General features: G+C 44.2%; 1 protein-coding gene and 1 non-coding gene across 2 annotated transcripts; both read left to right on the top strand.

Annotated features, from left to right (window-relative positions):
* The first annotated feature begins 990 nt into the window (after positions 1-990).
* Positions 991-58351, top strand: crm (cramped chromatin regulator). The gene is made up of 20 exons (XM_084600741.1): positions 991-1324; positions 1717-2012; positions 5238-5335; positions 5434-5596; positions 7169-7240; positions 7688-7736; positions 9401-9486; positions 13776-13972; positions 17232-17616; positions 21853-22406; positions 29732-29884; positions 34052-34405; positions 40478-40691; positions 41683-41981; positions 46686-46800; positions 46903-46992; positions 50060-50149; positions 50519-50670; positions 55251-55400; positions 57173-58351. Exons 1-20 carry the CDS (start codon positions 1263-1265, stop codon positions 57284-57286), a joined length of 3693 nt encoding a protein of 1230 aa, XP_084456867.1. The 5' UTR covers positions 991-1262; the 3' UTR covers positions 57287-58351.
* On the top strand, positions 41255-41330 carry TRNAS-GGA (transfer RNA serine (anticodon GGA)). Its single transcript has one exon. It is a non-coding gene; the product is annotated as a tRNA-Ser (tRNA).
* Positions 58352-72089: the final 13738 nt, after the last annotated feature.

A 72089-nucleotide genomic window follows, 5' to 3' on the forward strand; every position in this document is an offset into this window, starting at 1 on the left:
CTGGCGGAGTCCTGTTGTTCTGGTTTGAACACAACGCGCTAAGTGGCGTCGGCTGCTCGCGGGCGCACGTAGTTTGCGCAAATGTTTGAAAAAGTGTTGCGCCGGAGAGAACTGAAATTGAACTTGATTGCAGTTTACCTCAGTACTGCTACATATTTTACAAACTTTGTCCAGTATATAGGCTCCTTAATTTTGCCCCATATTTACGCCGGGTTATATCTTGACTTAATTTTTCGATCAGTCACTAATTACCTCCAAGAACGGAATAGTATAAATTTAAGTGTTGTTTAGCATGGCAGGCGCAGAATATTGGGACATGAGTCGGCAAGCTTTTGCCATGGTAATTGTAGTGTTTTATACTGAACGTTAATTAGAAAAGCAACCCTCGGAAGCCAGCTTTCATGATCGTGCAACCTTTTGTGTTTCAGTACAATTAAAATCAACTTGTCTGAGTAAACGCACGAATTGTAGATTAATCGACATAAGAGAAAAGAGAACGCAGCATGTATAGAAAACTTCTAGCACAAACACGTACCTTAAATTTGCAGGTATGCTAACAAACGCGCAATATTTATTCTATATTTTGCAAATAACATATTCGACAGCATTTTGATTTTATTCGCTTATACCGGCTGGAACGAATGAATGAGACTAAAGAATTGACCGAAATAATTATTGCACTATGTTGCTTTTGATCAATTTTGCTGAATTTAGTTCCTTCTATGGAGAGAAAGTTTTGAGCGCGCTCGCAGAAAAGACATGCGATCAGGAGCGGTCAATCAATGCAGATTATAATTCATATCGCTTGCTAGCTGAGTCTTCAGAGGAGGCTTTAGTAAAAACTCTAGTTTTCCATCGTTGCTTATCGACAATCTAGCAGAAATAAATAAAATGTAATCTAAATTTGCTGTCGTCAACGGCACGTTCCATTTGACGAGACGAATATGCGCTTCGCGCGAAACTTTTGCTGCAAGCGGGAAAAATTTTTCCATTTAAAACTGCAAATCAGCCACTTAACTATCAGTGGTGCCATTCCTGAGAGCAAGGAGCGTGTTTGAAGCATAAAATAGATGAAAAGATGTTGCTGCTGATGACCGTATATCAGAAACTTGACTTGCTCGGCTCCCAGAAACCCTCTTACGTGTAGCAACAAGCGACGGCGAGCCAAACACGCCTTTGACATTTGTGTGTGGATAAGTGCATCGGCGGCCTGATACGATTGCATCCAAGATGTTGGGATTATAGACCAAGTTACCGGTCCGATGGTAAAGCGCAAAAAACCAGGATCATGCTGTATACAGGAAGAAAAACGTCCCGAAGACATGTAAGCGTCAATCGTCTAGCTAAGCCTACTTCGGGTTTTTCACGTCGTCGCCATATTTTCTAGCTTATTTTTCCAGTGTTTTCTCTTCGTTACTGTTGTGCAGATTCGCGCACGGAAATGTCACGCAGTGTCTCGCCCATGCCGACCGCGCAGGAGCGTGCCAGGTTCAAACCTAAGCGCGCCCAATCGCTGTTGAAATAAAAACGAATGCCCTCTTCAACTCGGAGGGGCCCTGATGGTTTAAAAACCTTTCGCGTTGGTAGCCATCTTACTTCCGACAGTATTTTTCTTCGTTTTAATTGCAGTAGCTGCACGATAATTCACACTGCACGGTGGTTGATCATACGCGTATTGCGACGTTTTATTACCGCTTTATGTGTGCGTCTTCGCAGATCATCGCAAGCTGGGAAAGAAGCCTCAGTTTCCAACCGCGAAGTTCAGCCCACTCAGCAGCTCACTCGAACGCGTTCCCAAAACGCTCCGCGCCTTGGTTCGCCCAGCAGCGGGCCGGGTACTGCAGCTGCAGAGGATGGTGTCCACGAAAAACAGGAAGCCAAAGGTGCCGTGCAAGTGCAACGATCGAGCCTGCGTGTTACCAAGCGGCCGCGCAAAGACGCCAGCCCGCCGCCCAGTGCGCCTGCCAACCCGGCTTCCTCCAGCAGCGCGGCTGCCAACAAGAAATCCGCCGGTCAGTGCCTTTCCTCGGTGCCCTGCTTTGCGAGTGTCTTTCATCAAGCGCCAGCTGATGTCGCAAACAGTGTTAACTGTCGCTGAGGCGACGAGTGTGCGACGCTGCTGTGTCGACGAGACGAATATATGCATTCATCGAGTTCACTCTGATTCAGGATAGCTCGCTGACGTGCAGGCATCGTTGTCTCCTGTGTTTTTGATAGCATTGTTTCGGTAAGTGGGCATACATACTGTGTTTGCGGTTACAAAACAGTGAAGCAGCAACGTTTCGCGTTGCCGACAGTTCATGCGCAGGGCTTTATTAGTGTATACACCACAAACACGGCCCCGTGCGCGTGCCACTTTACATGTGGGAAAGGACATGTGCATCGCAGTCATTGCGTGCTCTCTTGTTTGCTCCTATTTTTAGGATAGTTTAGTACACAATTTCTCTTTTTCATCGCTCTGTGTCGAGCTTCCAGCTCGCTGTCTATGAACTCGGCGCTTTCCGCGTCTTTCCTTTCTTCGTTACCATTTCTTCCCTCACCAGTATTGCTAATGCGCTGTTAGCAGGAGACCCAAAATTCCTCTTCGGTAATTTTTCACATCGACGCTGCCCGTGAAGTCGTAAATTCTGATAAAGCTGATTTGTACCCTTGCTTTCTACTACTTTTTACCTTGTTGCTTTGAAGGTGCACGTGTGTAATATCGAAGCAAAATGTCAAGAAAAAGGCTGCGAAAGTTTATATTGTTGCGTCTGCAATGACGGCAATGGTGGTGTTATGTTTTCACTGCATGTATGTTATCTAAAGAACTGATGATCTAGCAGTTTAAAACATCCAACGAGAGAATAATAAACGATGTTTTCTGGTGTGTGGCACTGGCTGCTGTGAATCCATGCGAAATTTAATTTGTACAATTTTGATTTTCTAATGGTAAGAGACAGTCATTTATGCTAAGCTTGCAATCACAACTACTTGTCATGTTATTTCTTTTTGGCCAATATCATAGCTTGCATCTACTTTTCTTTCAATTTGCATCAAAACAAGTTCTGGCCATCGTTTGCACCTGCTGACGCAAGTTAATGAAGTGTGATTCAGCTGAAGAGTTTTATTTTCTTTGCATTTAGGGAGAATCGTATGAGCTATTCGTAATTAGCACAGTCAGTGTTAATGTGCACATATCTATTTCAAACTTCTCATAAAGTCAGTTATAAACTTAATTTTTTTCTTTCTAATATTGCATGCCAAAACCTTTTGATGGTGGTGTGTGTACTGGGGGTATGAAATCTTGATAGAGGTTAGATCAAAAACATTTCTATGTGTTGTGCAATGTCGCTGCATGTCTGAAAACCACAGGCTATCAAAATTAGCCTAGAGCACTCCAGTACAGTGTCCAGTAGTAGTAGTAAGTGGTTAATAAAGTAAAAATAGTAATAAAGGAAGGAAAATATTTTTGCCTGCCTCGGTATCTGCTATCGAAATGAACTGAAGCACCTGAACTGGGGTGGCGGAAATAAAGGGATAGCAAGGAGACAGGTAGGAGAAATCAAAGAGGTGAGCGACAGGGAGAAAGGACAGTTTAGGTTAAAAGGTAAAGGAGTATAATACAATATTCCATATGCTACTTTCAGATACCGCACATATAGTGTAGTGCGGTATGAATGCTGCAAGGCAAATACTGTACTGCAAAGGTCTCTATTACCTTGATCTCCCTCGCACACTGACGGAGATCAAAGGATGCATTCAGGGGCTGTAGCGAGTTCAGTGGCTGCTAAAGGCACGAAGGCTATAGTTTTGCTTCTGGAAGGTGTTGAGTTGTGGCACAAGCTATGGCCGCGCATCCTTTGATGCCCTCCAAACTTCTTATTGCAAGCGCATTTCTTGTCTCATGAGTGGCATCACCAGGATTTGTGGATAGGGCTTGCCACCAGAGCATGTCTGCATGAACTGACATTTAAAAAAAAAAGACATCTCTTGGAAGAAGGCAGCAGAGCAGGTAACAATACAAAACTTAAGAAGCACACACAAACACAAAAGAAACAAACACACAAACATTCATGTGAGAAACCAAAATTCTTACATTTCCCCGCTGAGACCTCCAACCACACCTCTATGCTGAATTCCTACAAACGTGCATAATTCTCCTTGTCTTGGTAAGGACATAGAAAGATACTTAATAAAAAAAAGAACACACATGTCTACACCGGGAATGTAATCACCATCCTTCTTTGTCCAAGCCAAGTGCACTAACCACTGCATTATCCCGGCTTCACACAAACACGCCCATGATTGTCCTTGTCTAGCGTAAGGATGCTGGAGAGCATTGAGGGTACTAAACAAATCAATTCCCCGCCACCATGGTGCAGTGGTTTGGGCGCTCGACTGCTGTACTCAAGGATACGGGATTGAATTCTGGCCGCGGCAGCCACTTCTCAATGGAGGCGAAAAGCAAGGTGCCAGTGTGCTGTGTGTCAGTGCACATTAATAACCGCGGGTGGTCGAAATTTCCGGAGCCCTTCCCTACAGTTTCTCATAACCCGAGTCACTTTGGGACATTAAACCTCATAAACCAAACCTAAATACATTTAAATGGACAAATAATAATAAAAAAAGTTAAGAAAAATGTTTGAAGTGTGAACAAGCTTGGTTTCTTCAAAGCGCCATTGCATCCAAGGCAGGTGCACATCAAAGCAAATGCACAGTCGGATTGGAGGCAAGGGCACTCTTAGCATGCTTGTTTGGAGTAAGAGTAGATGATCTTGTATGTAAAGCTGAAAAATCTGTACAGAGATTGCATAAATCTGGTAGAGGGTGAACAGAGGAGCTAATGATACACTTAGTGAGGCAACAATATTGGCAAAAAGTGTCAAAACATTCTGGGTGGATGGAAGCCAAGAATGCTTTATTCAAGTGTTATTGTGCTGCTTTGGTATTGGAGCTTGCCTCTCACAGGCAACTCCACATTTGTGAAACAATGAATGCCTCTTTGTCGACTGTACAGAGATGTGGTCACAGCAAGTGACATTTTATTGTTGTGCGTAAAAATTGACAAGTTAAAGAGAAAGCATTTTACACTATTGTCACTATGACCACATTACTTTCTACTCCAGCTTGCTCATAGGAGAAAATTTATTTGTGAATTTGTAGGCTTCTAAACATTCTGTTTCTCTTTGAAAACTGGTAATTCTCTAGTGGGACAGACTCCCTCATGTGTCTGACGGTGTGACATGCTCTCTTTCCAGTGTCAAAGCAGGGCGGTGCTGATGGCGGAAAAACCCGTCGCCCTTGGGAGCTGTGGAGCATCGAGGACAAAAATGCATTTTTCGAAGCTGTGTGTGAGGTAAGCATGTACACTGTGTGCTAGTACCTGCCAGATATAGGTAGTTGGTTCTGAGGTTCAAAGACCTTAAGCTTTCTTTTTTTATATTTCTCTCACAGTTTGGAAAAGATTTTGAGAGCATTCAGTCATACATTGCTCAGCGCAGCAAAAAGAAAGGTGTTCCCGCTCACTGCATCAAGAACAAGGACCAGGTTCGGCACTTCTACTACAGAACTTGGCATAAGATAGCCAAGTTCATGGACATTGGCGAGGGCCGTGAAGGTGGGTCGACTTGAGATACTGATGCCACGAAAGCACCAAAAACTATTTTATGCCACTGATGGATTACTTTTTAAATATGCAGCAGTTGTCAATACAGCTCTACAGATTTTCATGGGCTTTTGTTTCTTTGTGAGTGTAAGAATGTGCTGGTGGTGTGGTCATTATTTAGACTGTGCTTGATTAGGAAGAAACCTGTCACATTTAATACCTGAAGCAGTATAATGCTGCTGATGCCTTCATTTTCGAAAATGCACAATAGCTCTTTATATGGCTGTGCAAGTTGTTGTGTGTTTTGTTTGTGTATGGATAGACAATGTGTGATCAATTATTTTTTTATTGCGATTAAGCAGCAAATTATCTAGCACTTATAAAACTCAAACTGACATTTACAAAGGAAGTCAGCCATCAGCACCAATGGAAGAAGAAAGGATTTCCTTTTTTCGGTTTTGATTGATGTGAAATAATTGACGATTATTGGAATCTAGAAGAAAAAACAGCCTCGTGCCTTCTGTATGATGTGAACCCACAACCTCCAGATTTTATGCCTGGTGCTTTACCAATTAAGCTACGGCTGACGGCTGTTCAGTGTTCTTTTTTTATAATCGTTTATGTTGCGTGTAATTTATCCTTGAAAGTCTTCACCATTGCCGCCTCCATAGTGGTGGATCTAGTAAGTTCTGTATTACCACTAGTCTCACTGGGAACGTGATCCTAACGGTGTGGGTTGGAGCTGTGCAGTAACCGTATTGGCTACCTAATTCATCAAGGCTGCCAGAATCAAGGCCCTCATTAGCTTATCACGAAACAAATACAGGGAAACGAGAGGCTCTTATTAGACATGAATGAAGGGAGCCAACAGTTACCAACACCGAGGAAAGCATGTGGGATTTCTTTTTTTTATGCATTGATCTGTGGGGAATAATAATGTAATTATTATTATTTATAATCATGTAGAGTGGGATCCAAATCCACAGCCTCCAACTGCTTTCCTCAATATCAGTGACTGTTGGCTGTCTCATTTCCTCGTGTTTGTTTGGTTATGCAAAATAACATTGTGGCTTGACTGTTGAAGCAGCTATGGAAATTGTTATTGGTTTTCTGCTTGTTTATACATATTAGATTATGCAAGTGATCATTATTCCCACCATACTTAAGTAGCATGAAAGCTCTCAGGCTTATAACCTTGGAAAAAGAGCAAAATATGGCAGGCTTTTTTTCTTATATGCCTTACAGTGTTGTTAAAATATTTTCAACAAACTCACATTTCAAAATTCTACTGTAGAGATGAAGGCCGAGATCAAGATAGTAATTAGATTTACTGAAGAATTGTATTGGCTTTTTTTTTTCTTTTTTTTTTTTTTTCCAGTTTGGAATGCAGAAAAAGAGGAAGGAACATGTATGGGATGGGGGGGTGGAGAGCCTAACAGTGTCCTTCTCATTCTTTATGGTTCTCATAAGGTTTTCCTGATGATCTACACTAAATATGATGCTAAATTTTGAAATCATGGATATTCGCTAGGTTTGAGTGAGCTTTCTAAATGTTTGGCTCTCTCTATGTCTCTTTTCTACCAGATGTGAAGAAGCATGCACAAGAACTTTATGGGCTCATCAACTATGCTGAGCTGCGGAAGAAGTATGGGGCCTGTATGTATCAGTATCAGAGCTAAGATGATTGTATTTTTTTTTTTTTGTTAAAGTGGCCTGCTTTTTACTTATACTATATGTTGAATCAGCCTAGGTTGGGGATGAAAGGAAATGTTTTGCTTTTTTAGAATGTTCACTTCATTTTTGTGCTTTTGTACCAAAGCAAGTTTCCACGTGTACTGTAGTGATTAAGTAATTTTTTTTATTTATTTCAACAGCATTAGGCATGAGATCGCCAGTAATTCTGAAAACAAAAAGCTTCCGAAGTGTATTGAACTTGTTTAGCAAGCAGGCAGAAGGAATTCTTGTAAGTACTTTGTGTATGGTTTAATGTAATTCCAGCTGTCAGCATATAGATTGCTTTCTCATATCACTCAGCGTGGATGCAGTATGAGACTATATTCCTGTTCCTTTGAGGCAGTTTACATGTTTGTGGCTTTCCTGCAGGCATCAATGAAAAAAGTGGACAGCTTCTAACTGAGCTCGTCTTGACTGGGTATGTAAATCATTGGCTTACCGAATTTTGAGTGGTTTTTGCAGATATGGCTAGAATGTTAACATGTGTTAATGTGTTAATGAAGTCTCACTGTGTTTCGGTATTGCACTTAACCCATCTTGATGTGGCATGCTTTGATACGTAGCCTATGCAGCAGAGAGCCTCTTAGTGCTGATGTGCTGCAGTGGGTACTCTTTCTTTAGCCTGTAATTATTGTGCAAACTTTAGCGGTCGTGCCTGAAAATGAGCTTTCTTTAACCCTTTCAACACTGCGCTATGAAACTGTTTAAAAAACATTTTTGATATCTAATCCACATGCTTTGTAAAATAACAGTAAAAAAAATTTCAGCCTCATTTACAATTACTACGCATATATAATGCTTTCTTCATTGCCATTTCTCACATACACATTGCTAATGTCATCTGATTTAGCTTTCATGGTATGTGCTCTGTGGATTTAGTGTTCTTGACATCTGAAGGCAAACTTAAAGCTGCCTGCAGTGCCTTTGCAGCATTAGAGGGTGAACTACACAAATAAAAGCACCATGCTTGAATGTTGTCTTAGTTGTTTGCATTCAGCACTTCAGAAGCCATGGCCTGCAGTAGAGGAGTTATTGAGCAAAGGCTTCTGCAAGACAGCTGAGATATGTACATCTCAAGATGATGTGGCTTTGTTTCTCGTGACCTTGCGACCACTCTCTTGCACGTCTTTCACGTGGTCTTTGTCTTCAGGTGGAGTGCTTGCGGGAGAAGTGGTGGGCAAAAGGGAGTGGTGGGGTGCACGATTGCACTCAGCAAGCGCACCTGCTCTCCTCGTAGTCATTCGTGTCATCTCGGGAGGTGTGTGTTCCTACGGGTCTGTGTGGCTATATGCGCCGTGACCGCTTGGATGCCACACGTAGCTGGAAGATGAGAGCCTGAAGACATGCGGAGGATCCAACATACATAGCAGAGGCTTGGAATGCTGCCCACGAGCGTGCTGACTGATAACGCTGCAAATTGTTGCCCATAGACTTGACTTTATGCCGTCACTTTATGCCGTCAGGTGTGACGTGAGATACTGTAATATAAGATTATCGCCTGTCTTTGAATTTTGCTACTCCTGTTCCAAAAAAGAAATGTTGACATAAAGCATACTGTCAGTGGAAAACACACTGGCTTTAGTTCTTTATTTTCCTCCCCCAAGATCACCAATTATTTGTCTTTACTTTTCTTCAGCTTTGTTCCTTTTGGTATTTTTCTCCTTAGAAGGGTCTTCACAAAATTCAGCTTTTTCAAGGCCCAAAAAATGTTGGTTTACCTCTAATCATTGAATTCTTTCATTAAGCCAATAGTAAATATTTTGTAGTTGCAGTGTGCATTTCAAAATCGTCGTACAGTGTTCAAAAACAAAAGGTATTAAGAAGTGTGTATTTTGATGTGAAATCAGGTTCCAATTCTGGCAAGTAAAAGGTTGAATGTGAGATGTCTTGTTGAGTGCACATCTGAAATATTAAGCACTGCCAGTTTCATAGCGCAGATGTTATTCTGATCTACTTTTTTACTCTGGTGTATCATAGGCGCCCTTTTATGAGAAGTGTCGGATGTCATTAATGTGTAACGCAATATGAAGCGCTTCATTGTGTTACAGAGAGTACAGGGCGAGTAAATGTTTTATCATGCAGTTCGACCATGGTGAAAATTCGGGGAAAACGAGTTCGCATCAAGACGCCAGTCTGCAGAGCTCTGAAGAAACTCAACAATGTGGAAGGTGAAACATGGTTCTGTCTTGTATTAGAAACCTTGCAGTTGCTGACGAAACAATTTTAAGGGCGTAATTATCTGGTTTGCTTTGTTTTTCTTCTTTTTTTTTTTCACCATCGTGCCTTGAGGCAGGCTCCAAATTGTTTCTTGATTTCTTTATTGTCAATCGCGCTCTTCGCAGCACTTCGACCAAAATGCTAGGAAATGATTTGACTGTTCATACTGCAAGGGGTCCAACACTTTGAACAAATTTAACGGCAGTCTAACAGAAGAGAACCACTTTTAATTGCTCTACTGGCATTCTCCACAAGGGGGTCAGGGCTTTTGCAGTTTCTGCAGCCTGTGGAAGTGTTTTGAATTGTCTAGGTTAAGCTTGTGGGGGGCAGGCAGCAACGCTGAGGTTATGAGCACTGGACAGGGGCAGTTGCTTTTAGTGCTCGAGCACTAAATCCTGCATCTACCTATTTTACCAATCTTTGTTTGTCTGGTCTTTGCAGGTAGTAATTTGCAGATGTTTAGAATGCACATTTGCCAACTCTGCCAGTGTTTGTCCAATTCTTGCCGTACTTGGGAGGCGGTAGTTGAGGCTAAAATAAACTAAATTAAAACACTTATGACTGTGATTGGGTTTCAGGCCCATAGAGGTGTGAATACATCAGGTTCACTGCCCACTTCATTATACCATTCTGCCTGAGTCAAACATCCTGCATGTTTAACTCCAGTCTTTCACAAAATGCTTTGCTTGTCGTCATGAAATTCCATCAGTGTGCATAGGATCCAGAACACATCCTTATTACATTACCCCGCCGGGATGGCGCAGTGGTCAGGGCGCTCGACTACTGTTCCCAAGGACGCGGAGTCTAATCCCGGCCTCGGCGGCCGCTTTTCGATGGAGGCGAAAAGCAAGGTGCCCATGTGCTGTGCGATTTCAGTGCACGTTAAAGAACCCCAGGTGGTCAAAATTTCCGGAGTCCTCCACTACGTTGTCTCTTATAGCCTGAGTCGCTTTGGGACGTTAAACCCCACAAACCAACCAACCTTATTACATTGTCCTCTTAAGGTGCATTAAGCATCTTCAAAATTTTGTAGTGCGCCACCATCACAAGACTTACCACCCACCGATTTTATAGCTCTTTGTCTGAAGCCAGCTTGACCTTGGACCGAAGCATGGGAACCATCTAATTCGCATTCAGCTTAACCACACTAAATCATTCGTATTCTTGGGGTGCGTTCACACCGCAGAAGAACAATAACATTAATTTTGTTTCCTCCCGTGTGGTGCGAATGCCTAAAACCGACATTGCTGCGTGCTGCTGTGGAGTGGTAACGGCTCAAAATTTATTACCTGGGTTTGTTTATTACCCAGCTTTGTAAAAAAAAAATGCTTTTACTCTTATAATTTCCGCTTGATGTGCTAGACCACCAGCTTGCACATGGGTGTGTGCAAGGTTGGCGTGGGATTATCGGCGAGGCTATGTAGCTGTATGTAGCTGCGAACTCCGAGTGGACTCTGTCACATGGCATTGATTAATTTGTTTGTATATTGGGGCTGGTAAAGACTGGCTGAGGTTAGCATGGACAATTAAAAAAAGAAATAAAATTGATGTTGCCCAACCCACACTGCCAAAAGCACAACGGGCTGGTAAAGACCAACTGCATGTCATTTACCCAGATCGCTGACAGTCGCTTTCTCAGTCAGGCAGATATGGCAGCGAACTTGCAGTGGCTTGAGGCTTGCTCGTCGCAGTCTGAAACTGCCAAACCGAATTGGTTTGTCACTTGGGCTTCAAGTGAGGGCTCATTATTGCTTTTTATCTCCATTTTTCACCGACTGCTAGGTTTGCATTTGTATCATTGTGCATCTATTGCTTTGAGCTGCAGATATGCTGTCATGCGATTAAAAACAGTGAGGTGGCAGAGCTAGACGGGGGCATGCTTTGGCATCGACATTTGGATCTGTGGCTTCCCATTTGTAATAATGGTCCTTATGAAAAAGACTTCCGCAAGTGTCCTAGCCTAAATATGTAGGTGTCCTTACAGTCTCTTAGCCTTCACAGAGATTTCCCTCCACAACGTAAGTCGTTGCTTTGTTGAATTATGTCTACATCCCCAACCATGCCGGCTGTCTCACCCATTATTGCTGTATCTCCGGTAGCCGAATCACCATCGAGCAGTCATTGAAGCAGTAATCCAAGTGAATGTTCCAAGGTCACTCCGGCTTGATGCTGTGGTTGGAGCGCTGGACAAAACAGAAAAACATATTCTGTGGTCGCTTCTGCTTGCTGGCTCAGCACACACATAGTGTCTGTTCTGTCTGCATTCTGTCCACTGCACTTTTCACTTTGAAGCTTTGTCCATAGCACCCCTAAGCAAGCTTCGAAAAGCAGTGAGCTTTCAGCGGAGTTGTAGAAATGCTTCTACATGCAGAGCGTTGGCTTTTTCTCGGGGTTCACCTTCCACATTGCGTCTCAGCTGCACAAACCCGGCAAGGGGACTTTAGATTTGGCTGCTGGTCCATGTATTCTCTTCCATCTTGAAGGTACTCTCTAGTACAGGAGGTAGCATTTCACCTGATTCACACAGTGCTCTTGAACAAGGCACCAGGACCGGATTTCAAAACCCAACTTTGCTACCGTCTCTTGGGCCTCGAATGAGGACTACCTGATGTCCCCCTGCACCGCCTGACTGGGTGTCAATCGATGGCTGCTGAGAGCCTGTCTTCCCACCTCACATAGCCACCGCTCAGTAAACTTTCGGGCAGCCGATGACAGGTACAGCGCCGCTTTGGCAAAAGTGAGTCCAGGAACCATCGCTGCCTTCCACAGACCCCGAACCACTTCTGTACGACTGAAGGCCCACAGCGCATGTGCCTTGTTTTGACATTGCTAGAGCTTTTAGAATACATTCTTGAAATAGTGTAATTTGCACATCCCCATTTTGAAGCCTTAATTTGAAGAAAAATGTGTGCAAAATATGTGACTAAATGCATTAGCTCTCAGATTGAAAAGGGCATTTTCATAATGCATATGGAAAGAATCGTAAATCATTTGGGCCACAAGGGCAGCAGGTGCATTCATAACTTGCGTGGCAAGATTTTCAATAATATGACTTTTTCGAATGGTCCCCAAGAAATTGTATAATGAGTGTTGTGCTGTAGTAACAATTTTATTTAAAGATCTGCAAAATGGTTTGATTGCACCTCGATAGTACTGTCAGGACTATGTCGCCGATAATTTATTTGCATCTGCTCGGTGGCTGTGAAATCGAAATGCATGCGGCATCATCAGAAAATCGAAGACTGCTCTGAAAAAACTTTGGGAAGGGGAGGGATGGCAGATTTCTCATCGGCCCTGCACTGTCTTTGGGCCTTTCGCAAAACACATAGATATTCAGTCACCTGAGCACAATTTATTCAGTCGAATGTTTTTAGAACACAACGCTCGATTCGTATTTGCTTATTCTAGTATTCACAAACCTCAAATAAGCAGTCTTGAAACCCAACTATGAAAGGCAGCGTTGGCAAGCAGCCTTTTGCCTGAAACATGGTGACTGTTCTACTTGGCAATTGCAATTTACCCTTCATTCTTTGCATGCCCTTGTATGGGCATGCAAAACTGATTTTGCCTCTTGAATTTGTTCCTCTCTCACTTGTGCTTTACCCAAGGAGTTCTTTTCCTGTAATTGTCATTGTGACAGGATGTTGAACGCTGAACTCATTGAAGCGCTTACCATGCTGTCATCTAAATGCAGTGATCCTTTATTTATTATTATTTTTTTTTATGCGATTCAGCACTTTGTAGCAGTTGCAGGGGAAAACTGTCAAACACTCCTCCAGCTGCTGCTAAGACGAGTTGAATGAGAAAAACATTTTTTCAGCTGGATTTGTTTTTCTGAGCTGTGGGATTGTTTGAGCACTTGAGGTACTCTTATGTTAAAAAAAACTCAGGAGGCACCTTCACATTCGTGCACCTTAGCAGCAGTAGGCCTCTACGAATTGTGCTCACTTAGCTCTTAGTTTATTTTGTATTTATTTATTTTATTCCACGTTGCGTGGAAAATATTATTTTGTTGTATGCATGTGTAAGAAAAGCATTAGCACATTTGGTTTAGTGCGTTGCAGGAATCCTAAAGCAGCAGCAGCAGTTTCTGACTGATTGTTTTTATAATGGCCGGTAGGTGACCTTGAGTCTTTTTTTTTTCCTTCTTAGCCTGCGCCTGTGGCATGTTTGCATGCTTTGTAAGCAACTGCAGTAGTGGCTAGGGATAACATGATGCTAAATTCAAAGCTGTTTTCAGATGTAAAGGATGAGGAGCCACCCAAGCTTCCCGTTGACCTGTGGGTGGAGTTCCGACCCCGCACCAACTCCGCCTGGGTTCAAGTGCAGTCCTTGGCCCAAAACCCCCGTGTGCGCACTAAAACCAGCCTTCAACGCCGACTCTCTAACGTGCTTGAGCACTTGCAGACACGGTGGAAACCTCTCCGATTACGGCAGGTGATTACACCTTTGGGTTGCCAAGCCTTTAAAAATGCTGGCAAGCAGTGATGTGGTGATATTTTTGAAATATTTTCTCATTTCCTTTGCATTTCAGGCATGCTGTTCTCAGTAAATATGATACACTGCACAGCGAATAGGATAGAGCACATATCGAAGCACTTGGATCTTATGAGTTGCATATCTTGAGTTTTTAGACCTGTGGACCTTCTGATCATCCGTAAATTTAAAAGCAACTTTGTATGGGTCAAAATTCAGGCCTTTACAAATTTTTGCGATGCCCATGGTTAATAGCATAGACTGTTTTGAGATTCAAAACCTAGAGGTTGTTGTTAAATGCATAGCTGCTTGGCAGCGATATCAGTGGAATAGACGCATTAAAAAATTTCAAAGATGCAACAGTTTGAGAGATGGAATAAAAGGGGAAGAAGCCAAACGCTGCCTCTCCTATAATAGAGAATAGGTGCAAGCATAAAATGGGTCTATTATCTGCCTAGCACAAAGTCGAGACAGGCTTGAATGCTTATTGACTGAAACGGAACTTCATTTCAATTCATGTGCATAACTAAAAATTAATGTCTTCATTGAGCGCTGATATGTTGAAAAAATTGGAGCTTGTTGTTGGATGTAGGCTGTGGATGGTGCCATGGGATCTGTGATGTATATTAACCATGTATAGGTCGACCCTCTTACATTGAAATTGAAAAAGGGAAAATATAAAACAGGAAAGAAATTGTTGAAGCACATATATTTACAATATCTTATGTGTGACTGCATCACTAGAACAACAATCTCACTCTGAACATTCAGCAGTGTCGCCGAAAGATGACTCCTCGTCGCTCGCCACCTCTTAGTGCATCATCTAGTTACATGAAGCGTGTTGCTTGGGGAGCATTTCTTGATAGGTTGCACGCAGACACCTGATCTTGTCTACACCATCGCTACTCTTTTCTGATATGCCAAATTGTCGCTGATCAGATGGCCATGCTCCCATTTGCTTTGGCACACACCATCCTTTTCTTCAAATGCGCTGTGAGCTCCCTCCGTAAGCTGCTATTCTTTGCTAAAAAGGAGTTATATACAGTCGAACCCAGATGTATCGAACTCGAAGGGGATCACAAATAGTTCGATATATCGATAATTTGATATATAGAAATCGGCTAGAGAGGCCACTTGCGATCGTGAAAAATGATACTGTATATTTAGCATAATCAACCCACTCGCATAATGAACCCAATGCCCACTTTTGCCTCGAGAATTTGAAAAAAAAAAAAAAAAAAAAAAAAGCGTTCAGTGGCGCGTTCCTCTGTTTTGGCCGTCACATCCACAGCTCATTTATTGGCAGTGCGCCTAGATGCTGCTCGGCGATAACGTCACTGGGCATTTATTTTTTTTACTATACTTTTGATAGATCCTGCGGTGGCAGGGAGCGGACTTGACAGAGTGCCCGTGATGGCTTGATTGCACAAGCCTGGTTCGATTTATCACCCCGCGCTTCGGTCGGGCATAGTCCACTGCTACAAAATCATTGGAAGGCGTGATAGCTGCCAATGCCATTTGAAGCGAACAATGCTGAAAGCCGGTGTCATGATCACAGCTAACAGCATGCTTTTGTTGATTCATAAATGCAAGAATAGATGACTCTCGCAAAAAAAAATAAGAAAATGCCGCTTGCGCTGCACTGCACGTTCAGCACGACGAATAAGGAGAGAAACTCTCGCAAAATAAAAAAAAAATGCTGCTGCTTAACGTTTGCAGCCGCCATAGCATACGCTACGCCGCACATTCAGCCCGATGGCAAAGATGAGCAATTCTCACACACACACACAAAAAAAAAATAAAGGAAAAAAAGAAACAAAAATTTATTAGTCGCCGCGCGCAGAGCATTCACAATACATTCTGGAGAAAGCGTCTGCCACGGGCTGAGTAGGTTTGTCTGTGTATGCGTTGTGCGTGCTGCTGCGAACGAAAACCGGGAAAGAGAGAGGAAGGAGAGATAAAGCTCGGCAGAAGAATGGGCACACCCTTGCACTTCTCTCTATCCCGTTTTTCCCCTCTCCTAAACACCACGGCTGCATTGGTTTCCTTTCATTCCTTCACGCGCATGGCTTGCAAACGTTATGTGCTGGCACATGGCAAACGGTCACCGTAGAGTTAGATCGCTGTAGATGCGCGTGCCTTTGGGGAAAGTGCGTGGCGCTGCCCTAGACCAGCCGTCGCCGAACTGTGCCCTCTCATTCCTTCTGCGCGTGGCGTAGAAACGTTACGCAGCAAGCGGCTGGAGGTGATGCGATCATCTTTGGGGAAGGCGCACCGTCCAATGCATGGTGCAGAGTGCAATATATCGAACGACCGGTGAAATTGAGTTCGATATACGACTCAGCTATCCTGTACTTTGACATGGGATTTTTTAGGGGATATTCCAAGTTCAGTAAACTAGAATTTGAATTATCCGGGTTCGATATATCCGGTTTCGATTGTACTAATATAGTCCGGAAGAATACTTCAGGAGCTGAAAAAAAAATGCAAGCAACTGCAGGATGTCGACTCTAGATATGGCTTTGGCTATCTAATGATGGTGGTTCGCGAGGAGGCACACCATATGTTGCCAGACTGTGCCTCAGATATTGCTAAAGACTACTATATAAGACGAGGGCGACTTTAGCTTGCTTTTTAAAAACAAATATTGACCTGTATATCGGTTTATATGGTAGTTATGTCCAGTATATGCACCCTGTAATGGTGGGAACTCAACAGGGCACCTCGCTTGTCAAGTGCTGCCAGGAATTTTGCATCATGTCCTGGCTTCGTCCACCATTGGCCTAGGGTAGCACTTGTTGATGCACATGCGCAGCACGGAGCCACAAGGGTATGACTCATGAAAGTTTGCTTAGGTTCACCTTCATGTCTCGGTTTGCCTTTGTGTCTTCCTCTGGTTCAGTGCCGTGCTCTTCGTTTTGGTACCAGTGTCACCGGTGGCGCGCTGACAATGGGAACGAAAAGCATTTCACACTTATAAGAAATGCTTTTCAGAAGATAACAGCAGCAGTAGCTTCTATTGGCCTTTTTCAGATGGCGCTGCCATCTATGGTAAATGGCCTCTGGGGCCAGCCACTTTCCGAACTTGTGATAGTAAAGAGTCCGTGGATACGCAAGTCCTGTTTCTTATTCTTTGATATGCTTTTGAATGGGCTCCTCTTGAGTGTGAATGCGGCATGCTAGAGCCAGCAGGTTGTAGTGTGTGCGCATGCCTTTGCAGAAGGAGCAGGTGGTAGCCAGCCTGGCTGGCGCGGACTGCAAGGCTCTGGCTTCAGTCGAGCCCGAGGTGGCCCAGGAGCTGCGCGTCTGGCCAAGCACACCCATCTCGCCCGTGAGCATCTCGGCCATGGCCTCCAGCCTCGATGTGTCCTTCCAGTGCCATCGCAAAAAGGCTGCCATGGCTGATGGGCTCAAAACACGAGCTGGCAAGCCAGCTAAGCAGTCACGGGCTGTCAAGGCTGCTGCTGCTGCTGCTGCTGCCGCCGCCGCCGCAGCTGCCACTGCCCCTCCTCCACCAGCAGCTGCTTCCTTGGCTCACACCCACAGCAATGCTCAGGACTCGTCAGCAGAGGCTGGTCCCTCTGTTGAGTCCTCACTGCAAACAAGTTAGTGGATTTGGTCGAGCTACTTGTTGCAAGGCAGCCATGTTGGAGAACGATTTGAGCTTTGAGCGATTTGGTAATCTGTTGTAGACACATAGAATGAAAATAAGGTCCAAGTACAGTAGAATTCCTTTGTAGTAAAGTCACTCGGACTTGCAAAAATTTTTTTATTTCAGGGTCTTTACTTGTTGCTGATAGCATGGCCCTGAAGATGCTCCCTGGTAATTAAATGGCTACTTACTAAACACGTCTTGTTGCTTTATGAAAAAAAAAGATTACAGATGATTTACATAATTAATCAAATGTGAAGTAGGTGCAGTAGCACTGCTTATCCCTGCTGTATTTTTCATGCATTTTACACTTTGTTATGCTTTGTTTTGTATGAACATGCTCGGCACATTTGCTCATTTTTTGTGCTTCTATGTTTTGCTCCGTTTAGCTGCAATATCAGAATCAGTAGAGTCGCGTTCCCGCTGGTCTTCGTAACCTTTGTACTTCAGCACGTCGAGCACGGCAAAACTGCGCCGCAATGCCAGAAGGCATGGCTTCATCCATTGTGATGCGAGCCAAATGCGCGGCGCAGCCGTGCCGTCAGCTTTCCTTCCACCATGTTCAGTGGTTTTTAATACAAATAAGCGAAAATAGGCACGATGTATTGCATCCTTCTTTGCAATGTACGGCTCTGAGCCTGAAAGGTCTGGGATGGGATCAAAGGGGGAGAGAAAGAGAGATTTGAGGGGAATGTAGGGGATGAGCAAAACAGATGCTCCAGAGTTTCTGTATCAACACATTCCGAGCATGAAAGAAGGTCTCCAGGACGAAGAAAGGTAATCCAAGAGCTGGGAAATGCGCTTGAAGGCGAGCGTCAATTAAGGCGAGGAGGTAAGCACAAGCTGCTTCACGTGTGCTGTCCGTGCCGGCTGAGGAGTGACTGATGCAAGGGGAGAGATGCCGAAGTTGCAGATGTGCGAGCGGCACACGACTGCTCAGTCCAGAGTGACACGCGCTAGTACAGCATTGCCCGATGAAGGCCACGACGTCCGCAACTGTGACACACCCCACTCTCTCACTGGTTGGATCTGTGTGGCTGCTCCACCCCCCACTGTTAAGTCGTGTAATGCGGGCATCGCCACCTTCTCTTTCCCTTCAAGTTCACGGCGAGACGGACAGAGAGAGAAAGAGAGAGACCGGATTCTGCTCCTCAATGCCGTGCCATGCGACGCGTGCGTCACTAATTTTTCTTCCTCCACTTCAAGTTATGAGGAGAGGGAGAGAGGGTGTGCGGCTTTGGGCAGACATTGGCGAAATCCGTAATTGCGGCTAGTAATGCTACGCACTAAAAAACACTAAAATGCCTTCCATTTCTCTCTCATCACCTTCTAGTGCAATTTCCTTTCCTTCAGTTATGTTTCTTCTTACGTCTTGTGGAAGTACATCTTCAGCGTGGTTACAAATACAACTCAGTTTGATTTCTTGTGAAAACCAAAGCCTTGCATGAACACGGCATCATCTTCTGCCGTTTCTGTTATTTACAATTCAATAGATGAGAGATTCTCTTGACAGTCAAGTGCGGCAGAACCGCACACGCCGTGCCTCCACTGGTGCCTTGTGTGTCGCACTCACTGCATCGGGCTGTGAATGTTTGGCCGTTTCTTTCCTTCCCTATTTCTCACAGCACTTTTACTGTCTTAAGCTTTCTGAATGAACCGCACCACCTTCTTTCCACGTTCATGGTCAGCTTTACTTTGTTTTTTTTCTGCTATGTGCCGCATTCTTTTCCCTCACGGCTCCAAGGCCTATGTAAAGTTGGCTTTTCTTTAGAACTGGTGAGCATGATGGTAAAGCAATCTAAAAAAAAAAAATAAATAAATAAACAAAAAAATTTGTTATTTATTTTTATTTAAAAAAAAATGGCGTTGCGATGGTAGCTCGCTTGTGACAATATCATTTCATGGAAAGTATGTACATCAAACATTTTTATCAAACATGCCTTTACTATAAAGGGGGAAAAATGTACAGTTGTCTATGGGAGATGATCTGGGACTTCAATGTCACTTTACTATATTTGGGTACTATAGCGGGGTTGTACTATATAGAAGAAAAGAAAGAGGGGAGGCCCTAGGTGTTCCTTTTTACTTTCTTGGCATGCCACATTGTTCAGGCAATGACTGAATAAGTGCTTACAAGGCCAACCTTGCATGGGATGTTCTTGGAGTATTGGGTGCATTTTGTGATATATTGCATATTTTATTTATTAATCGTGCAATTCTCATTGAGTAGACTGAAGACACCGAGGTTTAAAATTGAGATTGGGGAAAGGGGGGTTAAGGTAAGGTCTTCATAAAATGTTGATATAATATTAAATTTCATGTAATATTTACACACATGTACATTTGATCTTGTGTTTTCATTACTTGTCAAGATGCTTTGAAAAGGCATTTGAGACGACCTCTGTGCTGACAGCGGCATTGCACTGGCGTCTCCACGAATTATATCATCAGTCTTACTTTTTTGAAGGTTCCTTAAATCAAAATATACTCTTTCAGTTCTATTTTTAATACAATCTACGCATCTTAGTTAATGTCATGCCCATTATTGCAACTGCAAATTGTTGCTGGCTGCCTCCTAGGGCGGTCTCGGTGTTCTCGCGCACCTGAAATGTCAGGGTTTGCATGTGCGCCGTCTGCAGTGGCGAAAACAACATTGCTGTGCCAAAGGGTTACACTTTAAACTGTTCCACCATGTTTTCCCATTCCCACAGCCAGAGGTATGTGTTTATTTGGGCAAAGAACTACTTTAATTTCTGCGAAAGAAATGTGCTTAGCAAGAGCCCCTTTTAGAGAGTGTCCCTTTTAACAGCTGGTAGTCCTCACTGTGTCAGTTGGCCTCAACAAACTGTGGTTTTTATTTCATTGTTGATCATCTGTAAGGCAGTGGACGCTTTAAGCATTTTCTGCCAAACTCTCCTCGTCCACATTTTTAAACTAGCTCAAGGATAGGCTATGCACTATGCCCTTGTTCTTTGAGCATTCTTCGCTAAGATATGCCCATAACGAGCCAAGTAAGAGCACCTGGTAGAGCAGTTACAGGGCTGCAGTGCATGCATGGTGAATTCATGACACATCCAAGCAGGGCAATTAGGTGACGAAAGTTTAAAAGTACAGAAAGCAATTGTGCACTTCTTCCAGCATTTTTTTTTTTAATTGGTTCACAGGAAGGGAAAGGCACAGTATCTGTCACACTTGTGTCTGGGGACACCTGAACTGCGCCGTAAGGGAAGGGAGTAAGATGGGAGTTAAAGTGGAAAGAGAGAAAAAGGAGCCGCGGTGGAGGGCTACGGAGTAACTTCGACCACCTGGGGATCTTCAACGTGCGGTGACATCGCACAGCACATGGACACCTCTTCGTTTCGCCTCCATCAAAACGCAGCCGCTGAGGTTGGGTTCGAACCCGGGTATTCCAGACAGTAGTCGGGCGTCTTACCACTGCACCACCCCGGCATGGCAAGTCAAGTGTGAATTCAAGAAGGAAGTTTTCGACTGCGTTTTCTTCACGGTGCTTAAAAATTTCTTTTTGAGTTTGAAAATTCAAGTCAGTGTATTTGCAATGGCTCAGTGAGTTGGAATAGCGAAAAGCTCTGCACTACATTGGTGGCAGTGCAGCTAGCTATCGCAGGGATGAAAATTATGCCATGGTGCTGATTTCATAATAGTGAAAGCAACAAAAAATTGCTCATTTCAGGATATGAACGTTCATTTGCTGTCTGGTCCAATTCTTTGCTGTTTGGATTGACTGGGTGGAGTTTTTTGAGATCTTTGAGCTTTTTTGCAGTATGATTTCACTGTACGGTTGTGATGTGATTATGTGGATAAGAAAAACTAATGTTACTGTACGGCTTAAGTCACTTATTGTAGAGACCACTTAGTTAATCCATTCATGCTTTGTGATACCCTTGAACAATCTGTGATATTGTACAGTGCGGCAGCGGTAAATAAAAACTGGCCATGGGTAGTGTGATGTCAGGGCACTGTAAATAGTTCCAGGCAGTCAAAATCGGTGTGGAGCCCTCTGCTATAGCACATCTTTCTTTCTCCTTTCATTGCATCTGCTATATAGATTGTTTGACGGTGAGACAGACAGTTACTGTGCTCTTCCTTTCCTAATAACAGTTGTTAATGTTATTTGCAGTTTCTCATGGGTAGCCTGCTTCTGCTTTTTTCATAATTGCCACTGGTGCAGGCAGCGGCGGCAGCAGCAGTGGTGGCGAGACAGTGTCTCAGGGCAGCGTGTCGTCCTCCCCACTGCCACCTGCGGTACAGGCAGAGGAGAGCCCGGAAGACGAGGCTGCCAAGTCACTGACGCTTCTGCGAAGCATGCTTGAGCCAGACCTGCCAGCAACCACAGTGGGCCCTGCTGTTTCAGAGGCAGGCTGTGTGACTGCCTCTGAGCTGTGTCCCGTTTCCTCCTCACCCCCCCTCTGCGCAACCTCTGTGCCTACCATTGAGAGTGTGGAGGACATCCTCGCGGATGGCAGCGTGGATGCGGTGGGCCTCACTCTGGGCCAGCTGTTGGGCAAGGCCGCCGAGGAGGCCCGCCAGGGAGGCGAGGAGGAAGAGGACGAGGCCCGCAGGAAAAGGCAGGAAGAGGAAGAGGAGGAGAAAAAGGCTCAGCAGGAGCTGATGGAGGCCCAAGCCAAGCGGAAGGAGGAGGAAGACCGTGCCCGCGAGCGCAGCACCAAGGGCTGGACGGCCCAGGAGGCTGGGCTCATGACCATTGGGGAGCTCTATCTCATGGTGGGTGTTGCGGACAGTAACAGAGCTGGAATTTGGCCTATTCGATATTGTTTGAACTGTTAAATTTAGGGTGCAAAGTGAATTTGAATGCAGTAAAAGCTCGTTAATCGAACTTCACAAGAAAGGTAAAAAAGTTCAAATTATCAAATGGCTACGAAATAACTGATAAGGACCTACATGCATTGCGACAAATTTATGTGTCACAATGCAGAAGCAACAGTCGCCTGCTTTTTAGATGAGGCCAACCTGACAGTGATAGTTTTTCACATTTCCATCTCTGATTTGTTGCATGCTCTTTGTAAGGAGCATCAAAGCAGACTACTTAAATATGGTAACGGCTACTCCACGCCCTCCACAGTGTGCCAGTATAGCGGCAGTGCCCCTCACAAGCAGCTAGCATTGCGTGTAAGGAGGCTTCGCCGCACAGTGTGCTGCATGTCACTTGACGAGTGCACGTTTTCTTAGCAGTGGAAAGAAACCACGCAGATGGAAGCCCAGAAAAGGTGCAATGCCGACATTGAGCATCTGAAATGCTGTGAAGCTGTCATTGGTTGGCTGGCTGATCTGTGGCTGATAGCCGCCATTGCCATATGCTGGCACAAATGATGCAAAACTCATAAATGTGAAACCCAAACTAAGTAGTTGACATAATCGCGGAGACGAGGTATTCATTTTTCATCATGCCTGCCATTGCGCATACATCAGAGGATGATGGTTGACCCTGTGGCATACAGTTTCTTTGAGTAAAGTTATTTTGACGGTCGCTTTCTGTGCTAATCATAGTGCAGCATAACTAACTGATGTGAGGCCTATAGCATCCGTCCGATGCATTAGCTCTACATGAGTATTGGCTGGGACCATGCTGACAGTAAGACTTATCAGTACTTGTGCATTTACGTGGGTTCAGTTAGCAGTCTTTTAGCTGTAAGTGTCAGAAATAATGTGGAAGAGAGAGCAGGCTGTCACCGCCAAGGTACCTTCCAGCCACTGCGTCAGTCATGGTGCAAGCTGGGTTTTACCCATTCTTACATAGTTTTACTTGGTTTCATCATCTCTCCTCACTTTAAAGGCAACGCAGCCTAGTGGCTATGCCGTCTTATCGCTGAGGCATTTCTTGGCCAGCTGCTGGGCTGCGCAGATGTGGCGGCGCCTAGTTTAAATTTGCTGTGACAGACCAATTCAAATTAACTGGCTTTTTGGTGCAAAAGCACTAATCCGGAGGGTCAGAGCCTAGTAAAATCGTCTAACGCTTGTACCATCGCTTTGATTGGCTAAGCTATTTCGAGAGTTCACGACCACGTGTTCTCGCGCAGGTAATTAAAACTCAATCCGGTACAGCGGCTCTGATGTGCAAGTCTCCCCGATTGGTCTCTTTAATTTCATCAGCCAAGCAGAAAAAATGATGACTGACCATGACCTCTTGTAGTGCTTTCACATTAAAAGAAAAAAATGGAAAAAAGAAAACATCGAAGCGGATTTGGACCAGTGAGGTTTGAACCCCGGTACTCGGTTTGAGTAACCGAGCATCTTGAACAATGAGCCACCGAGGTGGGTACTTTCGTTCATTATAACCAGAGTTAAGTATGGTAGACATTTGATGCGATGGCTTCCTCATGATGCCACAAGTTGGGTTAAACCCATGGCTACCGCGATCAAGCAATGCATTGCACCAAAGCTGTTCTCGGAGGTCACTTTTAAACTCCGCCATTTGACGCAGCAGCTCCCAGGTAGTGCCACATGTACTGCTGAAACTGCAGCGCACCTGGCCTGTAGCGACAGAAAGTTGGTGTAACTACCAATTTCTCACGATGTTATAATTCTAGGCAAAATTCTCTGCAATTTTTATGCACAAACATTTGTCAAGCTTCACTGGGCCAAGTAGTACAGCTCAAATAGTTCTAAACTGAGATTTGAATTAATGAGCTTTCATTGTATTTAAAAACTAAGTGCGAATTGAATATTTTTATATTTTTTAATACTGTTGAGGTAAATTACAGTTGTGATCTTCTCTGAAGCATAGCCAGAAAAAAAAATAAAATTTATTAGGGGTCTGCAGTTAAAGGGACAGAACACTGGAATTTAGGTCTCGATTTTTTTTCGCCGCAGTAGAAAGATTGATGTCTAAAATGTTCGATTCCACAACGGTTTTGTTAGAAACGCTGTAGAAACTTTTTACCGGGACTTTTTCGATCAATGCATGTGCCCGTTTTTATGTAGTCCAATGCTGGAAACCATGAGCAGCGACCGCGATGGCGATTGGTGGTCGACAAAAAAGACTTACCGAAAACAAATATAACTTTCACTCGCCAGACAGTAATCAGACATTTTTTGCGTAGAGTAACGTCCTTTTCAGTTTCACACTCAATGCTGTTACGGCACAATAACGCAAGCCCTCGTCGACGAAAGTTTTAGTGGGCACTGTCATTGCTTCATTCGCGAAATTTCAAACACTGTGGCGCCATCTAGTGGCCATACCTGAAAGCATACCTCTTGCATTGCGAAAGCAGGGGTGGTTTTTATTTAAAGATGCACTGGAGAGAGCGCAAAATATAATAAATTATGGCAAGCACTCCTAGAAGAAAAAAGAACCATGTGCAGTTACGAAAATCAACAATATTTTGCTGACATGTCATGTGAGGGACTACACTGAAAGTACTGGGGATTCTCCGCTAGATAGAGTCTCTGTTGTTTTTATGCGATTTTCAATGGCAAATTAAAATTGTAAAGCCTCTTTTATTTGATATTGTAGTGCCCTATGAGGCAAGACCTTTTCATCTACACCATAATCTCGTGACATATTTGGCCAGTGCTCTGTCCCTTTAACAAATTTTTGGGTGCGAAATGAATACGAATAATGAAAATTAGTTAGGCGTAAATAGAATATGGCCATACAACTTCAAAAGATAGCACAGATATGGTAGACACTCAGTAAACAAAACATGGCTGAATGAGAATTGCTGATAATGGAATTAAGTAAGGCTTTTTAGTTGGTTTTCTATGTCTACGTTAGTTAAAAATTCTTCTGTTATTTGAAACAGTGCTTACTTTCTGCCCTTCTTTCAATAGCACGCAGGCTAAAATTTAGAATCCGCCCAGCTGTATCTGTGCTCACACATGCCAAAGATAGGCTCACAACCGTGAACAAATTCTTCACAACCGGCACTGTAGCCAATACAAGTGAATGCATTAAAATCTGTAGGCTTTCAATCGTTTTAGTTGCCACTGTTACCCTGCATTAGGCCTACATGCTATTGGTGTTTTGACGTGATAGGGAGCGTCGAGAAATGGCTATGCAAGGCACTCTCGCTGCGAAAAAATGTTGAAAGTTCTGCGAGAGCTTGTGTGAAGCAGCTTGTTTAAAACTGAAGTTGCGAACGAGTTCAGTATTTTGGTCAACACTGTCACGAAACTTGACAAAGACGCCGATCAAGGGGATGTCAAGAATGGGACGACAACGCCAACTCCGATGGTTTTTTCATCATTTTGTGTTTTTAGTTGAATTACATTCTTTGGCAGGTCCTGACTCCAGCACAAAAAACCGTTTTTCAAAATTCCAATTAGAAGTATTTTAAAAAAGAAAAACAGCAAATCGAAACTGAAACTGCCTTCACGGCCAGAAACGACATCCCAGTTGACGAAATGATGACGTCACACACGACACACTCAATATTAGAAAAACACTCCTACGTGCATTGGATGGCGAAAATAAAGTATGGAAGTCATGACGCACTGCATAAAATGTCTGAGGTAGTTCAATATAAGCCTCACAATTTCATAATCACGCGGGAAGTGGACAGTAACGCCAGTATACTCTTTGTAACGTCAGAAACTCGGTGTTGCCCGCAGAAATACTCTCAAATTAAGCCATGAAAACAGCATATTTTAAAGCCGTGTTGCGCGTGAACAGATTATCGTACGGCGCCCAAATTTTGTAGAATGCGTCAGGACGAAGAGGAGAACCTATGGTAAAATTTTTACTAGAATATTTGAATGTCAAAAAACCTCTAGAGTTACCCTTTAAGGTCCACTACCACTGCCAGCTGCTGCGCCAAATGATGCCGAGGTTGAAGGATTGCAGCATTTACTTGCTGTTGGCTGTACATGTTTTTGGCCCTTGCCTGGAAACAGGTGCGGGCGACGACTGGGAAAGGGGGCTTACACGCGAGTGAGTGTCCATAAATAAGCAAGCACCACTGACAGTGCTGAAACTGGCACCATGTTCAGTCATGTCCTATCTCATGACAAGGCTATGAAGCAGTGGGTGTCATGGGGAAAGCTTCGAAGAGATTATATTCTGAAGTACAAGCTTAGGATCAATCCCCCTCCAGTGACGAGCGCAGCTTGAGGCATTCTTTTGCAGCACTGCTTTGAGTACAAGTAATGTACAGAATTTTTTAGAAGCTTGTCAGACATTCACACATTGTTAAAAAGCTACACAGGAGTGTGAAGAAGACCATGATTGGTTCCTTTTTCTTTTTTTTTTTCTGTGTGCCCACATCAATAAGGGCCGGCGCCGTTTAATAAACAAAGTTTTGCTTCATGAAGTATGTATAACTTCTAATAAATGGATAAATGGAACATCTTTTGAATTCCAAGTTCTGTTTATAGCCCAGTGTAGTTGAAAATAAAGAAGGTCTTTCTGCAAACACAGCTATAAAAACAAACAGGTATTGTAAAAAAAAAATTTGTTTTCACTCATCATTAGTATAATTTGTGTGATACCTTACAAGTGCCTGTAATGCAATAGGCAATAACTCAAGCAGGAATCGTGCAGTAATATGTGGCTTGCAATTATTTTAGACTTATTCCTGTCGATGAAAAAAAAAAAAAAGATCAAATACCATAGTTTTTCTCATTACTCATATGGGAAAGGGAGTTTGCTGAATGCTGTTATGGAGCGTTGTAAGATGCATACTTTACTGGTAGGTGAGGTCAGTGATCATTTAACAGCAATGCAAGGCCCTGGTAAAACGGAACGAGACAGCTTGCAAAACAGGAAAAAAGAGCAGCAATCTGAACAGCATCACTAAGGGGACTACCCCTTCAATGATAGCTCAAAACCAAAAGCCACCCAAAATGCAGCATTGACCACACATAGCCCACTTAGTCTGCAGGCATCAATTTTGCCTGACTGCAAGCTTCTTTACTTCTTTTTTTTTTTTTTTCAAAAACTTTATCATATTTTCCAATGTTTAATATGTGCCTCTTATAGAGGCTTTCAGTGAAAAAGAGCTGGTATATAAGGTGAGCCCTTGTGTAGAGACGCATCTGAATAGTGCAAGCATCAAGAATTGTATTGGGCTGTTAGAACTCTTCTGCGGCGCAACAGAATGGAAATAAAGAGGCAACACTAACGTGTATAAAACTTTTCCCAGGCAGAGCAGCAAGTATTTTACTCAAACCCTTTGAAGTCTTGATCTTCCACTGCGCTGTCAAAACATTTGCTGATTTCTGGTGACATTGCAGCCGAGGCACCCTATTTGCACCCATAATCACTACTTTGATCGCACCAAGGGCCAGCTATTTGTCAGCAGCAGTACAATGCCAGCAGGCACATGTGGAAAGTCATCTCGGGTGTCTGACGAGCAAGCTGTGTATAGCTGGAGAGTCCCCACCTTCACCTTGCCAAGCCAGTCAAGGTCATTCAGACCACACGAGGTGAAATCCGAAGTCGCACCCCGGGTAGTAGAGCTCTTGCTCTGAAGAAACACATCTCATGCATCAGAAAATACAGTAGCTTTTCTTAGTGTGTTCCTCAGCTTGCCTTAGCGATGTTGCATACTCATGGCATTCCTGTAATTTCTTTTTCTTTACCCTGCTTAAACAATGCACACCCGACATTCAGGGTCGGTGTTCAGCATATTCGCTTTATCTAACCGCAGTTGGCTAGTGCCGTCCACTGTCACAAAATTGTTGGGTCACAAATTTGAAAAGTGCAGCCTTTTGAAATGAAAAAAATAAAAATTGGCGACACATTCATGGATTATCACGTGTTTTTGTGAGCTAGCAGGTGGGTAGAGGTGTAATATAAAATTTTAAGTCTTGAATTTTTTCCCCGAGGGTAACGAGCCTCTCCCCAAATTCATGTGAACTTTTCTTGAAACTGAATTGAGTTTTATTTTGTGAGTAAATATGATTTTAATTTGTTACGCATCGTTACTTGGTCATTGTTCTAAGTTGTGGTTCTTAGGCCAGGTTGCTTACTCAGGTGCTTCTTATCTTTTCCTTTTCTTCCTGCCCTTTTGTGCAACATGTGGAGGAACGAGAATGCTCGTGCGGCATCTCCTGTAGCCTGCTTGCCTCATCTTGCTGTTTGTGCAGAGATGTGCACTCACCAGTCTGTTTGACAAGCAGACATCATGTGGCCTATGCCAAGAGGTGGCACAGTCAGTGAAGTGTCCCCTTTGCCGAGAAGGCCGTACAATTTTGTTACTCTTTCTTTGTACATTGATGCTTGCCCGGCAGCAAAAGACAGATTTATTGGGGAGGAAATTTCACTGAGACATTTTCCTGCGACTTGATTCAAACTCGTGACAGCGGTGCCAAAAAGCACCCGGGGATCATCATTTCAAAGTGAATAGCAGCATCAAAAATTAAATGTGTAAACGCATTGCGGTTGACTTGCGGGATTCGCCAATGAAGTCGGCATTTCTTGTTTGTGGCCTTTTGCTATCTCACACCAACTCTGTTTTCAATGAAAGTGAGGGCTTTTTTAGACCTTGCTAATCTTTCAATGCAGTCCAACTTCAGTTTGTTCTCGGTGTGCCTTCGAGCATGCTTACAAGCAGTGCTGATGGTTGTTGGCACACTTAGATGCATGGTTGGCCGTGCAGTTTGAAAAGGCTCAAGATTTGCATTCTTATTATTCATTTCACTCTGCATTTCTTTTTCATCAAAGCAGTGCCAGGTATTGTTACTTGGGGCATTGGCACGGGCAGAAGCATATTATTTTCTATTACTTTTAGGTAGCCTCACCATAATATATGTTACTTGGGGCAGGGGGACAATTCTTGGAGCTAAAGTGCCATAAGGAATGGTGTGAAATATTGAATAAGCAGCAATGAGTGACCATGCTATGGCAACTGTGTGTTTGTTTGCCGTTGTGCCCGCAGCTACTTCACATTTTATTACGCCCTGCTTACGTTGAAGAATGATGTGAACAGTGCTCTGAACAATCCTGTGAACAATGCTGTGAACACAGCTATGCTGTTCTGGTGGGTGGAATGAAACAGTTCAACTGAGTTCTCGTTTCGGCATTATGTGACAGTCTTTCCTTTGTGCTGATGCAACTGCCAGTGCTAAGAGCTGACTCGCTTTTCTCGTAGATGGGCTGCCCAAGCAAGATTGTCCTTCACTACGACTTTTGTCCCGTAGAGCCAAAAGGCGACAGCGAATCCAAGCGCAGCCTCGAGTGCACGGCTATGTTGAAGAAGCTGCTGAGCCTCGCAACTGTCATGTTTGCGGAGAAGAACAAGCAGGTCAGCCTGCTGCTTTCCTTTGCTGTGCTCACATGTGTCAAAAAATAATATGCACCTGTCAAAAGCTTGGTAGATGTGCAGGATGTGCAAATCACAGCCGTTGTTTTTTTGTGCTAGCACTATACAGTCGAACCCGGATATATCGAACTCGAAGGGGATCGCGAAATAGTTCGTTATATCGATAATTCGATATACAGAAATCGGCTTGTGACGGCACTTACGATGCGAAAAAACGATACCGTATTTGTCGCGTAATCAACCCACTCGCGTAATGAACCCACCCTCCACTTTTGCACCCGAGAATTTGAAAAAAAAAAAAAATGCGTTAAGGCTAGCTCACTCACATGCAAGCGACGAGCGGCAGCGACAGAGCGAAAATTTTCAAACTTGTTGGAACTGCGTCCCTCTCGCCGCTCGAGCCACCGCGGCAGCTCAAAACAACGTTTCCGTGTTGCATGTCGATGGCGCGCGTCATTCCGTTTCGGTCGTCTCATCCACAGCTCATTGGCAGCGTGCCAAGATGCTGGGCAGCAATAACGTCAGGGCGCGTTTATCTTTTTATAGCTCCTGCGGTGACGGGGAGCGAACTTGGCAGAGTGCCCGTGATGGCTTGATTGCACAAGCCTGGTTCGATTTATCACGCCGCGCTTGGGGCGGGCGTCATGATCGCAGCAGCTGACCGCGTGCTTTCGCTGATTCATACATGCAAGGATAAACGATAAAAAAAAAAAATAACAAACAATCCGCAAAAAAAAAAAAAAAAAATCCCTGCCGCTTTTTAACGTCCGCAGCCGCCATATCTTACGCTACGCCGCGCGTACAGCCCAACGATAGGAAAGGATGACTCTCGCAAAAAAAAAAAAAGAGAGAGAGCTGGCGCTTCTTAACATCCGCAGGCGCCATAGCCACGTCCGCCGCCGCGCCGCCGTACGTAGAGGGTTCGCAACACACGCTGGAGAAAGCGTCCGACGGCTGTCTCAAAACGGGCTGAGCTGGCTTGGCGCATGCGTTGCGCGTGCTGAAGAAGAGAGATAGCTCAGCAAAAGAATGGGCACACCCACGCACATGGCTTGCAAACGTCATGTGTTGGCGCGCGGGAAACGACAACTGCAGATGCGCGCGCCTTTGGGGAATGGGCGCGGCGCTGCCCAGACCAGCCGTCGCCGAACTGTCCCCTCTCATTCCTTCCGCGCGTGGCTTGAAAACGCCACGCGGCAAACGGCCAAGGGTAATGCGACCGTCTTTGGGGAAGGCACGCTTTCCAGTGCGTGGTGTGGAGTTCGATATATCGAACGACCGGTGAAATTGAGTTCGATATATGACGCGGCTTTCCTATACTTTTACATGGGATTTTCAAGGGGATATTTCGTGAGTTCGATATAACCAAAATTCGATATATCCGGGTTCGATATAACCGGGTTCGACTGTAGTATATGTCACTAGCAATAAAAATCGTAATGAGTCATGGTGAAGCGTCGAAAAAGCTTGGAGTATGGCGCAGACACGTCTGAGCATCGATTGGTTTGCGGGTTGTGTGACCTCACTAGAATAAATGGCATGGCCGAGAAGAGGGCAGAAGCTGCCAGCTTGGATAACTCCTTTGAGATGGGAATTGAACCTGGGACCCTTGAATCTCTTTTCTGGCACTCTTTCTCTAGGCCACCCGGGCACATTCGTATGGCTTGCGAAAGGGAAGTTTTTATCTATGTCAGGTGGTTGCAGTCGGTGGAGAAAGGGGATGTGTCGTGGAAGCTGCAGCTTTTAGCGCTTTGCCTGGCTTTCTTGAATAAGTTATCGTGCACTAAAGTGATGTGCAGCAAAAGAATGGCCAATGCAAGCAAGGATAAACAAAGCTAAACATTGGCAAACCATTCTACCACACCTAAGTCACATTTAGCTTAGCTTGTTTATTGGGAGCATTTTTGAATTTATTCCTGATTACTGTTTTTCACCAGCTTTCTTCTTTTTCTTCATTTCATAGTAAGTGTGACTAAAGGTGAACCCATGAATTGTATGAATTCTTTAAACATAGCAAGAGGTATGGGAATTTTGCAAGTGACTATTCTTATGACATGTGCAAGATGCTAATGTTGAAAAAGATCATTGTAACAATATTTCTTTGTTACCTGTTAGGTTATATGAATTACAGCAGGCGACAGATTTTTGGGCTCCAATAATTCGAACCTGCGCAATATTTCTAACTTCATTCAGGAATGAACCATCATGTGCCCCATAGGAACGTGTACATTTTCACGACCAATATTTCGGGCTCTGCCGTTTCCAAAAGTTCAATTTTTTTGGACCAAATTTGGCACCAGTAATACCGTAGAGATAGTTTTTTTTAGCCGGAGGCTCATTGTTTTTTGGCATGTCATAGGCGAGAGCGGACATATTTGTCGCAAACAATCTGTTTTGCATGGCCGTGAAAGCTAAAACAATCTGTTTTGCACGGCCATAGAAGCTAGGTGATGCAGAGTCATTTGGATGAACTAGCTTGGCTCTCTGTCCGTCGTTGCCATTTCAAGCAGTGGCAATTAGGGACTGCTCATTGCTGTCATCGCGGTAGTCTACAAAGAGCATGCAATTGGACTGAAAATGGAACGCGAGCACCGTCCACTGCGGCCCGCTCCAACGTCGCCATCTGTGGGGAGAAGCTGAGGGGGTCAGTGCATTCACGGAGGCTTTTGTTCCGCTCTCTTTTTTTCCCCGTGAATTCTACCTTACTCTTATCGCTACCATTGTTAACCATGGGAACTGAATGTTATTGCTTCGCACGGTGTGTACTTCATTCACAGTATGAGCATGACCTGCAGTTGCATCACAGTATGTTGTGAAGTGGCATGGACATGATGAAAGCATGACTGGCCGATATATTCTAACTAGAGGGCTGTAGTAGTTACAGCTTAGCACGGTCAGCTTTTGCGGGGCACCACAGTGCATGCGGTGACCGCCTTAAGTAGGCTGCATGCTTCCTGGTGGTGTGCACACCTGCTGCGTATGCACCGATTAGCGCGCGCCGTGTCGGTTCACGCTAGCGCGTGCGCATGGCCGACGCATGGAAGCAGATCACAGTAGCAGATCATGCTGCGCTATAACGACTATAACCCCCTATTATCGGCATACGTATAAACAAGCCACCGGGGGCGGCAAAGTTCATGATTTTTATGTAAAGCTGATTTCTCGCAGAAAGTTCTTTTTTTTATAAATAGTTCATGGATTTTTTGGACTGTTCGATTAGCCGGACCTTTTTCCAGGTCCCGCCAAATCCGAAAACAGTCAGTGACTGTATTAACCTTTATGGTTAGTTTTAGGGTACTGTGGGCTTGATCAGCATTGTTATTCAAGATGAGCCTGGATTTCAGCATGCTTTCAATCAGTACCTATGCATCAGGAGCTTCGTTACCCAGTCAGGCTCTGATTTTTTATTTTGGACTGTTCAATTAGCCGGACCTTTTTCCAGGTCCCGCCAAGTCCGAAAAACAGTCAGTGACTGTATTAACCTTTATGGTTAGTTTTAGGGTACTGCGGGCTTGATGAGCATTGTTATTTAAGATGAGCCTGGATTTCAGCATGCTTTCAATCAGTACCTATGCATCAGGAGCTTCGTTACCCAGTCAGGCACTGATTTTTTATCTTTTTTTTTTTTTTCTAAAGTGTTGCACACTCATTCTTGTTTTGAAAATTCATATTTTTTGATAGTTCCTTGCATTGACTAGACTACCTTTTCAGTCGCAAGGCGGCTTTGTCATAATGCTGAAGGTGTATTCATGTTTGCGATGGTCGCTAGTGTCATGCGACTATTTCGGCAGAAAAGAGAGCCGCAGATGGTCACCCACCAGTCAACAAGTACCAATCTGCTAATCTTAGGTGGCTGCACATTGCTTGCTTTCCAGCCTCACATATTGGTCAAGCAATCAGGGATGCCTTGGTAGTAATGTGAAGCATTTCTACATCTAGCTTCTCATTACTGGTAATAGTAAAATCTGACCACTTTTTTTACGAATAGGATCATTTAAGAAAATGACCGAAAGGTTGCATTTGCTGCTGTGAATGTTAGCACTATCGATCCGCTGCTTGGTCGAAAATCGCAGCCTGTCACCCGCACTTTGTGACTCACTAGTGTGACTGCGCCCTATTATTTATAATGCCTCAATATCTGTTCTCCAGGGACCCCTCTCTCCCCCAGCTGGCAGATGTGGCAGTAGTGGTGGGGCAGGAGGCAGCAGGGGCAGTACTGCTGCAGGCGGCACCCCTCCTTCAGGCAAGAGTGCGGCCAGCCGAGCCCTGGGCCGCAGTCCATCAACTCGCACAGCTCCACCTCGACCAACGCTGCAGCAGGTGCAGCAGGCACAGGTGCTGGAAAGTGTGGCCGCTGTCGACGGCCAGCCGCAGTCGGCTACCGCCACCGACCAGCACGTGTTTGTGGTCCCAATGGGCATGGCCCCTCGAACACACAAGCAGAACGCCACCATGGCTGCCCCCGTAGTGCCCACAAACATCACACGCCAGGAGCAGCTGGATGTGAGTTTCAAATGCCTGCCTTCAGGCATGGCATGCCCTCGGGCCTTGTTTCTGGCAGTTCAAAGGTGGAGCTGCTTGAGTAGCTGTCTCTGTTGTTTGAGGCGGTGCTGGCAGGACGTGTTTTAACTACAGCTAGTACTTCTTGATTGTAACTGAAAAACACAAACATCTTCCAGTAAAAGTGGTATGGAACCAGCTAGAACTGGGAAAAAAAAAAAAGAAAAAAAGCCGTTTCTGGGCATATTGATGCTAGGTTACAGCAGTTTTTCACTTAGAAACAGTCCTTTTCTTTTTCCTTGCTAAAGAGCCACTGAGCTATGAGAACAGTAGCATCATTGATGCTAAAGAGCCACTGAGAACAGTAGCATCTAAATCTGAAGCCCTTCAACAGGGATGGTGGTGCAAAACTTTGTTTCCTCAGCCACAGAGCACTATTGACACGGCCAAACACCTAAGCACAGCAGCCATCTCAGTGCTTGGGAAGTTTCTTGTCATCATTACAAGATTTACTGGTCAATGCACGGTACCAAAATTTTTATTCTACGATGAAGAAATCTTGGATTTGGTTGTGCTCAGCAGAAGGATTAGCTGTCGACTCTCATGAAGAGCTTCCAGGAAGTACAGCGTAAAGACACTGTCAAGCATTTATGAAGTCTTGAATAAAAAAGATCCTTTACAGTGAGCCCCAGTGACGGTTTTCTGTTCGCTTGATGTCGACGTTACGAAGCATTAGGGCCAAATTTCGTTTTCAAGAGCCTTGATTGTGTCAGTGAAATGAGCCAAAACCTCACAGCATTCATCTCAACTAAAATATTCGCAACACCTTTGAAAATGGCCTTTGTAATTTAGGCATCTACCTTGTTACTTGCAGTTCTAAAGATGCTTCAGTGGGAGAAAAATCTTGTATGTGAGATGCCTCCTTTATGGTGCAAGACGTGGTAGCTGCTTTTAGCATCTGCATTGCACTGCTGGCCAAAAAACACCATGCACCAAAAAGTATGGTTTGTAGGATCCACTGTGGAAATTGAAATAAAGGGACAAAATGAAAATAAATGCTTTCAGGCTTGCATTGGCTAATGTTCAGACAGCAGCAAATCAAAGTGTAGTAATCATCATAGGCTCAAGCCTTTTACCGTGTAATTCTGGCGGCAGATTCTTCAGCTGCTGAAGTTTCGGACACATCTCATATTGCAGACTTGTGTGGCATCTAGCCGTGCATCCCATAGAGTTCATTGTTCAGCTGAGGCTGAAATTTCAGGAATGTCGCATCTGTTGCCTCAATTTCTCCAGCCTTATCCATGTGGCATACGGGCTGCACACTTACGATTGCGCATTTCACTACTGCCAACTGATGCTGTGGCCCAAGTCATCCACTCTTTGAAAGCCAAAAAGGTGTTAAATTGAAATTAGCCAGGACAGTAGCTTGGGCAAATTGGTTATTCATTGTTGGGAAAACGGTGCGGAACTACAGTACAAGACACAAGCGCTGTGTCTTGTCCCGTAGTTCTGTGCTGATTTCTCTCATAGTTTAAATGAAGGCACCGCACACATGCTGGAGATGGAACCTGCAATATGTACCACTTCCGGGATAGGTTTTTGTGTAGACCAGCCTCGCAACGTTGTGCACCTTGCTGCCCCTGGCGGAAGCTTGTTTCTGTTAACGATCACAAGGCATCAGGCGATGCAAGCACTGCACCCACTTGCACTGCCAGATCGGCTGTGCCGCCATGGTCCCCTAAAATATAGCGGTGGTCTTCGAACTAGCGACTGTGCGTCTATATCAAAACTCTTCACGCTGCTGACTCGTCATGTTTCCTAAAATACGTACGTTTCACCCCTGATCTAATTTGAACTGTTGAATGGTGTAAATACAGTCAAACCCTGATATATCGAACTCGAAGATAATTGCGAAATAGTTCGATATATGTATCAGTAATTCGATATACAGAAATCCGCTTGAGACGCTGTTAGTGATCATGAAAAATGGTACCATATTTGTCGCGTAAATAACCCACACACATAATGAACCCACCTTCCACTTTTGTCCCCGAAAATCTGGAAAAAAAAAAAAAAAAAAAAATATTGGTGGCGCGTTCTTCCGTTTCGGGCGTAGCTTCCACAGTTCATATATTGGCAACACTCCAAGACGCTGCACAGCGATAACGTCACGGCATGTTTATCTTTTGACTATACTTTTGATAGCTCCTGCTGTGGCGGGGAGCGAACTTGGCAGTGTGCTCGTGATGGCTTGATTGCACATGCCTGGTTTGATTTATCACGCCGCACTTGGGGCGGGCACAGAGCTGCAAATGCCGTTTGAAGCGAACAATGCTAAAAGCCGGTGGCATGATCACAGCTGACCGCATGCTTTCATTGATTCATAGATGCAAGGATGGACAATTCTTGCAAAAAAAAAAAAAAAATCTGCTGCTTCTTAATGTCTGCAGTCATAGCTTACACTACGCCGCATTTCAGCACGACAAGGATGGACGATTCTCGCAAAACAAAACAAAAAAAAAGGAAAAGAAGAAGAAAAGATCTGCCACTTCATATTGTCTGCAGCCGCCATATCTTATGCACGTTCAGTACGACCACACGAGATGTGCATGACACGTCAGCCGCCGTGCTCAGGGGGTTTACTACACACACATTGGAGAAAGCGTCGGACGTTCTGTCTGCCACGGGCTGAGCTGACTTGTCCACGCATGCATAGTGCGTGCTGAGAGCGGAAGGAGAGAGAAAGCTCGGCAGAAGAGTCTGCCATCCTTGCGCTTCGCTCTGTCATGTTTTTCCCCTCTCTCGAATACCACGGCTGCATTGACCGGTTCCCTCTCGTTGCTTCACGCTCATGGCTTGCAAACGTCACCTGCTGTTGCACTGCAAACGAGCACCGCAGGTGAGCTCGCCTTTGGGGAAAGGGCATGGCACTGCTCTGTTCCCTTTCATTCCTTCCGCACGTGGCTTGAAAACATCGTGCGGCAAACGGCCGAGGGTGATGCGATCGTCTTTGGGGAAGGCACAGCTTCAAGTGTGTGGTGCAGAGTTCAATATATCGAACGACATGTGAAATTGTGTTCGATATAACTAAGATTCGAATTATCCGGGTTCGATATATCCGAGTTCGACTGTAGTAAGGTATTGCTAGCTTTGAAGTTGGTTTCCAGCGACTCAAGTTAACGGTGGCAGTGAGCTTGCCACGGCTGCTAGTTCTACATTCTTACCTTTGCCATCTCCATCATCTTTTGAGCCTTCCGTGTGGCGGATGCAGCACAGCTGCTGCTACTGTGGCATGTTTGCTTTTGTATCTTGACTGTGTCTCATCACACGAGCTCGGCAGCAGCATGCCAAACTGTGCAGCCGTCGAAGGCTGAATATGTGGACGCAGCCGCTTCATCGTCCCAGAGGAACGTGATCACGCTGAAATGTCTGAGTATGCATAAGACCAACCAGTATGTACTTGAGCAATCTGTTTTCCTGAATTGTTGAACTTTGAAATACTTCACAAGTATTTGAGGTTTCCAAATATCGCTACTCACAGCCAGATCGGAATCGAATACTTCATTGTTTACATTGGTATTTGAGACCACCCTCTTCCCCTCCCGCAAAATAAAAAGTAAATTGAAGCTACTGATGGCTTAATAGTTTTGAGACCTGGAAGGTTTGCATTGAATTACCATAAAAGTTTACACTGACTATTTATAAAAATGGCACAGAGATAGCTGCTCTGATGTGTATTGAATGGTGGCAGCAGCACCAAGTAAGCAAAAGTGCTTAGTCATCTTTTTTCTGAAACAGTTTCATTCCTTAAAGGTGGCTGCTCTAGTAGCACCTGTTTTAGTATTTTCATTAAAATGCTGTGACCACTTCAATAAACCTGGAGTGTATTTCTTGCTTTAGACCTGCTCTTAGTCATTTGCTTCGTGGCTATAGACCCCAATGTTATTTTCAGGGGCTGTCATGTTTCACTGGTGCCTGTGGTGGTGCGAAGCGCCAAGTGATAAGGCAGTACAGCTGAACCCTGTCATAAGAGGCATGGATGTAACAGACAATCGGGTATAAGAGGCACCATTCATCCAAATGTTTGGCCGCGCTATGACTCATTAATTGGACATTTTTTCTAGTGGACATTGGATGTAGAAGACAATTGGCTATAAAGGAAAATTAGCCTTTAAGTTTGGTTCTCAGTCTTGCTTGTAACAGACATTTTAACGTTAGATGCGGCACCATCCTTCGCCGTGTTCAGTAGCAGTTACAGTGAAAACAAAAGAAGAGAGACACATCTATGCCATCATTATTAATTATAACTTCAGCAAACAAAGAGCAGGCCAATCAGCTATGAAATGACTAAAAGAAGCCCCTACAGTGGGAATACAGCGTAGAGAAGCTCTTCAGGCTTGCCACTAAGAGCGCAAGCGCGACTGCATATGAAGGCATCTGAGCGAGCATATTAGGCGTGCACGTTGGGCTCTCCAATTAATGGAGCTTTCTATCACGAATTACCGTAGGTGTTGTGTCCACTAGTCTGAAGAATATAGCGAAAATTGTCTATTACGTTGCATTTCAATATGAGTGACAAATCTATCTGGTAAATACAAAGAAAGCAAGCCAATACCAAAGCAAATGACATAACAACAGAAGTGGTTCTGCTGTTTGCTATTCAACCAGTTTCAACTGCACTCAGAAATTCCTCGTTTGATTTTAATTTATTTTTTATTTGAGTAGCGACATTTACAGACTTGTTACAGCTGCTGTTACCCTTTGTCAGACAAGCATAAATTTCTGAGGGTATTTCTGCTGGTGATCTTTTATAGTTTTGGCCGCTTCTAGCTCCTCAATAGTGAGCTGGTTACTTTTACAATTTCGTCGCGCTTTTTTTTACTTGAATTCTTGTAGCGTTACCAGACACATAGATTAGTTGCGAATCGCTAGTTGCGGTGCTGCATTGCATCGTGATCGCACTTTGCAATCGCTGCAAACATACTTTGCCAACATATACAGGTTTGGCACATCAGCCATGAGGCTGCTGGCCCGATTTTCAAGCTGGGAGAGGCTGTTGAACGGCATCAATGCCGCCATGAAGCAGACCAAGATTTACAACTATTTCAGCAGTAAAGAAATGTAAGAAGTTGCGAAGTGTGGTCAGTGTGGCGGTCCATCGAGCAAATGCAATATGTAAATGAAAGCTATAATAACACTTTTTCAACATGACATATCCCCCTTCTTTTTTTTTTTTTGCATATTTTAGCCGTAGAATGCCTGCGCCGAAATAAGGTGTGGTTAGAAAATGTAAATGTACCTTGCTTATAAGGGATCTCTCATATAAGGGACAAAAACTGTTTCACTGTGCATGTCCCGCATAAAAGGGTTCAACGGTACTTTATTGACAGTGAACCAAGAACTGCCCTTTTTATTCCAATGTCAGTGGCTAATATACAGATGAGATGATATGATTGCCAGCACGCTTTGTATGGAACATATTCCCCCTTCATAAAACAGTGCAACATAAACAAAACACATTTGAATATCAAACCACTTTCATCGGACACATGCTTCACAGCACATGGCACACTCCAGTTTTTGCCCTCGGGCAAGCTCATTGTCCTGGTACCTTGCTGGCAGTCTTCTAGTTCGTTTGGACGATATGGTGGGGATGAACCACGGCTGAGTGGCACAATAATCAGTGACATTGCATTTGTGATGTTTTGCTATAGTTCGGGCAAGATTCTTGCCTGCAGTTTTTCAGATGTGGTTTATCAAACGCAGCACTCCAGCTCCATTTGATTCTTCGAGCCAAGTAGTGTTATGTCTTGAGAAAGTGGGATTGCAGCACTTTGCTATATGTACCAGGCAGGCAGTTATATTGCCGAGAAACACAATATTTGTTTTCGATGGTGCCAACCTGAAGTAGCATCAATGGCTTGATGAACAGGCAGGTTTGTGACAGCTAAGAAGGTTGTCCCTTCGGTGGCTGGACAACGTGAAATTGGTGTTGTGAGGGGACCCATCGAAAAGTTTCAGTAGATGTGTATATGCTGAAAGCAGTGGCATGAAAACTATTTCTTCTTCCCACAGCGCCTAGTTCCAGGAACCCGGCGAGGCACGCGCCTGCGCTCAGTGCGTAAGCCTCTGGTGGTGCAGCGGCCTCTGCTGCCTCGGGCAGACCGACGTCCGGTCACTTTGGTGCAGCTGCTGCCCTCGTCTTCACCCACCCTCGCAGCTGTGGTGCAACCCCTGGCGGCCACAGATGCCCAGAGCAAAGGTCTCGTCAAGCTCATCCACCCAGCTGGTACGTTGTACGCCCTGGTGGTGCGCTGTGTTACGTTCTCGCTCTGGACGCTGTTGTTGGGCTAGTTGGTATTCTTGGTCGAAGCATTTAGCTATTCTGAGTGTATTTAAGCTGCGTGTGTGTCGCTAAATAAATCCGTGGGCCTAATTACAGACCGCTTATTAACCCCTCTGCAGTTGAGAGCTCTCCAAGAAGCCTGCTGCAATTGGTTGCCGCTGCCGTCTTGAAAAGTTGTGTCACGAGAAACTGCTATTACATGGTCGGAGAAAAAAAAAAATATGGCAGATAATGTTGCATGACAAATTACACCTGTGGTTTTACACTGTTTTAGAAAAGCACGATGAGTTGCTCTACAACGTTTCGTTTGATGCTTTTGAACTTGAATTAGTTTCATGAAAAAATAGAGCATTTATTATTTTGTTCACTGTGTATAATAACTTGAAGCAAGAACGGTTTTGGTCGAAGATTTAGTTCGAATAATCCCCTAAATGTTCGATCAACATCGTTCCTGCTTCAAGGTATTGATCAATTCGCTCTCACCCTACCATCTGATCTGCTGACCGTCCTGGTTAGCTCAGTTGGTAAAGCGACTGCCCCGGAAAGGCAGTGGTCCCGGGTTCAATCCCCGGACCAGGGCAAATTTTCCTTTAACTATGAAGTTTCTGAGAAAGCTGTATAGTTTTCTTTTGTAGCCATAAGGCTACACTTGGATGGATGCCATTGAGTAGTTACTCCCTTATTAAGCAAGTAGAGCTTGTCAGACACAAATTTTTGTTGAGCTGGCAGATGGTGGTGTGGGTTCTAAAAGATTCCTTTTATTCAAATTTCGTTAAATAAGAGCTCCATCAGGATTTAGGTGAAGCGTACCAACGTGTCTGTGTGGCCTCGTTGCTGCGTATATGAGTAAGGATCTAAGGATCCAAGAACAGAAGCCGATTTATTAAGCCAACCACAGTCTGCGACTTCTTGTATTTGTTTGAATTTGTTGCAGCCACTGCAAGCATCACTGGGACGACTACGTTTGACGTGCAGCCGGTCCATGTGCCTCTCATTGAAGCTAGCAGTGTCGCCCTGCCTGTCTCCCAGGCAGCCTGCATTGTCACCACCACCAGCGGCATTCCCGCTGTTGTGGAGGCCACCAGCACAGCAGCAGATGTGCTGGTGGCCTCAGAACCGGTTCCTCAACTAATGGCAGCCACTGCCGTCCAAGAAGTGCCGTCAGCAACAAACCTGGTGGATGCTGCACCACCTCCTGCCCTGGCGGTGGCAGGGAGCACAGAGGGCGACAAAGTGAGTTGGGGCACCTCTGCACAGTTCCCATGACTGTGAGGTAGGGGTTCTTAAAATGGCTTGTATGGAACCTTTGGGGTATATGGAGTGCCCCTGGGCCAGTGTTGCCAAGTCAGTGGTGCTTTCCACTAAATTTAGTGAGTGTTTACACCATTTAGCGAGCGGAATTGTTGTACTGCAGGAGGCGGGATATGTAGAGGCTGCTAGGTCCTGTTACATTTTTTTTCTGCAGTTTGTTTGTTGCTCCATAGTGTTTGCTCAGATTAATCGGAATTCTTTAAATTTATACTTTTTTCAGCAAGGGAAAATTCCTGCGAGTGCGTGACATCACTGAGATGTCAAGGCAGTGAATATTGGAACATGCCCAATATGCTTTGAATTGATTTCTACGGCATTTTCAAAAGTGAGAGCTGGTACTCTCTTCCGTAGCTTCTTCGCTGTATGTTCATGGCCTTGAGGAGAGACCACGTGGCATCTATTACGTCATTCAGCCGCCGTTGTCGAAACTGAAGTAGCCGCTCGCTCGCCTCTGCTTAGTCATTTATTTATTTATTTATTTATTTCCAATACCTCAAAGACCCCAGGAGTACGGGGTTTTACATGAGGGGTAGGCTTGACAGTATTGTCGAGATTAACAAAAAAAGTTTTCAATGGCGGTTCTGAAATGGCTTGGGTTAGAGTGAGTGACGATGTCAGCGGGAAGATCGTTCCAGTCGATGCCTGTCCTTACAAAAAATGAGTTGAGGTGCGTTGTCGTTCGGGCATGTGGCGGATAAACAGCCAAGGTGTGGCTGATGCGACTGGATGTTTGATGAAGCGGCATGATGACTGCTGTGCTAGATGATAAAGCATGATAAAATTTATGAAATAAACAGAGTCTAGATATTTTATGGCGTGCTTGCAAGCTTGGGAGACTGGCATTAGCTTTTAAATTAGTGGTGCTAGTATTACGAGAATAAGATAAATCTAGCTGCACGGTTTTGTGTTAATTCAATGGTAGATATCAAGTTTTGAAGATGCGGGTCCCACAATGCGCATGCGTACTCCAATTTGGGCCTTACAAGAGTTACATAAGCTAGATGTTTAACAGAAGAAGGTGCCTGAGCTAGGTTATGCCGAAGAAAGCCAAGTGTGCGGTTAGCATCGTTAGTAACGGATGTAACGTGAGAATGTCATGTAAGGTCACTGGAAATTGTGACACCTAAATATTTCAAAAAAGATACCGAGGAGATAGTAGTTCCGTTTAGTAAGTAGTTGTACGAAGAATAGTGTTGGCATCTGTGGAAGGTAATTAGGGCCGTTTTGTTAACATTTAGGGTCATTAACCAATTTCAACGCCATTCCTCGACTTTTGCCAGATCGGCCTGAAGAGCCAAATTATCAGTAGGGTTATGTATGGAACGGTAAATAACACAGTCATCAGCAAAAAGGTGGATATTAGAAGAGATGGAGCTGGGTAGGTCATTAATATAAATAAGGAAAAGAAGAGGACCAAGTACGGTGCCTTGGGGTACACCGAAGAGAACAGGGGTGAGGCTGGAAGCGTAATCGTTAGTGAGAACAAACTGGGAGTGGTTAGTAAGGAAATCTTCGATCCAATTAAATACAGATGCATTTAAGTTAATTCTTGACAGTTGTAGTAATAGTCGCTTGTGGGGAACCTTATCAAACGCTTTTCCGAAATCTAAGAAGAGTGCGTCAGTAGGAATATTAAGGTCTAAGTTGGAACTAATGTCGTTAAAAAACAATGCAAGTTGCGTGTCACAAGCAAGGCCTTTCTGAAAACTGTTCTGATTGGGATGGAAAAATTTGATGGATGTTAGAAAGTTGATGACATGTGAGTAAATAACGTGTTCCATGATTTTAGAACATATGCTTGTGAGAGAAATGGGGCGAAAAGTGTTACCTGAGTCCTTCTTAGGAACTGGAACGATCTTGCCCACTTTCCAGTCTTGAGGGACTGTGCCAGATGATAAAGACTGCCGAAAAATGTGTGTTAGGATTATGCTAGTTATATGCTTGGTTTTCTTCAAAACCTTTGTGTTGATGCCATCAACTCCTGCCGATGATGTGAGCTTCAAAGAGTCGATATTTTTGCCATGAGGTGTAAATGTGATGTCCGTCATGAACGAATGAGTTAAAATGGGAAAGGGAGGGAGGTTTGCGTTAGTCTCTCGAGTGAAAACGCACTGAATGTACGATTGAGGGCCTCGGCTCGCCATCAGATAAAGGAATGCCTGACTCGTTAGTTAAGAAGACGCGTGTATTTGAACGTTTTGGGTTAATAACCCTCCAGAACTGTTTAGGGTTGTTGCGGATTAATAAAGGTAGTGTCGATGAAAAAAATAATCGTTTAGACTTTACTAGGAGCGAGCGATATAGAATGATACTTCTGCCATGCACGTGGGGTGTTAGTAGATTTTGCCGCTCTGAAGTGTCGTTTTGTTTTGTTTTTTAATCGTTTAATGTGACAACCGCGACATCACTTATTCACAGCTACGATGGAGCCATGATCCTTCCTCTCTCTAGATAGACTCCCCTGTCGTCGAAAATAAATACAAAGTGACGCCTCGGCCCTGGCGAGTGCGCTCATGCATAGGCTTGGGAAAATGTTTCCATAAATGGGATAGGCCAGATGGCTGATTGCGCTCTTCTTTGATTCTGTCATATCTGTTGGTGCTGAAACCTGAGAAAGAACCAGGGATCTTTAAATACCGGTTAAATGCTCTTAGCCGGTGCCAACAGATCGCAACAGCTTTCGGCAATTTAAATGTATACTGAATAAAAAATATTGCCGCCAAGATATCCAGCGCAGATGGTAGTTATCGCATTGGGAGTGACCAAAACAGTCCACTTTATGAACAGAAATGAGCGGAAAGTAAGTATTTTAATGAATATTTCTCAAATCGCCGCACCTAGCGGACTCTTGTGAAAGCTCTGACAAAACCGGATACCACGTCACAACTACTCCCATCACGGCTGGTCGCAGATGTTAATTTTTCCTTTCCTCCATGGCACTCGCAAAGCGCAGGGACGAACGTGCTCTTTTTTTTTTTGTTTGTTTGTTTGTTTGCTGCTGCTCATGTTTCTGTGCACAATTCATCATTTTCTCCCACCGTGCAAACAATTGTCCGCAATACGTGCCCTCCGTACGCGTCCCCCTCAACCTCCCTCGTGTGCAGTATTCCACACTTCGGAGCATTGTGCACGGCGTGACGCGGGAGAACCACCACTGCGTGTAGCCGGTCAACCAACTTCAGGTGCGGGGGCGGCGGCGAGATTGCGGCGCTATGTCGTTGCTGAGGGTAGTTGTGATGTCACACCCGCCGGCTCACAGTCGGGAGCGCGCTGCCTCTGACCCGGCGACCGCTCTGAAAACGTAAAAAATACAGCCATCCGCTCAAAAACCACCCGAATTATGTGTCTATACTAGTGTAATCGTGTCTTAAGAATGTAATTGTGGTGGTTTCTGAATATTTTTGGATATTTGTTCAGTATACCTTTCACGGCAGCAGTCATCATGGATGATCCAGGTGAGACGGCTCGTGAACTGTATGTCTCGGAGGTTGCGAAGACAACGGGCCGAATTCGATCATCGAGTGGAAGTAGCTCGCGGAGAGGCTGCCGCACAGAGACGAAGAAAGGCGGGTCAAGCGAAACATGCCGCTACTTCCGCTTTGGTTATTTAGATTTAGTGAGGTTAAACCTTTGCCTGATCTTTTTCTAATGCAAATTGTGGGGTCTACTATTGCTTGGCCTGCTGTCCAGCAGAGTCGGACCTGTCAAGTATGTGCAGAAGTTTAGGAAAGAGTAGCTGCAGGACCCCAAGTTTTGAGACTGTACTATACTAGAGGCTTCACCTGTAAGTAAATGCTTTTTTATGCAGGTAAAGAGTCATTGATGCTTCTTATGGGATTCGCAAGAAAAATATTGCTGCCATGCAACTGCAGTGGTAGAAACTCACTCTTATCAGCTGAAACAACCGCTACAGTGGCATTGTGAGAGAGAATAAGTCTAGGAATGCTTCAGACAAAAATACCTTCTTCTAACTGGCCAAGTTCGTTCTCTGCGTGCTGATGCTGCTCCAGTCAAATGCAGAGGTTGGATGGGTATTCGTTCAACTGAACATTATATCACGTAAACACGGAACCTAATGTGAACAAAGATGATAAACTCCATTTCAAGTATTAAAGCCGAACTCTGGAGGTTTGTTGATGTATTCCCAAATAAACGGCTGGATATTGTCATGGGTAGAGAACGATGAGGGTAAAGGTGTCCACTGGAAGCAGCGTACCGCCTAAAGCCAGCAGTACGAGCAGAAAATCGTCCGCACAGTGCTCGATGAAACTTGATGAAGCAGATGTCTTTTCGCAAGTGAAAGTGCCTGCAGTCAGCAGCTTAAGAGATTCCGTTGCAACTTTAAACTTTTACTACAGAAGACAGTTGGGGTTTTCCTGAAGATGAAGGCACCTATAAACCAAAGTTTTGTCAGAAGAGGAGAAAGTGCCGGAAGCTCCTTATGGAATGGAACTGTAAGGAGCCTTTATTGCTATTGCATCACACTTTTGAAGTGAATTTAGTTTTTTTGCCTTCCTCTTGCATCCAGTACCAAATGTGCTGTGTGCAATTTCATCAGGCATAGTGCAAAAATGTTATTAAGTGGTGTTTACCTGGATATCTGATTAGTTCCATCCTGCTACTCAGGCTCTTGCTGCAGATGCATTGGATGTTGCTGTCGCTGCTGCTGTTGCACCCAGTGTAGTTCGGCCCCTGTCACCACCCAACATCTCCTCTCTGCTGGACATCTCGTTACCTGAGAGTGAGTGCCACTTGTCTGATAACATGGTGGGGAGGAAAAGGTGCTTGTTTTGGAGGTGGAATGCACATGTAGTGTTCTCTGTATGCTTGTGTTTTCAACTAGGCCTGCCGTCTGAAGGCACTGCAGCGCAGATCTTGGGGGAGGGTGACACACTGCCGAGCTTCGTTGACAGTGCCGGGGGTGGGCTGAGTGGTGAGTTGCTGCATCATTTTTTGAGTGATCCTCATTATTAAGTGTATGCACAGGGGAAGATTCCATTGTTGCGTTATTGGTTTAGCTGCTTTCTCTTCCTTGGATGGTTGGGCAGCTAGCCAAGGAAGCACTGCTGGCACGAAATAGAGATTAGTTTGAGATTGCTGAATCTTACATAACTTGTGCAGCAGCCCATCTGTTGCTGGCCTATTTAAGGATAGCATTTCAGGCCTGCTCTTACCTGTATCTAAATGGCAGTGGGTAGTGGTGTGAGGAGGATGGTGTGCTGAAAGGGTGAGGGGATTAGCACCTGGAAGGCGGAAAGGGAGTGTAGTAAGACAGCAGAGGAGGAAAATGAAGGAGCGGTGATTTGGAGCATCAAGTGTTACTTTTTCCATTTTGCAACTCTTATCCGCCCTGAGTTGACCTCTCTTTTCAGCTCGTTCTAAGCAGAGGCTCTTTCTGCCTCTTCACACACTCTCTGACTAGCTGTTCCAGCAAGTTGTTGAGGGGAGCTCTCTTTTGCGGAATGATATTCAGAATGCAGATAAATATATAACTAGTTCTTTCCCCTTTCTTCTTCAACCTACGTTAAAGAACCTTCCGCCATTATTGAAGACTGTGGAAGGGGTGAAATATGCGCTATATGCTGATGATGTCACACTATGGACATACACAGGCAACAATGGGGAAATAAAAGAAAATCTCCAACAGGCAATTGACATTGTTGAATCGGAACTTCTGGTAATTTCAGGAACAAAAAAACGCAATATGTATCAACGCAGAAGACATTTTGGTAGAATTAAATGGCACACCAATAACCAGAGTGGACAAAATCAAGGTCTTGGGACTGATAATCCAAGACAATAGAAAGAACACAGAAACAATAAATCGACTTAAGTCAACAATTAACATGACAACCAGGTTGATAAAGTGAATAGCCAACAAAAGACTTGGGGTCAAAGGGAAAGATTTGTGCCGAATTGTTCAGGCTTTCGTGATAAGCAGAATAGTGTACACCATCCCCTAGAACAAAATAGACGGAATCATAAGGCAGTTATATAAAGCAGCACTGGGGCTACCCCACTGCACCCCTACGGAAAGACTTCTTAAACTGGGGGTCTACAATACCACCATGGAACTATGCGAGGCACATATAGTAACACAGCCAAAGAGGCTCTCCACCACATCCACGGGATGGAAAGTCCTGGGTAAATTAGGACTACAAGATAGAATCCCAGAAATAAATGCACAAGTAAAACTGCCGACAGAAGTAAGGAACGCACTCACTATTAAACCACTACCAAAAAACATTCACCGTGCTTTTCATGAAGGCAGGAGAAAAGCAAGAGCAAAGGCCCTTGAGGCCAAGTTAGAAGGCTCTGAATACACTGTTTATGTAGACACGGCGGAATACGAAGGAGGCAACTCTTTTGGTATCGTAGGCGTGAATGACTCGGGGAAAACATTAATGGCGGGTTCGATAAAAACAAACAACTCAGGGACAGCGGAGGAGGCGGCTATCGCCATGGTGATGGTCAGCACCAAAGCTGTTACCATAATTAGCGACTCCAAATCTGCTATAAACAATTTTGCGAGGAGCATGACCTTTAAAGAGACAGAGCGAATTTTAAGATAGAAAGACTGGAACCAAAAAGAGGTGGAATTAATATGGGTGCCAGCATACTCGGGGAACAGAGGAAACGAGTTGGCACATAGTATAGATAGAGATTATGTCAGCTGAGCAGTGAGCCAGGTTGATTCTCCCAATTTCTCGAGAGATGCACTTATCTCATGTCATGACTGCACTAATCACTTTAAACTAGAAAGGTGGATATATCCTCCACCAGACAAGAAACTTGATAAAAGGCAGAAAGTAATCTGGCATCCGCTCCAGACGCATGCCTTCTTCAGCCCATCTAAATTAGCACACATGTACCCAGCACAATACAATCCAAATTGTAAAGACTGCGGCGAAATAGCCGGGTACGATCACATATTATGAAGCTGCAAAAAAGCGCCGCCACCGGCGGACCTACTACAAGTCTCTTCTCTAGAGCGGTGGGAGGCTATATGGCCAGCTCAGACCCGTTGACGCAAGTTCGGACTACTGAGTGGGCTCATAAGGTTGCCGAAAGCAACAGACTTGAGGCCATCAAGTGTAGTGCCCACAAATCACTCATCGCTGATAATAAATGTTTTCCAATCCAAGCCAGTGCACTATGTTGCAGTTCTAAATTACATACAGTAGAACGGCACTGTTACATTTTCTCATGGGACTACAAAAAAAGAAAGAACAGCCAGAAAGCACACATGATAAAAGAAAAGTACATTGTTGCCTTCTTGTTTTTGTCTTGTAGTAAGGGGGGACATGCTTCTCTGAAATTGGCAAGGGTTTGTGACCCTCACAATCATTTGCATGCACAGAGGGCCCTAAATGGCCTCCCTCTCTCTGAGAAACTGTTGATAGGAGGGTGCAGCAGTGAAGAGGTCAGTTGCATGGAGGTAGCTAAGTTTGAGCATGCTAGTTCCCTTCTGCACTATTTCTGTGGCAGCCGTCTCAATCCTACACAGTCCATCTATTGGAACCTACTAAGGAAAGTGCGGATGAGTGAAATAGTATACCTCGGAGCCAGACTGCGTGATTGTATGCTGCAGTGGTGGTGGAACTGCACCAGCAGCTGCAACAAAATTTATGTCGCCCATAAATGTGCTTGGCCTCTGTGTATGTGCAGTGCACTGGGAGCCGCCAAACTCCAGAGTATGAAGGGCGCCACTTTGGCTTGGCCCTATCAGCTTTTTATGCATGCTCAATGCAGGCTGTCAAAATGCTGGCATGAGAGAAATTATCACGAAGTGACATTCGCGATGCAGCATGCGGGAAAGCTGGCCGCAGTTTCTACGCAACATTCAACTCTGTATTGCATGGATTTTTATGGGAGCTTGGACGGGACGTAACAATGTAGCAGCCAGGAAAATACAGCACCTGAATATGTAACAGCGGGGTTCTGCTGTAATTGTACAATGACTCTGACACAGCTGCTGTCATGCCTCGTCTCTTGTGCAGCTCTCTCGGCTCTTGGTACTGATGCTGCAGCCATCGAAGCTAGCAACCCACTGCCAAGCTTTGCGCAAGTCTCAGACTCCAGTCTTGCTTGTACGTTGTTCTCGCTTTCGTTTGAATCTGTAGCCCAGTCATGCTTTTGAAGCTGTAGTGGTGTCAGACCACTCATGACTGCAAACTTGTGCCTTGTAAACTGTGGAAGAGGAAAAGAGAGTAATCTCTTGACGCAACAGCAGCAAACATTGGCACAAGTTTGGTGCAAGCACTTTATTGACTGCTCTATTTGCATTGCTCTTGAATGCATAGTTCAGACTCTTCTGTTTTACTGCTCTGGTTTTTTTACAGCCTTGCCCTGTTAAAAAGAAATTGCATGCTTCCTTAGAAAACTTGTATGCTTTACACTTTTGTGATTACTGCATTTTTACCAGCAATGTGCATTGCTTGCTTGCTTTAAATCCTCAGCTGCATTCAAGCTTGCTTGTGAAGAAGCAACAAGTATAGCCCCTGTGGAGAAAAGTGCAGCCATCGGAAGGGCAGAAGGCTTGGCAACACCACCCATGAGTCCATTCAAGCTTGTCCCTTCAGCACCGGATCCCAACTGGTTGAATGGAGAGGTAATATATAGTGTGGTTGGATGTGTCCTTACTCCTTGGGAGCAAAACTTTCTCCTCCTCTTCTTCTTTTTTTTCTTTTTTTTTTATTTATTTATACAATTGTTAAAGGCCCATAAGCATTACATAAGGAGAATTGATTGCAGCTGCCTGGCCTGGAACTTTGTGTGAAAAGTTTAGTTAAATTTTGTTGTCAGAACTAAAAACATGAACTGAAACTCTTGTGACAAAGCTGTTCATTGAAGCCTCTTTTGGAATCTTGTCTGCAGCACTGGATAAGCCTCGAGTTAGTGTTTGCAACACTGCTTATACATACTGCAATAATGCGACCGATTTGTGCCAGTTGCTTAGTTAGGTGACTGGAGTCTGTTGGGCATAGTAGTGTAGTCTGCTGGCTAGCACTTTTCTTTTATTCGAAAGCCTGGTTGGCACTGCACACCAGTGGCAGCATTGAGGACTAGTTCTCACAAGGCTGATTCAGGAGGACCAGTGGTGCCACATAAGTTTGGTTAACAGGGTGCTAAGATGGACTGATTGGCTTGCCATAGATTCTGCTGAAGAATGGCTCAGAAGAACCGAGTCTGTGGCCGCATAATGTGTGTGGCACGAGAGTGTTTCGGGGTGGAGTCTGAACGCCCTTGGTGTTGACTTTGCATAATGCAGATGTCTCAAAGTAAAATGGCTAGCCAGGTAGCAGCTGTCAGCAGCCTCAGCTGTCATAGCACTCGCTGCGTGCAACACACAAATTGGCCAGAGGGGTTCAGTCAGTTTTTGAATATATTTCTTTTCGAGGAATATTTTATTTTGTAAAAACGTCGCATACAGTATTATTTATTGGAGCTGTATGAATAGCAAAATTTTTGCTGTGAAGTGAATTTGAATATTTAAAGCCAAGTCCAAATTGAATCTAATACTTTTTTTAATAATGTCAAGTTAAATTACGAATGAAATCATCTGCGAACTATGGCCAGAAAAATGCTAGTTTGTGAATGAAAATGTGTTGAAAATTCACTATTTTTAGGTAAATTTGAAAATCAGTGCAAATGATATTTTAAAGTAAAGAAGCGTTTTTCCACAAGTCACAGCTGTGAAAAGAAACAAAGATGTTACAAAAAAAAAAAAATCATTTTCACCTGGCACAATTTGTTATACCTTTATGGCCTGCTGGACATTAAATAAGAAAGAGCCCGCTGCTATGGCTGGGTAGTTACGGTATGCATTAATGCATTCATACCCTGCTTACAGCTGCTTGGTAACGATTGCTGTCATTTAAAGAAGTCTAAGGAAGTTTGACTTATTTGCTCACTTGGAAAAGGGAATTTATTGAATGCTCTCACGAGGAATTGTGAGGGAGTTACCTCCTTACTGGAGAAGTGACGTCAGTGGTTGATTATTGGCGAGGCAGCGCACCAGCAAAACACAGCCAGCAAGGTGGCTTGTGAAATGGAAAGAAGAGCAGCAACCTGACCCTCTCTTCCATGTTCCCTTGTCACACCTGAAGGCAACGCATTAACTATGCTGTGCTGCCCGAAACGCAGCGTTCACAACAGTACTTAGCCCTCGCCTATCAATTTCTTTAGACTGCAAGCCCCATGATGAGCCATGTGCTGTTGCGATAATCATACCACACCGTAGGTACCCCAGTGCACGTGCTACACTGTACACGGTGCAGTTATATGGACCGGTCTCAATCCTGACGCTTCTGTGACACATCGTGTTTCTTGTCCACTTGGCCTAAGGTGCGTAGTGATTAGGTTCTGGCAGAAATTCAGAATGATGAAAGTGGTTGCTGCGAAATAACTGCAGCAGTGCACGCAGGCTGCAACTTCGTCACCTAATGCTGCCCTCCATAAGTTGTGATCTAAAAGGAGCTGATCAGTGCCATCCAGGCTCACGACCAGCTGTGTCGTGGCTAGACTACGTGCCGCATAGTGTTGTGTTTTGTTTTCCAACCTGCGAGCACGCAGCGGCGGCTCTCAGTGGCCGTCAATGATTACCACACTGACTTTTTCTGCGTGCTGATGCTCTTCCCTTAAAGTAGGAGACTAAGCTAAGTCACGTGGCAAGTGCAAGATACTGCCATTGGAAATGTCGCATTGTTTCGCTTCCTGTTTAAATCGACTGGAAGTTGGCAATTTTTCGACATTTCACAAGTGGCCCTCAAACGTGTTGGCGTGAGGGAACCTCAGCAGACAAACAAAATGAGCCACAATGAACCATTTTCAACGCGCATTTCGACTTCAGTGGAGTTTTTGCCAATTGGAGCTGCGTTTAAAAATGTATATTACAATAAAATAAGCATATCGCCATCCTTCTGTGAATTTTCTTAGATCCACACTGTTTTGTTTCACTAAAAACTTTCTCTGGAATGGATATGTGCTCCTACTGACCCGCCCATTCACACACACATGAAGGCCGCCACTGCTTGGCGGTAATGACGACTGGCCTAGCTGCCTTGGGACAAAGCGCAGGTGTAAGCTCTCTTCTTGCGAGCCAGAGGCAAAATCAACCTGACCTTATCAAGTAGTGCCACTATCTTCTGCATCAAACGTAATGAATGCATTCAATGTGATCTGCAGTTTAATTGGGGCCCGCGACAACGACTTTGCGTTGTGATTTCTCACTGAGTGTGCAGTCAAAAAATTGGATTTTCAATCTTCTCGTTTTCGCGATTCTGAGATCTTTCCGCAGCTACCTCCAAAGTTTAGTTGAAAATTATCACCGAATTTCGATCTCCCGCAGTTCGAAAAATATGCGATCCGCGGGCATAATCTTAATGTCGTTCGAAAGCTCGCGGTTCAGGTCATTCCTGTATCTCGTTTGGCGACCATGAGCGAGCCCACCGAAGCGGAAAATAAAGGAACAAAATCGTGTGAAACACCCTGCTATTGGTCTCTCACCACACGTGAGCGAAATGGCGAGCTTTGGTTGGCTGGCGGCGTTAACTGCTCGCAGTCCGGCACCATTTTGAAAGTCTCTCCTTTAGGCCTAGTTGGCCTAGCGCTGTTCCCTCATCATAACCACAACGCGAAATATTAAGATTCACGCTTCGTTATTAGCCTAAAAAAGGTAGCGAGAAGAGATGAAAGCAGCGGAGACGGTGCATCGCCGCATCTGGTTATCTGCAATCAATGACGATGCTCCGACGCTTCCCGTCGAGTACGCGAGGGCCTGATAACGGCGTAGCATAGCCGGTCGTGCTCAGTGCGACAGTGAGGAGCGGCATGGCCTGCCGCATACGGAATCGTGATGGTGCAGATGAGCAAGTGCAGCTTACAACGCTGGGATAAATCGCCCTGTGAGGCAGTGCCACGACCAGCCGCAGCGGTAGTCGCGAAGCAGCGTCCCGCGACCACGGAACATGGACAAAAAGATTTCGCGAAATCCCAAATCCTGTCGAAATAAACTTGCTTCTGAATGCTACGCGGTGCAAGATGAGCAATGGTCACTTATCACTAGTTGCAGACCGACTGCATTTACAGCATGAACGTGAGAATGGCGATCGCGCGCCAGAACTTGGCACCAACTTTTGTGAGGCCACGATGCAAATGAATTCGTCTTGGTGGCGGCCTCCGGACCATGCGTTCCATTCGCCGAAAATTTCATTCTTTGAGGGCAAATTATATTGATGGTAAATGATGCACTGACATCAGAAGCTAGTCAGAACCCACTTTAATGAGTTACTGTTTGCTTGGTGCTTCAAAATTTATCAACGCGTTTTTCATCAATTTCTCAAAATCAAAATATTGAGGGCGGTACATGTGTGGAGGTGCGATATCTCTGGTTCTACTTATGATATTGTTATAATTTCTTTTGCACTAGAAAGGTAAACTCATGTACAGTGAAAAAATATAAATGAATTTGTGGTATTTAATGAGGCAAGTTTTAAAAAATTGCATGTTTTCTGGAGTGTCCAGGTGGCATTTTGGCTTCTGAACTTTGACAAGCTGCAACTTTGGTTAAAATGAGACCAGGACATTCAATCTTGATTTTTGTATTCTCTGTGTGTTCTAAATTGATTTGATACATCAGTTTTTATTGTAACTTCTGTAGTTTTACCGACAGCTCACCTCCAAACAAAGAACATAAAGTGCTCAATATCTTCAAAACTAAATGGCTTACTTCATGTGAATATTTGAAATCAGCACAAAAAGCTGCATAAATGGTGCAACTTTCATCAAAATCTACCTGTAAATAAAAAAATATTGTCTTAAAACCAGGGTACCCCCTTTAAAAAGAAAAAAAAAAAAAGGAAGCAGAAGCAATTGATTGAATTCTTTGTAAATGATGTTTTTGGACTGCGTAGTCCAATCTGATAGTGCTTTTGGGCTTGTTTCGCTTCACCGAAATGTTTCCCGCGCCCTGTCAGTTTTGTTGTAGCAAAGTTCAACTGTATCATTCTGCTCTAAAGTTCTCTGAAGTCCATTTTTTTGATGCTGAAAATTGTAGTTTGGCTATGGGAGCACTGTTTGACAGACCTTAGCCAGATTATAAATATTTCAGTTTGCATTGTTGCAGTTTCAATTACATGGGTTCTAAGGTTGTTCTCGTTGATTACTGCTGGCTCATTTCTTTTTTTGCAGGGCTCAAACTTTTCTCTAAGTTCCTTGCTGAACACTTTGGACTCGCCACTTAAAATGACCCAGGCAGGAGCATCATCTAGAGTGCCTGAACTACCGGTTTTAGCCTTGGAGACCTCGAGCATGGATTCCATGTCACGACTGGCACCTGATGTAAGTGGCCGTGAAATGTCACACTGTTGTTTTTATTCCCTTTTACCGCTGCAACAATACTGTACAAAACTTATTTGCGATGGGTCACTCTTGCATTATTGTTGAAGCTAAATTACTGGCATGTAAAGCTTATTACAGTAGACATGCATGAATAAAAAAAAAACAAACAAAAAAGTAAAATTGTCCGTTGTATCCAGGGCGTGCTTTAATTGAAGCAAGGAAAAGAGCATAAAAATAAAGGAGGCTTCTTAAGGATCATCTAAAGAGACTTTAATATTATTTTGAACACTGTTGACGCGTGAAAGGCTGCACCACCAGTGTTTTAAAAACAAACTCGCAGTAACTTTGTACTGCTTTTCTAGTGCACATTCGATGAACTTCAATAGAGCAGTGTACTGAACGTCTTGTAAACTCACTTTCCCAAAAGTAGCTTTTTTGCATTGCAATTTAATGAACCTTTGTTATCATTGTGGAAAAAAAAAAAAAAAAAAAAAAAGAAAAGGGTGATTAAAGAAGGGGCAGAAACAATCTTTCTCCTTGGATGAAAGAATGTGGGCACTGACACAGCTGGGGTCGCAGATGTGCCATAGCCATTTATAAGTGGATGATCAATTTCACCATAAAAATCACTTCAACTTCTAATTGCCATTGCTGGGCTGGAATCTTTGTAGATATTGTGATGCCTTGCATGTCTTATAAATTTATCTCACTATGAGTTATGGCAAGTACATCATCTGCTTTGCAGGCATGCACTTCGGCCTTGCAAGAGCAGTTTTACTTTACTTTGAACTTTCTGAGCTCAGCCTCTGAGATCTGCACCCCACACACGCGCAACACTCGGCCTCCAAGATTCACACTCCTACACGCGCGCACATCCCCTTCGTTCCACCCTCGTGGGATTGGTCCGCTTATGCCGACACTCCTCCCTAAGAACTCTTCCCCCTCAAATCGCGAAGCCGGGTCAGAAGGAAGAAGTAATGGTTCGTGGTGGAGAACTATGATCGGCGTGGGCAATAGTTCGGTGACGTCCCATAGCATGATCACTCAGAATGAAGTCATTGTCACCCACTCGCTTGACCACACGATAAGGTCCACTTTGCCGCGCATTCCTACCAGAGTCCCTCTTCACCACCCATCTGCATGCATCCATGCCATCTCGTTTGCTTCCCGGCAACTGCCCACTCGTCCTCTGAGATCACACCCACACACGCCCACTACTTGGCCTCCAAGATCCGCATTCCTACACGTGCACACATCCCCTTCGTCCCACCCTCGTGGGATCGGTCCGCTTATGCCAACACTCCTCCCTCACAGGTTCATTGGTTTGTGGTGAAATTTGGGTTCGGGTGTTCTCGCACAGCATCTGAAATCTTAAATTAACTGTGCCAGCGCAGGCGCTGCTTCTCATCATCTGGGCAAATTTGCATTACAAATTGCGGGACTGCAGAAATTCTTTGTTTTATCTGAGATTTTGAAAACAGTCCTAATTATCGAAGTTTTATTGTATACGCGAGCCAATACAGAAAACAAAAAAAAAAAGTGTGTTACACTGCATGTTGGAACAAGGGTCAAGTTGTCTATATTAAAGAATTAAGGTGACAGTGTCCATTTACCTAAACTGAAGTGTACACAGAGAGTAACTAGCTCTCTCTAGTGTTTAGAATATAGTGGAGCAGCTATACACATTGTTTCTTTAAAACTCAGTTGAAACATATCCAATATTTTTCTAGCCTTTTCCTGTAGCTGTGTATCTTTTCTGGCCTTCTCTCCAGGTTGACACCCAGCTACAGTGCCTCATGAATGAGAACAGTGTGGACTATGTCGCAAAGTTTGCGGACCTCGCTGCGCAGATTGCCTCATCCAATTCGGAGAGCAAAGCCACGTAGACTCTTGGCTGTTCATTCAGCTCGCTCATTGTACATAGCCCTGTATCATAGAACTGTTAATGACCATTATTTATTACACTATTGTAGTGTTCACTTTGCTTATTATTATGAGGCTTTGGGTGTAAATAGGATCTACTGGCGCACTGTTAGTACTGTGGAGTAGGTTGCTACTGCACACCATGGTCATCTGTGTGCATTACTTGTCAGCTTTGCTGCACTGTTCTGCTGCTTATTCTTGTTTTGTTGTCTGCAGTAATTGCCAGAGCATAATAGAAGTTATTTGTAGTGCAAGCCGTGCAACGTGACAGGCACTGTGGACCAGGCTTGGCCCAAAAAAATTGGGGGTGCGAACAATAGACTGCATACAGGAAAATGATGGGCCAAACAGTCACCACCTTTGCCAGGTAGTTCATTTGGGTGTGACATATCAGCGAAGTGTCATTATATAGACGAATTCACAAGAATTTTCTGATTACAATACATGTGATGTGCACAGGTCCAGAGCTTCCATTCGAGATAGACTATCTCGAATGAAAGCTCTGGACCTGTGCACATCATATGTATTGTAATCAGAAAATTCTTGTGAATTAGTCTATATAAGCATGTGCAGCAGATGATTCAAACCGGATTTGCAGCTATCATGCCATAACCATCGAAACAGTGTAATGTGCTGACTTGTTTCTGACCTAGCAGCCAGGTAGCAGTAACCATTACAGCTGATCGTTCAACTACCATGAGCGCACGGCACCATGTGCGTATGTGTGGCTTGCCATTATTGCACGTGACTATGTGCCTTGGCTGCGAGCTGCTTATCGCCGCTGTATTCTCACCATCTATCATGTGCTGTATGTCTTGTCACCGTTATAGCATTTTGGAAATCTGAATCATCATCATCATCATCGTGGTGCTCATTGCTGCATTCCTTTTTCCTGTGCACCTGGCATAGGAAAGGGTGGGTTTGTTTTGGTGGCTCTGGGAGAAGGGTGTACAGATGGCATGGACATGGCAACATCTGCAGTTTTATGAAAACTATATTCAAACTTCAATCTCATGAGGGGCTCAAATCGCTCACTAAAGCAGTTGATGCAGCTGCTAATTGCAGTAAAAAGTACAGTGGCTTTATTTGTGTCCGTGTGTATGAAGTGCAAAAGCAGGTTTTTCCACCTGAGAGCACAACACATGTAAAAAATATATATGTATGTATTCATTATCAAAATTGTCATAATTTCCATGAAATGTGCCTACAAATTTAATTTTGCTCATTACCAAAGAGGAGGAAGTCTTTAGTTGCGCTTTTCAAAGCACTCCTGCTCCACAGTTGTAGAGGCACCCAAATTGCTTTGACGTTGTGAACAATTTTTAGAGGACTAATGTGCTCTGAGCTGCTGAAATTTCTCTTCATTGTTGGAGGCCATTCAGCAAGATACTGAATCATCAGTCAAGCATGTTTCAGTAACAATGCACAACATGTTGTGTACCTCTGTTTCCTCCGCTTCAGCCAGTCGGTAAGTGCGTCGCAGGAGCAGTCCTTTCAGATGGAAAATGAGCTCAGGTCCACCATTTACGTGCTGTACTGAGTTGCGCACATGCATTTTAAAGCCTTGGCATATGTCAACTGATGCAGTTACCCACTCTGCGCTGTGCTGCGGCCCCTTTTGCAATCAGGCTATCGTTAACGTAAACTTCTCACAAATTTGGAGTCCCCTTTGAGTTTGACTTTTGGAATCCAGCCATAAATGCCCACAAAGGGGGCATTTGGATAACCAGTGAGGCTGTTAAGTCACATGTCAGTGCATTTTAACTCTTGCTGCACTAACAATGAGCTGTTTGTGGTGCCTAGCCATATAAGCCTTTTAGTTTGGTCACACATGCTCTGTTACCTACTGTTAGTGCATAGTAATATGTTCATCTCCTCTAAATAAACTAGCTTTTGGGGTGTGCCTGTCATTTCATGTTCTGTTTATTGTTTGCTCCCGCATTATTTGCCAAAATGCAGTCTATGCCATCTAGGGATGTGCAGTGTAGAAGTTTCTGGTAAAACCAATCTAGTTTTGGCTGTCAAACTTGCTTTATTGCAAGCAGAATTCTGTTACCAAGAGGGAGGCAGCTTGCCACTATTAACTCATTTGCACCTAACCTACTTCAACAGAGGCTCGATGGAGTGCTCACTATGCGGATTCAGTGGCGAAAATTTACCAGTCATTCAAACAGGGTTTTCATCAAAATTTTGTCTCTTTATTGAAACTTTTTTAGATAAAAAATTATTTGTTGATTAAACTGTGCACTTAAACAAAAAATTTGACCTTCGGCTGCATTCATGTTGAAAGTAGTGTACTGGAGATGCATGACCATGTTTTTAGCCAATAAAGTGCATCTCTATTGGCTAAAAACATGGACATGCGTCTTCAGTAAACTACTAAGAAAACTAATCAGTCCTAAGAAAACTAATGTGTAAATTTCGCTTCTGTTGGGAGCATGTAAAATAACTCTAAAGGTAGATTCCATTGGATTATTCAGAGCGAGATATCCATTGCAGTCCAAACAGAACTCGGCATCTGAATGCAAATCTATTGAAATATGCTGTTTGGTTGTACAGATTAAGGAAAGCTTGCTCCAGATACCCGGTCGAATGAGATAAAAGGAACTAGAATTACAGTACAGCCTCCTCGTGGGAACCGAAGTTCTGGGTTTGTTTCCTATGTGCCACTCCCTTTCCTATTGGCTGAACATGATCAGATGGTTCCAAAGCAGCCACACAGTGCTGAGAAGCCAACATTTCCACACCTTTTTAACATTCTAATACTGCTGGAAGTCCATCAGTTCACCTATTGTTTCTTTTTTTATCCTTTCATTGTGTTTCATTTTTCACGTGGTCTTTGAAAACTTTTTGTATAAAAATTTGCAATTTTCTGACTTTTTTTCTAGTTATCAAAAAGAAAGCGCTTGAGACTAGCACACATTTATATATGGCAGCACCACATTATTCTCGTGCTATGTCCTTCTCTGTAACAGTAGAATAAAGAGTTTGGCAGCCAAAAACGTGTGGATTGAGCAAGTACTCGCTGTAACCGCTGCACACCAAGCTTGCCTGCTGAATTGAAGGGTAGCAGCCTTCCCTCATAACTGGGATGCAAGAGAAATAGTTATGGTGGACCTTTACACAACATAGTACAAGTGGTGCCATCTGCTGCAGGCTTTGTAAAATAGAGAGTTGTGGGTTACTCGTACCATTTGTTGCTACACATCATAAGCCAGCGCAAGTGGTTTAGCAGTCACTGAAATGCTTGCCATTTTTTGTTTGATAGGCAGATTGATCTATTTAAGGTGGTTTGGCAGTCTGAAACTATTGCCTCTTTGCTTTTGACAGGTGGTGCCTCTTGTTTTTGGCAACACCTCGCATTCACCATGGTCTGGTGGGCTTCGCTGGGATGCGGCCGAGGCTGAACATAGCGACCATTTTGGTCTTAACTTTAATTCACACCATGGTCTGGTGGGCTTCGCTGGGATGCGGCCGAGGCTGAACATAGCGACCATTTTGGTCTTAACTTTATTTCAGTGCTAGTTAAATATGTTTTAGATAAGCAAGTAAGCTGAGGATTGACCTTTGAAGTAAAGTACAAATCTGCTGTGGCTGTTTTGGGAAGCCAGTTGTGCAGGATGGGGCTCTGAAAGGTTTTTTTTACCCCACCGCTACGCGTTCGTTCAGCCTTAGTCAGAAGCATGCAGTGAAAATGTTTTTGCAGACGAACGGCGCAGCATGATAAGAAAATCAGTTGACACTCCTAACTGCTATGATGGTTTCTTTATGGATGCAAGCAGAACAGCTGTGAAAATAGTAATGTAACATTCTAGAGGCCTACATTTCAGCTGGCTGATGCGCAGTGATCTCAGACACATCTTGGCAGCTTGTTCTAACATGAGGATAGTCAGAGTTGCAGTAGTTATAGCTCTGTTAACTGGTATTGCTACCATTTTACATATATCTTGTATAGCCAAAAGAAAAGTACGCAGGTCTTGTTTTTCTCAAGGTAGCATAAGTACAAAATTTGCCAAAAGATTGTAAGAGAAACTCTCAAGGTGGAGTAGATTGGTAATTAAAAAAAGTAATTACTCCTTTATTGCAAATACAAGATTTGTTCAAGAAATACCTTTTGTTGGAAGGGAAAAAGAAAACGTTTTTGTTCTTTACTTCCTGCTTAGCATTACAGGGCTAGAGAACCTTGCTATCTGGAGTGTGATGTCACATTAATAATGGAATGTGCAGTCGCGATCAGTATGGCTTGTAACAAGCAAAATGTGCTTGTTGTACCCTTATGAAGGTATGGAGGCTTGGTGGCACGACAAAATATATGCATGTAACTGACAACCAAGAGAGCAGACCTCTCTGCATTTGGTGTTGCACCGCGTTCAGTTGCTATGAGGTGCAAGCTTCACTGTCTAGCTGTTGTCACTGGTGTGTTGTGGTTGATGCTGAAAGTGACGGTACATAGTACTGTTAAAGCGCTCTTGAATTGGAAACCCTGTGACTGACACTGTCATGCTGTTAAAAAGACTGAATGCTTGTAGTATTTGAAGTAAAGTTCCGAGGCTTGTTTATCAAGATTTCATAGCTTTCAAAAAAAGAAATGAATGCAGCCAGTTAAGTTGGCACATGTTTTAGGGTGGATCTCACTCAATTAAAAAGCTCTGAGTAGCAAGTTTTAATCTTGGCTTTGGCTTTGTCAAAACATTTGACTGGCAAAGTTTTTATCTGTTGCTTTAGGCATCTGAACTCCTATAGTAGCATATATCAAAGCATTTCATTTATTTATTTGGTTGGTTTGGTTTTAGTGTAGCTTAGCTAGTCTTAATGAACTGCAATGGCAACAGTAGCCGATTATGTGCAAAATAATTAATGTCATATAACTAATCAGCTCTAACTGCACAAAGTCTACGTTGTTTTGGAAAGGTCCTGTGCTTAATTAGTTGGTTGATTGGAGAATTGTTGAACTAGGTCTCTCCAGAATTTCAAACTGTTTTGGGTCCCATGGCTGCAAAAATGTGCATGAAATTCCTAGGATTCGCAATTCAGAAACCGTTCTCACAGCTGCTACACTGCAATGCAATGATTTCTGTGAAGTGGTCATTACAGGCATGCTAAGCAGTTGTGATGTAGTGCAGCTGAATTGTCTCTTTAGGCAGTTTAATGATCCCTTTTGCAGCACACTCGTGGTCTTTAACACCTTGCTCAGCTTGCATGAATACCGTGCTTTGTTGCTGTGCTTTAAAAAAAAAAAAAAAAAAGGCTTTTGTACAGCATTTAACAAGCAGCTATAGTATGTCTTTGGCTCACATAACCAAACCTCATATGTCACATGTGAAACTGCTCCAAGAAGGCACACTATTATCATGGGTCCATTTGTTCCAACAAGTACACCTAAGCAGCGCTTTGATATTCATGCCAAGTCTTCCATTAATTAAGTCCATTGGTTTCTGTTATGTAGCATTTGTCATTTTTTCACTGCTGTACATTGCATATTTATTTTCACAGAGATCACTATATGCCATTGGTAGTGGTGATACTATAGCTGTGCTCAGAAGGCATTCTCTATCAGTGGTTGGAGCACTGTCACATACCTAAAGCACAGTCCTCTGTGAAATATGTCAGCAATGAAGTTGGGTAAAATGGCTTTGCATGTCACACAATATTTGGGTTGTTTGGGACATATCTTAAAGGAGTGATTGGTGGCAAGCTCAGTTAGGGTGTATAGCGGTGTAAATGACCATGTAAACACTCAGCAGTTGGTACCAAAACAAAAAAGCGGCTCTATTCTCTTTGTAGCTGCTTGTCATCTTAGCGACTCCTCATAGTTTCTTATAGGTACCACGGGTGCAACGTGAGATAAAGGCTACTCAGTGCAGGTCATTGTTTGTAGCTCAGAGTGGCCATTTGAATATCATCACCATTACATAGCCTGTAATATGTCACAACAGTTGATTTCTAGATTTTTATCAGTGTTGCTAGAAATGGGTGCCATTTGATATAAAATGCAAGGTTCAACAGGCCGACACAATTTGTTGAAAGCGAGAAATCTACTCGGTGTCGTCACATAACAAATGCGCATGGCTTTGCACAAATGGGCAATAAAAAGCTTCCTTTTGAAACTGGCTTGTATGTGTGCGACTTCCTGTGTACGAGCAGCACACAGTGTTCAGCAGAGATCAAGCAAACGGTGGTGGTCAGGAGTGAACTGCACAGCTACGCCGCCCTGTTTTATGCCAAGTGCCTGCAGGTTGGTCCTATGCTGAGAAATGGGCTATTGACTTGCAACTTGGTGGGTTGATTTAGCTCATTTAGTCCACTCTTTAAGTGTGACCTGCATTTGCTGCTGTGTATTGAAAGGTTATCCGCCCTGAAGTAATAAATAGTTGAGAATTCATGTTATTTTCACATTCATACTGTTACCAGGCAACAGCTAGATTAATGCGCTTACAGTTGCAATTTGCTACCGCATTGGCACCGCTCACTCATGCATCGACTTCATTAGCAGATACAGTCGAACCTGGATATATTGAACTCGAAGGTGATCGCGAAATATTTCGATATATCGATAATTCGATATACAAAAATCGGGTTGTGACGGCACTTATGATGCGAAAAAACGATACCGTATTTGTCGCGTAATCAACCCACTCGAATAATGAACCCACCCTCTACTTTCGCGCCCGAGAATGTTGAAAAAAAAAAAAAAAAAAAAAAGCGTTAAGGCCAGCTCGCTCACATGCAAGCGATCTCGGCGACTAGCGGCAGCGACAGAGCAAAAAATTTCCAACTTGTTGGAACTGCGTCCCTCTCGCCGCTCTGAGCCACCACGGCAGCTCAAAACAAGGTTTCTGTGTCGCCGCGGCAGAAATCGCGAGTGTTTTCGCTTGCATGTCGATGGCGCGCGCCACTCCGTTTCGGTCGTCTCATCCACAGCTAATTTCATAGCAGCGTGCCAAGATGCAGCGCAGCGATAACGTCACGGCGTGTTTATCTTTTGTTAGCTCTTGCGGTGGCGGGGAGCGAACTTTGCAGAGTGCCCGTGATGGCTTGATTGCACAAGCCTGGTTCGATTTATCACGCTGCGGGGCTGGCGTAGTCCACTGCCACAAAATCATTGGAAAGCGTGATAACTGCAAATGCTATTTGAAGCGAAGAATGCTAAAAGGCAGTGTCATTATCGCAGCTGACCGCGTGCTTTCGTTGATTCATACATGAAAGTATAAACAACTCCCGCAAAAAAAAAAAAAAAAAAAAAGAAAAGAAGAAGGAAAAGAGAAACCCTGCCGTCTTTTAATGTCCACAGACGCCATATCTTACGCTACGCCGCGCGTACCAACGCTAAGCGCGTACAGCACAACGATAAAAATGGGCGACCCTCGCAGAGGTCTGCCGCTTCTTAACGTCCGCAGGCGCCATAGCCACGTTAGCCGCCGCGCGCAGAGGGTTCGCAACACACGCTGGAGAAAGTGTCCAACGTTTTTCTGAAAACTGGCTGAGCTGGCTTGGCGCATGCGTAGCGCGTGCTACTGCGAACGAAGGCCGGGAGAGAGGAAGAGAAATAGCTCGGCAAAAGAATTGGCACGTGCACCCCTGCGTAATTCGCTCTATCGAGTTTTATGGTTTTTCCCCTCGTTCCCACGGTTCTCTCTGGTTCATTCACGGGGTACGGATCCGCTATCCGTCGCCTCATCGGGATCTAAAACAAGAGGCAGTGTACTGGCGAAGACTGCAGATAGGAACATTCCATAACCTGTATATCCTAAACAAGATTTACCCGTCGCAATATCGGGACACCTGCCCATGGTGTGGTAGCAAACCTTCGTTGTACCACATCACGTGGCAATGTAGAAATAACGATAGCTATCGTAAAGACCCGAGTGCGGAACAGTGGGAGAGCCGGCTCTCCAGCGGCGATCTGGATTGCCAACTAGGTCTGATCCAGATCGCCAGCGAGCAGCGAAGCTCAGCGGAGCCCTGGAATAGGGGCACCGACCCTGTGAGAAGACGGAAGATGGACCTCTTCCGCTACTAGCACAATACCTTCCTTAACGTATTTCCTATCCTATTCTATCCTATCCTATCCTGTTCATTCACGCACATATGGCTTGCAAACGTCACGTGCTGGCGCGAACGGAAACGATAACCGCAGATGCGCGCGCCTTTGGGGAATGGGCGCGGCGCTACCCTAGGCCAGCCGTCGCCGAACTGTCCCCTCTCATTCCTTCCGCGCGTGGCTTGAAAGCGTCACGCGGCAAACGGCCGAGAGTGATGCGATGTCTTTGGGGAAGGCACACTTTCCAGTGCGTGGTGCGGAGTCACGCCATGGACCATGTCACGCCACGCTTTCCGGTCTCTCACTATCTTCCTAACATCACATAACTTCATCTGCAGTGCCTTGAGGATGCCATCTAACCATCGCGTTCGCTGCCTACCCCTTCTACGGCGACCCTCAACCTTTCCCAACATCAAATTTTTCTCCGGCGACTCCTCTCTTCTCATTAGATGACCAAAGTAGCTGAGCTTTAACTTTAGAATTTGACCCTCCAATGAGCAGTCAAGGTTTATGGTCGACAATATCGACTGATTTGATCTTCTGGCAGTCCAAGGAACTCTCAAGAGTCTTCACCAGCACCACAATTCAAACGCGTCAATTCTTCGGCGGTCAGCCTTTTTCACAGTCCAACTCTCGCATCCATACATCACAACTGGAAAGACCATAGCACGAGTTATACGGATCTTGGTTGGCAGACTAATGTCTCTGCTCTTTACTAGGCGGTCAAGGCTAACCAGTTCTCTCTTTCCCAGAAGCAGGCGTCTCCTAATTTCATGGCTGCAGTTTCCTTCCGAGGTAATCTTGGAGCCCAAGAAGAGAAAATCTGTCACAGCTTCCACTTCTTGTCCATTGATGCTCCAGGACTTGATAGGGCAAGACGCCATGATCTTTGTCTTTTTAATGTTCAGTTTAAGCCCAAACTTCTCACTCTCTTCTTGTAGCAATCAGTACTTGGGATGAATTTCTTAAAATTTATAGGCTCCATCAAAACACAGCCGCCAGCAGTCCAGACCGAGCCCATACTTTCAGCACGCAATTGTGGACACCCACACTTGATTAGGTCAAGAGTGCCACGTGAAAACTAGTGGCTCTATCTAGCGTAGTGAACATTTAGCTTCAATTGTAAATTAGTCTATAAGTAAGGAAAGGCGCATCTGTCAAGGTCACTTGAAGGTGAAAACCGGTGATATGCTGAAGGCCCGAAAAGCTGGTGTAGTGAAGCTTTCACTTCAAAAAACGTGCTTGAGATTGTATTTACTCATTTCAGCTCAGCAAGCAATATGTACGACTGAGACTGTACTGTGAGTTCACCTAACAAGCTGCTTGTTATTCCTGTCTTATATTTCCATATTAAAGCACTTGAAAGAATATTGGCACGTCATTGTAAATTTTACTGACCTTCGCTAGCATTAGTGCAGGAAGCAAAAAATGTTTGTTACTGCATAAACCTGTAATAATAGTTTGTTTATTTACTGTAGTGCGGCATATTTTTGTAGCAATTAATTTTTCAAGTCATTTCATATGTCCTGAGTGCACAGTAAAGAGGGATAGATGAATGTCGGGTAAGAAATTTAATCTATTAAACACAGCTGTACTCCGAGCACATGATACATCCGTTCAACGGCCTATAAGTGGTGCTTGTTAAAAGCAGCACGTCCAAATATTTTGTCCTTTTATTTAAGCGCATAACTTTTACGAAGCATAGAATTTATTGAAGGCTGTAAGCACCCATTTTATCATGTTTCACTCATTTCCAACTGTACATGCTGTGAAACGTATTACCACCACAATTCAATCCATCACCACTCCTAATCCCATGAAAAAAAAGCTTTAAACATGGGAGGCACTTAATTAAGCATCACCTATTAATATTAGAGAGCAATTGCACTGTCGAATTCCTTCATATCATGAATTTAGTATGTGCACATTTATTAAACTTGAACGTCTATCTCGCCTATTGATGTCTATTGAGCGTCTATCTCGCATTGCAATGCTAGTACTGGGTTCGAACTCCACCCCCACTCAAAGTTGACTCAGTTTTAATTTCTGCTGAATTATTTTCCTTTCGTTCCGGAACTCCTTTGACAAATTTAGCGTCAATCTGAACATTTCGAACCACTCCTGAATGTTCCATCGGGATTTTTTGTTCACGGGCAACGAAAACGATCATGCCGAATTTTCTGTGACATGCAACTCTTATTACAGTCGCATTAGTCTTGTAAATTCGGCCGATAAAACGATATACTTATAAGACAGCGGCAGTAGCACGATGTAACTGCGTGTGGCGCAGAATGTCATATATCAGGTCAAGACACATCACCATGAGCACACACAAAAAGAGTTTGCAAAACAAAGGCAGGGTAAAGGAAAAGGAAAACACCGAATAATATTTTGAAGTAATTGGTCAGTCGATGCAGCATATACCCGCAGTAAAGTAGAGCTCAACATTATACCTGGCCATTTAGCGCTTGTATGTAGGAGGCAACTGGTGCATGTACACATTAGTTTCTCCAAGGTGGCTGCAGTATCATCAATGCTTTCGCTTCTACAAAAAAAGGTACCTTAATTTTATGCTTCAGGCCTCAGTAGAAAAATAGGCAGGGGCTGAATAACAAAAAACCGCCCAAGCGTCATGATCCACCGCCCAGCCCTGACGTGGTTTTTACAAATATGTTAGATCTATCCCAAAATCAGTCACCACATCGTGAAAAAGCACATGATGGAAAAACGAGTGATGACACGCGGCTGCAGCCAAAAGGAAGTGTGGGAAGTCCGTTGGCTTTTCTCCTCCACCAAAGCAGCAGCCACACTCCGCACAAGACCCGACAAACAACTTCTCTAGCTCTCAGCCTAAGGAAATGCATCGTAACAAGGGGATCAGCAAAATGCAGCAAAGTGGAAGCACAGAACAAGAAATCACATGCCTACTGATTCTGATGCTGTTTGACGCCATCAAGCCGCTTGTCCACGCTCACCCTTCGTCATGAGGACTCTTACGCTCCGCACGGGCATAATATTACACCTCCGTAATCATGGCTTCGACAGGAAGAGCTTCACTACAGCTGACCATCCACAAAATCTTTCGCATATGCACCATTTTCCAAAAGAACACTCGTAGTTCACGCTCGAAACTCTCTGCTTATCGAAAGCTTGTGCGAGCATACCACTTCCCTTTTATATTCAGCTCTAAATCGCGCATGGAGGACACTTTCAGACTATGTGGATACTATTTTCATCATTCACAAAGACCAGATGACGTTAGCACATTGCTGATAGGCTTTCGCAAGAATATCCCGGCCTCCTTGGTTGAAGTTCTACCTCACAATGACAAAGAATATGTGTGTGCCATGACAGCAATTGGGAAACAAGAGTACACTCTTATTGGAGTACATCGTGAGCCATGCAGGCCATTCTATGCTTCGAGGCTTGAAAATTTGATAATAAGAATGCGCACTCCACATATTATTTACGGAGACTTCAACATTCACAGTGAAATTTGGGGAAGCTCACACACGTGTCCGAGGTGTTAAGCTTGCAGAACTTCTTGCAAAACCGCTAAATGACGGCAGCATAACCTATCTCCGAGGCCTGACGACTTCCAGCAGCACTGACGCGACCTTTGTGAGAAGTTCAGCTGCCCACAAATTTGGCTGGTGCACCGATCTGGAAACATTTGGAAGTGACCATTACCCAATCCTCATGTCAGCTGTCAGTACCCAGATGGCGCCAAAGAAATTTCTTATAAAATCTACAGACTGGGATATATACAAAGACGCTGCAAGCAGAGGTAATCCGAAATGAGGAACTAATATCGACAATGGCTTATTGACTGAGAAAAAGCATACAAATCACAGCTTACCATCAAATGATGAAACATTTCAAAGGCTGTGCGCTATTCACAGGTGAGATGAAAGAAAAGCTTTACGTACAAAAAACATTGATGACCTTCGTGCCTGCCGACGCACACGTCACATTCAATGCTGCCTGGATAAGCTTATCCGGCAAAGATGGCGACTTTTGTTCTACGCTGGATGTGTGCCAATCAGTAGCCAAAATTTGGCGGATAGTTCACGGTATGCACACGCCTTTCCAACACGTTCACCCTTTCACAGCACTATATCTGCATGAACGAAAATCCATTGAAGAAGTCTCTGAAGAATACTGCAGATTGCCCGTGGGGTCAGGGATTTCCGCACACTCCATAGATGGTCTGTCAGGCATCTCTCCGGCGGCAGTGTCAGCGATTGACCTACCTTTCGCTATTGAAAAGTTACCCATAACTATCGCGGAATTAAACAGACAGACGTCTCCGGGTCAACTATATCTGCATGAACGAAAATCCATTGAAGAAGTCTCTGAAGAATACTGCAGATTGCCCGTGGGGTCAGGGATTTCCGCACACTCCATAGATGGTCTGTCAGGCATCTCTCCGGCGGCAGTGTCAGCGATTGACCTACCTTTCACTATTGAAAAATTACCCATAACTATCGCGGAATTAAACAGACAAACGTCTCCGGGTCATGATGAGGTGACCTATGACGCAATCGCAAAGCTACCTCACAATTCCCGCCTTCGACTCCTGGAATACTACAATTCTTCCTGGATGTCTGGTGAGGTCCCCACGAAATGGATGTTGGCGAAAATTGTGCCCGTTTTGAAACCTTCTAAACAGCCAACAAGTTATTCATCCTTCTGACCCATCACCCTACTGAGCTGCGTAGGTAAGCTTATGGAGCGGATGATCTCCAAATGCGTCACCCGGTTCCTCGAGAGTCGAAATGAATATCCTCAAGAAATTAACAGGTTTTGCCAGAGTAGGTCTGCGCCTGATAATGTTATTACCCTTGTCTCATCACTTGAAGAGTACCTTCACGCTGGGTACATCCCAACAGCCGTTTTCCTTGACATCAAGACTGCTTTTAACTCTGCATTTCATCGTGCAATTCTCATAGCTTTGGCTTCAGAGGAAAGCTTTACAAATGGATTGGAGACTATTTACAAGAGCAGCAAATTTTTATGAGCACTCCACATGGTCCAACTCTCTTTCATGCAGTGAAGAGGGGCGTATCTTAAGGAGCCGTGCTCAGCCCTCTCCTGTTCAATATTGCCTTTATACATATAACAAGAAACCTTCCACGAGGAGTATGCATAACAATTTTTGCAGATATCTGAATCTGGAGTGCATCACGTTCGCATTATACAACACAGCAACGAATTCAGAGAGCATTACTGCACATCTCAATGCACCTGGCTCCCCGGGGTCGTCACCTCTCACCAGAAAAGTGTTGCTATGGCTTTTACAAGGAAAAGAATGACTCGATACCCACTCATTCTGGGTGGACAGTCACTGTCCTATGCACGGTCACACCGATTTCTAGGTGTTATAATTGACAGTAACCTCTCTTGGGCACCTCAGAAAAACTCCGCGAGAGAATCACTGCAGCATCGCATGTTTTCAGATTCATGGCGGAAACACGATGGGGCAGCAACTGCCGGTCGATAGTTCTGCTTGAAAAGGCCTACTCTGAAGGAGTATTACGCTACTATTTACCGGTGCTTCAAAGATTATTTCCAACAAGCAAGAAAATTCTTGAAGCCGCATGGAACAACTACTTGCGGATATGCCTTGGACTCCCAAAGGGATCCTCTGCATCAGGAACACTTTCAGAAGCAGGATGTCTCCCACTAGATGCGATTGCCACCCAAGAAACTATGCGCACCAATCTCCAACATGTCCTCCAAGGGAAGCAGCCTTTCTCGCAGTGTCTATCAAACTCACTGCAACTCTGGCTTTGGTCAAGCTGTACAGTTTCTACCCATCCCTAGTATTATTCAGTCACGTGAAATTCTACCACTCACCTTTCCTTCATGGACACTATCGTCTCTAAAGGTGAATATTCCTGGCGTGGATGCTAAGAGCTGCCGCTCTCGTCTACTTAGCCAAGGAATATAAGCAAGACACCCACATATTCACCGACGGTTCAACTGCTCAAGACACTTCATTCAGTGGCCTTTATATACCCTCAGCAAACAATGTCCTGTCTTACCGGCTGCATCAGAAGACATTATCTACGACAACTGAGTTCCATGGCATTAAAGCAGCTCTTTTCTTTTCTATATCCTGCGCCAAACTCCTGGACGATGGGTTATCTTCACTGATTCCAAAGCATCTCTGCAAACCATGTCCTGTCTTACCGGCTGCATCAGAAGACATTATCTACGACAACTGAGTTCCATGGCATTAAAGCAGCTCTTTTCTTTTCTATATCCTGCGCCAAACTCCTGGACGATGGGTTATCTTCACTGATTCCAAAGCATCTCTGCAAATCCTGAATAACCTGCTAAAGAAAACCAATCATCATCCTGTTTCCCTTGACATCATGTATCTACATCATTTGGTTATTGCCGCAGGCCTTTGCATAATATTTCAGTGGACACCAGCTCACTGTGGCATTAAAGCCAATGAAAAAGCAGATGAAGCGGCTCGTAAAGGCCACCACTTCGAAGATACATTCGGACCTTCTTCATGAAATCTGATGCATCCCAACTTAATAAAACATTTGCTTCCGAAACAAAGTATCGACTTTGGAGCTTGCCGACACATCACTACCAATTTCTTTACTCAATTGACCCACATCTAAGATCAAGACTCCTTTCGAAATTTCCTCGCCAACTAGAAACTCCTTATCGCCGACTTCGCCTGAATTGTGCATATACAAATGGCT

Source organism: Amblyomma maculatum, chromosome 4 (assembly GCF_055883805.1).
Source record: "Amblyomma maculatum isolate TAMU_Amacu chromosome 4, ASM5588380v1, whole genome shotgun sequence".
Classification (NCBI taxonomy): Eukaryota; Metazoa; Arthropoda; class Arachnida; order Ixodida; family Ixodidae; genus Amblyomma; species Amblyomma maculatum.

Bases quoted from the DNA above. Each gene is read 5' to 3' on its own strand.
- crm (XM_084600741.1), top strand. From the start codon at position 1,263: ATGGTAAAGCGCAAAAAACCAGGATCATGCTGTATACAGGAAGAAAAA. The intron at 5,336-5,433 runs GTAAGCATGTAC...TTTCTCTCACAG, and splicing joins TTTTCGAAGCTGTGTGTGAG to TTTGGAAAAGATTTTGAGAG. The intron at 29,885-34,051 runs GTCAGCCTGCTG...TCTGTTCTCCAG, and splicing joins TTGCGGAGAAGAACAAGCAG to GGACCCCTCTCTCCCCCAGC.